The following is a 72089-nucleotide window of genomic DNA, read 5'->3' on the forward strand; positions in this document are numbered from 1 at the left end:
AGACAACTAACCAACATCATATTGGAGAGGAGAACCTAATCCATCTTGTCCCGAGGATTGTTAGAAGAGACAGGTCTTTCAAGATTTGTGAAAGTTTTGGAGCCAGAAGATATTCTGGGAGAAAGCCCCTCCCCAGGAAGAGAGAGGTACTTAAGTATCCCATGGCTGTTGATGAGATTAGGACATCGGGGAAGAAAGCAGCAATAAACCACTTCGGTTTGATGGATAGCATCACCAGGAGTTGAAACAGAGTTGACAATAAAAAGAAGAGTCGTATTCAGTTGGCTAATAACTCCCTCACCCACCCACCCAGGTTTCCACCAAAGGTTTTTAAAATATACAAATTGAGTTTTGTATAAGGTAGCTTGGAATAATAAATGGATGAAGTGATTGTCCAGAGAGATTGAGAAGAAATCTATTAGAGAGCTGTTGTCAAAAAAGGGCAATATGATTTGAGACAGAAAGAGAGGTGAAAACTAATATGATTCCTAAATTTTCTTACTGATATTTAACAAAAGAATAAAAAATCCTGAATGTAGCTTGGCCCACTTTGTAATTCTCCCAGCTACTCGAATATTAAACACAATTCCTGAATAGCAAATGTGAGTTGCCTGAAGATATGGCTGGAGGATGTAATACTATTTGGGGAACAGACAGATAAGAATCCCAAAGGACCTTTTTCTAAAAGGCAACTGGACTTTCTCTGCAGTCATCTAAAAACTTCCCTTCCCCATCAGTCACTTAGGACAAAAGTAGCTTCCTGGATGAGAAGTGAAGCATTTTCAAAGGGAGGAAAAAAGCAAGGATGTCCAGTTGCCTTTTGGAAAAAGCAACTTTGGGACAACGATGACTGGATGACTGAGAATAACGTAAGTCAGAAAAGACACAATGGAGCCAGCAGCTGCATAGTTAATACAGGCTCACAAGGGACCCTCTCCAATTCTCTGGCTGTAAAGGTGATAGTGGGAGAATTGATTTATTTAAAAAAAAAAATATTGCCGCCTATTCTCACATAGCAACTCAAGGGGGCTTATAGGAATATAAAAACATCATATGTAAAAAATAAAACTAATAGAAGAAAATAATCAAATAACAAATTAATCTATCTATCTATCTATCTATCTATCTATCTATCTATCTATCTATCTATCTATCTAGCTATCTAGCTATCTAGCTATCTAGCTATCTAGCTATCTAGCTATCTAGCTATCTAGCTATCTAGCTATCTAGCTATCTATCATCTATCTATCTGCAGGGGGGTACCCGCAGACTTAAGGGGCCCCCAACCCCTCCCACACCAGCAAGCTGGAAACCCCCCCAAGAGAGTTCATGAGAACAATATCTATCTATCTATCTATCTATCTATCTATCTATCTATCTATCTATCTATCTATCTATCTATCATCTATCTATCTATAAATGGCTGTGTGTGTGTGTTATCTGTCTGTCTGTCTGTCTGTCTGTCTGTCTATCTATCTATCTATCTATCTATCTATCTATCTATCTATCTATCTATCTATCTATCTATAAATGGCTCTGTGTGTGTGTGTGTGTGTTGTGTGTTCCAGCATAACTCTGGAATGCCTTGAGAAATTTCAACCAAACTTGGTACACAGATGACTTACACTCTGGAAAAAAAACACTGTGAGGATAAGACACCCCTAACATCCCTCAGTGTTTGTGTGTGTGTGTGTGTGTGTGTGTGTGTGTGTTTGTTTGTTCTGTTAAGATACAGCCTCTTGTGCCTTAAAATGGCTTCTACTGTGTGCAGCACAGTGAAGTTGCCATGGTAATGGCTTCACAGTACTCTACAAGGGGGCTCCCACTGGTAAAAGGGAAAATCCAACATTAGAAATTACATTCGGTTTGGACATTTCCCTCCTATAAATAAATACCCAGGCAACATCGGGTTATCAACTACTAGAGTAATATAAAAGTCCTCCACCCTGGCAACAATACATCACACAAGCCATTTAATGGGCTCCATCTTGCTCTGGGTTCCATAGGCCCGCTGACAGAACCAGGTCTTCAGCGCCTTCCGGAAGGGAGTGCGGATCATTCTAATCTCTGTTCTGTTAATGTAGCTTTATAATAAAGTAGCATTAATTTATCTGGTCATGTTTTCTCTCTGGTCCACTTGGTCAGGTTGACAGGTAGAGTCAGTGCAGATGTTTCATGAAGGAAGACTCACTCCTCCCCAGCTATGCTGCATTTCTAAATGCTCTGTTTTAAGGTACACTTTTGTGTCATGATAGAAATCTGATGTCAACAAAATTTCAGACCCATAGAGTAGGATTTGTGGCTGGACAATAGAATTGCTTAATTCTCATCCTTTGGCCCAAGATGTTCAAGCATTCAGGCTTACTGCCAAGCTGAACAGCACAGCAGTTTCCTTTGACATTTTGTACATATAAATTATTCAGACAATTAGAACCTACACAGTCTGGGACAGCATGAAAAGCATCCCACTTCTGACAACCAATTACAATGAACCCCATACTTTACATTTTATTTGTGAAGGGCAATATGCTACATGGGGCCATCACCTCTTCTCTTGAGATCCTTGCAGCTATCTATGACGAAGAGGTACCGTTCCCTACCAATATTCATCGTTCTCTTCCCCACCATTCAGTCAGAACTGAAGAAGCTTCTTGGATGAGAGATGAGACATTTTCAAGGAAAGAACCAAGATAGTCCTGTTGCCTTTTGGGTAAAAAACATCTTTGGGACAACTATGGCCTGGATGATTGAGAATCTCCATCTGAGGAGGACCCGTCTGAGGGGAATGTAATTAAGAAAATATTAGACTGCACAGAAATGGATAGATTAACACTTGCTATTACGGATAAAGAAGAAACTGAATACTTTTTGATATGGGACATATTCTATCAATGGTTAGATAATAGAAGTTAGAAACAGGGGTGGATTCTTGTACCATAATTACCGGTTCGCTGCATGCATGCTTTATGCCTGCTCACCGCTTGTTGCTCGCACATGTGCAGTTGACTGTAAATTGTTCTGCGCATGTGCAGAAACATGCCAGCAACAGCAGAAGAGACCAGTGAACCAGTCCGGGTTTGTGGCCAGCCTGGGTTGCTGCTGGTTCTGTGACCCAGGCCAAATCACCACTACCGGTTCGGCCGAACCGGGCCGAACCGGGAGCAACCCACCTCTGATTAGAAAGGAGGAGATACAATTGGAGGAAATGGTAAAGAGGAGAGTTGTTAAAGAAGATGATGTCAAATGTTAATGTTATTATATTATTATATAATTAATATGATGGCGAGGAATTATAACAACAAAGATGTATAATATGATTATTTAAGCATAATTGTACCCAAAATACACACTGTTGGATGAAAATTGAATGTTACATAAATAAAACAAATAAAACATGGGGGGAAAAGATAGAATATCCATAGGCAGTTCTCTAACAAACTGAGATGGAAAGTTGATGAAAATGAATGTAAAGTTTTAGTGAAGTGAAAGGAACACATATAAGGTTCAAACATGAAAGAACAGATCAGTAAAATCCAAATCTCTTAACCTAGATAGGGGACAGAGAGTGCAAAACCTGAGAAACAGAAACATGGAGAAATTTGGAGCAGGAAGAGATAGTGAAGATCAGAGGTGCTGCTTATCAGTGGCAGCACCAATGCTTTCTAAATACAACTTCCTGGTAGAGATTTGGGAAGCTTTTATTTATTTGTCAAATGTGTTGGCCACCCATCTTACCACAGGAGGACTGTGAAGATGGAGTTGTTCCAGAAAACCTTTCCCTGGTTTTAGAAAATTTTCATAATTTTCCTGTCTTTATTGATTGTTTTCTAGATGGATAGTGGTGTTTTGGTATTTTTATAGTTGCTCCAGGGTGGCTCAGTGGCTAAAACGCTGAGCTTGTCGATCAGAAAGGTCGGCAGTTTGGCGGTTCGAATCCCTAGCACCGCGTAATGGGGTAAGCTCCCATTATTTGTCCCACCTTCTGCTTAGCTGTTCAGAAGCATGTAAAAATGCAAGTAGAAAAATAGGGACCACTTTGTTGGGAAGGTAACAGCGTTCCATGTCCCTTCAGTGTTTAGTCATTCCAGCCACATGACCATGAAGACATCTTTGAACAGCGCTGGCTCTAGCAATAGCAATAGCAGTTAGACTTATATACCGCTTCATAGGGCTTTCAGCCCTCTCTAAGCGGTTTACAGAATCAGCATATTGCCCCCAACAATCCGGGTCCTCATTTTACCCACCTCGGAAGGATGGAAGGCTGAGTCAACCTTGAGCTGGTGAGATTTGAACAGCCGAACTGCTGAACTGCAGTCAGCTGAAGTAGCCTTCAGTGCTGCACTCTAACCACTGTGCCACCTCGGCTCTTCGGCTTTGAAACAGAGATGAGCACACACACCCCTAGAGTCGGGAACGACTAGCACATATGTGCAAGGGGAACCTTTACCTTTTATAGTTGTTATACTGGGGATAACAATATATTTGTGTTTTATGCTTTGTGAAGCTGATGACAGTCTCTGATTTGCAGCAAAGCAGAAATGTGAAAAATAAATAAATAAACCCACACAGTCTGCCGAGTGGCTCTAAAACTTGGACCTGCAACAGGGTGACTATTGTCCAAGAAACAAAAAAGGCCATGCTTAAGGCTGCAGGACAAACTAATTTACTTATGCTGACTGTATTGTTTTCGGCAGAAAAGGCTGTTTGCTTACATTGTCATCTCTGATGCATCCTATCGTGGTCTCTTTAAACGGCCAGACATTCAAAATTCCAACTTTTCAGAAGTCCACTTAAACTATACCCAAAATTAATCCAGGATGCTTTGACCATTTTGAGGTCTGTCAGCTCATCGGGAAGCCTTCAGCCTATACATTGTTCCTATATTTGAGAATCTGGAACTTAGAGCCATGGTGGCGGAGTGGTTAGAGTGCAGGCTACTTCTGTTGACTGCCAGCCTCCTGAATTTGGCAGTTCGAATCTCACCAGGCTCAAGGTTGACTCAGCCTTCCATCCTTCCGAGGTGGGTAAAATGAGGACCCAGATTGTTGGGAGCAATAGGCTGACTCTGTAAACTGCTTAGAAAGGGCTGGAAAGCCCTGTGAAGTGGTATATAAGTCTAAGTGCTAGTGCTATTATCCAGAACCAATCACCTGTCCAATAGCAAGCACAGCACTGTCAACCCTCCTGACTCCACAGGGATGGAGTATCTTTGCATTTCTCATATCTGGGACTAAAGGCCCATCACCTCTCCTTCACAAAAGCACAACAGATTTCTAGCATTTTCCTGGCTTTCTCTGTGTTGTCCAAACACATAATGTTGGCGTGCTGTCAATTCTGTACTTGGCCTCTTTTAATTAATACTGCTTGGTATGCTCCTGGATGGGATCCCAGGAATGTAAGGTGGGGACAGCCAGTATCCCCCCCATCCCCCGGAAGATCAGAGACCATCTTCGTTGCTACTTCAGAAATGGCATTTCTAGCCTTAAACTGGCATGTTGTCATTGTCACAGGAATACATCAAGGTTACTCTCAGTTACAAATCCATGGTACAAACTTTAGATCAAAAGCAGACTCATCTCGCTCCAGTGCACCTAGAAATGAGACCACTGTGACTGCATATCTACTTCTTTTGTGTGGATTTCTTTTCCATTCATTTCTCTCATGATAGTGGCACAAAGGGTCCTCCCGAGATTGAGGAATGGTGGCTGAATGATAGCAATAGTAATAGCAATAGCACTTAGACTTATCATATACTGCTTCACAGTGCTTTACAGCCCTTTTTAAGAGGTTTACAGAGTCACCCTATTGCCCCCAAAAATCTGGGTCCTCATTTTACTCACCTCGGAAGGATGGAAGGATGGGTCAACCTTGAGCCTGGTGAGATTCAAACTGCCAAATTTCAGGCAGTTGGCAGTCAGCAGAGGTAGCCTGCAGTACTGCATTCTAACCACTGCGCCACCACATACATAACTGTGGTTACAAGTAGTCCTCATTCAGCACCATTTGCAGTTATGACAATGCTGAAAATCTAACTTTACAATTAATCATCATATTTACAACTTTCATAGGTCTGTAAAGCAAAGGATGCAGTGGCTCAGTGGCTAAGATATTGAGCTGGTCAATCAGAAAGGTCAGCAGTTCGGCAGTTTGAATCCCTAGCGCCCTGTAACAGAGTGAACTCCGGTTACTTGTCCCAGCTTCTGCCAACCTAGCAATTTGAAAGCATGTAAAAAATGCAAGTAGAAAAATAGGGGCCACCTTTGGTGGGAAGGTAACAGCGTTCCGTGTGCCTTCGGCATTTAGTCATGCCAGCCACATGACCACAGAGACATCTTCGGACAGCACTGGCTCTTTGGCTTTGAAACGGAGATGAACACTGCCCCCTAGAGTCGACAACGACTAGTGCATATGTGCGAGGGGAACCTTTACCTTTACCTAAAGCAAAGGAAAACTGAACTAAGCTCATACATCACAGTTTCATTTAGTGCCAACTTTGCTTAATGACCGAGTTGCCAGTCCCAATTTTGGTCACTAAACAAGAATTACTTCATATAACTAAAAGTCTATAGAGATTCTCAGTCATCCAGGTCATGGTTGTCCCAAAGGTGCTTTTTCAAGAGGCAACTGGATTTCCTTGTTTTTTCTTTTGAAGACGTTTCACTTTGAAGCTTCTTGGATGAGAAGCAAAACATCTTCTAAGAAAAAACAAGAAAGTCCAGTTGCCTCTTGAAAAAACATCTTTGGGACAAGAATGACTTAGAGTACAGACTGTTTGGATTATTCCTTTCCTTGCTTTCCCAGAACAAATAGAAATATGGAGCTGTTCTGGCCTAGGCTTCCCAAGAGCATGAAGCAAACCCCTTTTATTAATTTACTGTGAATTCTGCTCATTCACATCCAGCAAAGTCTTTCAAGGGAGGATTTACAGTCACAGACCTTATCTGGCTTGGAGAACTGCCAGGCCAATATCTGCAACGTGGCAAGGAGTCTCGTAGAGTCACAAAACCAATTAAGCGAACTAATTGTCTTCTGCAAACTCCACTCCCCTTTTGTTCCTCTTTTATTTCCTCTGGGAGGGGACATTCATTGTCCACCTGTGGCTTTACTCCCAAGTCGACCCCTGTTCTTTAGCTGTTCCCTTCATCTGGGAACTCTGCGCATGTGCTCACTGGGAACAGGCTCCAGCTGTTTGTCTGCCTCACTGATGTCTGACTCTGAAGGCAGCTAATAACTGGCATACGGCCCTGGCCCCCTCTCTGCCTCCGACACAGAGCCCTCATCAGAGCCTTCCCCAGACTCCAGGAGTGGCCCCTGTTCCATCCCAACGTACTCACTGTCCGAATCTGCTGTGGATGGCCCCTGGTGGGCCACGACAGGAGCAGGCCAAATAAGCAGTTGTAATGAGTAAAACGTGTGAGACAAACAAACACTTAAATGATGGTTAGCACTCCAACTATTCAAAGTGACATTTTCCTCCCCTGTTGAAAATAGTGCTTGAATCTGAAAGGCCTCAATTACAAGTACGAGAGAGGATAAACAGCTTATATAGGATGACCAGGAACAGGGTGGATAGTAGGTCTGCTGTTTTGCAAAACGGATGGTGAGATCATTCTTTGATTTTCCTCCCAAGGATTTCAGCACCATCAGAAGATATTTTACATAGCCCTTGCTGCTAACAATAAAAAAAACCCAGCATTGGCGAGATGAAGACCAGTTCAACATTCATGGCAAGATTCTGAGAAACTCCAGTTATTATTTTTTTTTAAAGAATTTCAACAACATTGGAAGATGTTTCATACCTTTTGCCAAAAACAATGGAACTTGGGTGCGTTGCCCTTGCTTGGGTATACAGCTGGAACTGGGCAGAATGTCCTCTCTTTTTTTAAAAAAAATGCTTGGATTATAGGTGCAAATGAGACTTTTTTGACATAAGTAACTGTAAACTCTGGCATGAGACTAGAAAAGGTGGCCAAAATTTTCAGGGTGTTTTCTTCCTTTGCTAGGGAACAAAACTGGCCACTGGGGTAGGATTACCAAGAGAAAAGCAATGTTAGGTCATGTAATTCCATAGTTTTCACATCCATGATCTCTGGATTTGGTTGACTAGAGCAGAGGTCTTCAAACTTGGCAAGTTTAAGACTTGCAGACTTCAACTCTTAGAATTCTGGAAGTTGAAGTCCACAAGTCTTAAAGTTGCCAAGTTTGGGAACCCCTGGACAGAGGTGGGTTCCTACCAGTTCGCACCTATTCGGTAGAACCAGTTCGTCAAATCTACCGAACCGGTTAGAAGAGGTTCCACCAGTGGACCCGGAAAGCAGGCCACACCTACAGAAGAGGTTCCAAAAATTTTTGAAACCCAGCATTGGTCCTTGGATATGATTATTCTACACTATCATGCTCATATTTATAAAACTCAGTGCCTCTTTGAAAGGTAAGGATGACTACTGCGTTTGTGGTGCATCAGAACATTCCGTGTGTTGAAGTTGTTTTAACGCAAACCAAAGATGCCTTTTAAAAAACAAGTTTGCATCATATTCTTATGCATGCCAGTGCTGTGTGTGAGGTAATTTAAGGTGGTTCTGACAAGTGTTGTCGGCATCTTCATATCCGGTAACATGGGCAGCAAGCCACTCCCATCCAGTCACATGGGTGTCAAGCCACTCCCACAAAGGAGGCCACACCCACAGAGTAGGTTCGAACAATTTTTGAAACCCACCACTGCCCCTGGACTAGAGCAAACTGAGCAGTTGGCCCTCAGCAAGCGTCATTTTGTTGACCAATTAAGTCATTCTGTTAATCAGGATTCCAGAATTTTTGTCATTTTTGGCCAATCCAGGGAGGACATTAAATAACCTACCAAAAAAGTGTAGGAAGTTAGCACCCACCCCTCTCCTAGAAGAATGAAATATTCTAGGAAATATTAAAAAGGAAGGTATAATAATATTTTTTAATTTTAAAAAAATAAAAATATTATTATACCTTCCTGGATGAGAAATGGAGAAACTTTTTTTTTAGGCAGGAACCAGACTCACTCTTAATAGCCCCCACCCTCTTCAATAGCCCAAGCAGATGTCAGCACAAGAGATAAAGAGATAGCTAGATCTATTCATAAGCAAATGCCCTCACCCAAGATCCAACAAAGGTAGGATTAGTCCTCTACCCATCTAACAACAGAACTCACCACACGGCATCTGGGGAGATTACATCACCCAGCAAGGCTCAACCAAGCTTGGGACTCAAGACACTACAAAATTATACCTGCATGGCCCCATGGTAGTCTGACAACCAATCAGAATACATTTCTTACACAGAAACAGGAAGCTCCAAGGCGGGGCCCAAAAAAGGATATAAATCTCTCTCTCTCTCTCTCTCCTCTCTCTCTCTCTCTCTCTCTCTCTCTCTCTCTCTCTCTCTCTCTCTCTCTCTCCCTCCCTCCCTCCCTCCCTCCCTCCCTCCCTCCCCCCCCCTCTCTCTCTCACCCATGTGTTTTTTCTTTGCCCAGAACCAAAACGCCCATGTGGCCTGTGCATCACTAAACCATCTTTCCAAACAGTCTCCATGTTTCCAGTGCCTAGTTTCTTCCCACTTGGAACTGAACCCAAATGGACATATCTTCCAACAAAAGGTTGACAGGATTCATTTGATTCTCAAACTCTGTTTTTGGCTTTGTTTTCAGGGATTTGAAAGAACATGATCAATCTTAGGGGCACCCAATAATGTGACATGTTTTCTAATTGTGCAACTTTACCATACTAGATCTGGTGATGTTTTGGGGTCCTTGGTGCTCTATGAGGTTGGTTGTTTTCTTGCAGACATTTCATTATCAAACTAGGAAACATCATCAGTGCTAGTAAGAGTGTAGGGTTTGCTATCATTTTATTTGATGAAATATCTGCAAGAAAACAACCAAGTTCAGCGAGTACCAATGACCCCACAGTTTAACCCTGAGCTTTACTATCTTTACTATCTATTGATTACTATCAACAGATAGTAATACCCTTTACTATCTGTTGATGATGCTTCCTTGCCAACTTGTCACTCCTAAGAGTACTTAGTTTGTACCTGGAGTACATCATTATTAAATTACTGCATTTATACCCTACAGTTCACCAGCTATGAATTTTTGGGGGCAATGTAGAAACATAAACAAAACATAAAATGCAACAGCAAAAGAATGCAAACTTAAACAAAACCTTTCAGAAAATAAAATAAAAATGGCTATTTTTGTAAAGTTGCAAAATGAGGAAGCACTGCTATAATTTATAGAGAAATGCAATGTATCATGACAATACTTACGGTAGCAGATTGTGATTGATGTCCTTGTTCGTATCTGGTGATTATAGGTGGAGATTTTATAAGCTGCCATTTCATTTAAAAATAATTATTTATTAATTTTTCACATTTATCTGACCGCCCACCTCACACGAAGTGACTCTGAGCTGGGTACAACAGTCAAATGAAACATCAAAAATATAAAAACAATCATCATAAAATATAAAACAATAATTAAAAATGAAAAGGTATGAGACATTCAATTAAGAGGGTGTGATATCCTTAAGCGGGATGCATCCTGGACAATCCTTCAAAAAGATAAGCTTTTCAAAAAGTGGGCTGTCTTTTATAAACCCACGGATCAAAACATTTAAAAGTATGTTGAGACTCTAGAAAGAGTGCAGAGAAGATCAACAAAGCTGATTAGAAAGATTGGAGGATAAAACTATAAGAACAGTTGCAGGGAATGTCTAGTTTAATGAAAAGAAGGACTGGTGGTAATAGCAGAGGTGGAATTCAGCAGGTTCTGACCAGTTCTGGAGAACCGGTAGCAGAAATTTTGAGTAGTTCAGAGAACCCGGTAAATACCATCTCTGACCGGTCTTGTCCCCATCTATTTTCTGTTTCCTGAGTCCCAGCTGATCGGGAGCAGGGATGGGTTCTGCCAGGCACTACTGCCGGTTTGCTGTTTTGCGCGCTGTGCGCCCTTATGCAGTGCAATTAAAGTTGTTCTGTGCATGCAGAACGGGAAAACAAGATGGCGGCGCCTAAGGCACCACCCGGAGAACCAGTTCGGGAGCGTGACAGGCCTGGGTCATTGCCGTTTCCAGCAAAACCACTATCAGTTCAGCCAAACTGGTCCAAACTGGTAGGAACCCACCACTGATCAGGAGGAAATGGAGATTTTGCAGTAACCATCCCCTGGAGTAGGGAGGGAATGGAGATTTTATACTATCCTTCCTCTGGATTACTGTAACACGCTCTACATGGGGCTGCCCTTGAAGAGTGTTCGAAGATTTCAGCTAGTCCAGAACGCAGCTGCGCGAGTGATCGTGGGTGCACCCAGGTACACCCACGTTACACCTATCCTCCGTGAGCTGCACTGGCTACCCATTAGTCTTCGGACTCGCTTCAAGGTGCTAGTCGTTACTTATAAAGCCCTACATGGCATCGGACCTGGGTACCTGAGAGACCGCCTCCTGCCAATTACCTCCCATAGACCGATCAGATCGCACAGACTAGGCCTCCTCCGGATCCCATCTGCCAGCCAATGTCGGCTGGCGACTCCCCGGGGGAGAGCCTTCTCTGTTGCAGCTCCAGCCCTCTGGAACGAGCTCCCCGTGGAGATCCGGACACTTACTACTCTCCCGGCCTTCCGCAAAGCCACGAAGATCTGGCTGTTCAGGCAGGCTGGGGGACTGTTGAAATAGCCAGCCCCACGGGAACTATGAATGTTGTGTATTTTAAATTGTTGTTTGTCTATTTGTCTATTTATCCCCTTCCTTTGTTTATTGTAAGCCGCCCGGAGTCCTTCGGGAGTGGGCAGCATACAAGACCAATAAAACTAAACTAAACTAAAGTAAACTGCCACGCCCACCAAGCCACACCCACCAAGCTATGCCACGCCCACAGAACCGATAGTAAAAAAAAATGAATCTCACCACTGGGTAATAGGATAACAGTGTTACAATATTTAAGTTGCCGTAAGGAAGAGGGAGTCAACCTATTCTCCAAAGTATCTGAAGGCAGAACAAGAAGCAATGAAATAGAAAATAATCAAGGAGAGAACCAATCTAGAACTAAAGAGAAATTTCCTGACAGTAAGAACAATTAATTGGTGAAATGACTGCCTTCAGAAATTGTGGATGCTCCAAAACTGGAGGTTTTTAAGAAAAGATTAGACAATCATTTGTCTGTAATGGTATCGAGTTTCCTGCTTGAGCAGGGGTTGGGCTAGATGATCTCCAAGGTCCTTAACCCAGCTCTGCTATTCTGTTATCCTGATCATGCTGAATTAGTTCTGCTCCAATGGTTAGCATCTTTATCGAGCTTCGTCTCTTTGGGAGAAAGCGTTAGAATCCATACTAGCAAAAGGACTTGTTTGAAACTCAAATTCAAATTAAGATATGAAGCATCAATAAAAACCACATAAAACCTCACAAGGTGTTTAAAAGGTAAAGGTTCCTCTCAGACATATGTGCTAGTCATTCCTGACTCTAGGGGGCAGTGCTCACCTCTGTTTCAAAGCTGTAGGGCCAGCACTGTCCGAAGACCTCTCCGTGGTCATGTGGCCAGCATGACTTGACACCGAAGGCACACTGAATGCTGTTACCTTCCCACTATTTTTCTACTTGCATTTCTTACACATCTTTCAAAATGCTAGGTTGGCAGAAGCTGGGACAAGTAAATGGGAACTTACTCCGTTACACAGCGGTAGGGATTCGAACCGCCGAACTGCCGACCTTTCTGATCGACAAGCACAGCATCTTAGCCACTGAGCCACTGCGCCCCTCACAAGGTGTTTAGGGAATGGAATTAACCATGACAAAGCCATTTCAATCTGGAAATCAGGAAGAACCCCCCCCCCCGCCGCAACACCCCCCCCCCCAGTTTCTCCTATGAGTATAGATCGGATGATCGGGACCTTTGTTATGCAAAAGAGATGTATTTTCCTGCTCCACTGATGTGGCTCTGTCTAAACCTTACAAATTACAAAGATCTTGATTGACATTGATGCGGGTTCCCCCGCCCCAAATAGGGGCAAACCAAGTGAGGCATCCTTGGTGGGCTTCTTCTTTGCAAATGCAGGAGTGTGGATGGCTCTCCTTGTTTATGGCATTCACGGGGGAAGTAAAAAGAACAAACATTGCTTTACTTGTCTTCCCAAGCGGAATTGCATTGAGTAGGTCTCAGTGTGACAAGTGAAGAAGATAAATCAGTCACAATATTTGGAAATAACAAGAAGGGACCTTTATAATATTGCATACAATGAACATTTCCCAGCCCGGGCCAACACACAGATGCACAATGGCCTATTTGTTATGTTTCTAAAATATGATTTGGAATCTCTGAATACATTACTTTCTGCTAGGCAATAAACAAAAAGAAAGAAGCACATGGAATTGATTATAGTCCTCCCCCTACAAAGCTTGCAGATTCTTGACTTGGTCGCTGCTTGGCAACTTCCGTAGCAACAGTGCCAGCGAGGACCCAGCTGGGCTGGCAAGAGCCACCATTTTAGGTTCGGAGTTGGCTGATGAATAACGGGCTCTCTTGCAGAATTTTCATGGGAGGGTTTCGGAGGACGGAGATGAGAAACAACAGCAAATCTTTTCCCCCCCCTTTTTCTGCTTTGCAAAAGACGGAGGAACACGTGCACGTCCAATACAAGAATCACAAAAGGGCTAAAACAATGTGAAGGGATTAAGGTTTTACCAGCAGAGAAAGTCAAGTGATGTATTGTTCGTAAGATGGAGGCTTAGCTATGGAAGCTTAGCCATGGATGCAGAGGACCTGTAACTGTGTCCCAACTACCACTTACAACCAGGGATGGGCTTCAAAAATTGCAGGAACGGGTTCGCTTCCCCATTGCTGGGTGGGTGTGGCTGTGGTGGGCATGGCCTAGTTGGCCTCTTGCACCACCGCGGGGGTGAGGGAGGGGTTTGCCCTCCCTAGGCTCTGGAGGTTTCTTTTGAGCCTCCGGGAGGGTGAAAACTGCTTACCATGGACTCCGGAGACTCTCCAGAGGCCAAAAACAGGCTTCTGGAATATCCGGTAGGCCTATTTACCCCCCCCCCCTTGCCAATCCTCCGTGTGGGCCCTGCACTTACCTGGCATGATGAATTGGCTGTGTGGAGAGTCCTGGGAGGAGAGGGGAGGGGTTGGAGGTCTGGGGCCAGCCAGGAGTGGGATTTGGGGGTTCGTCGAACTGTGAGAATCTTTGCTAGAGGATAGCCCGAATCCATGGAAACCCCCAGCAGCCCACCCCTGTTAGCAACATCCTTCACCCCTCTCTGAGTCTGCTAAAAGTTGTGGTTCAGTATGAACAGAAAAGCTACTTGTTGTATAACTCAAGCTTGGACATCTAGTCGCCTTATTATATCCCCTGATATTCGGCTTTCACTGCATATCCAAGTGGCAGCGTGTTATATGATGCCGGTGTGTTATGGTGTTTGTTTTACCTCTTTGGTCTTTAGCTGAATTCAGAGGGTTGGTTTGTTTGTTTATGTATTTATTTATTTATTTGCTGCCCATCTTGCCATTAAAGGACTTTAGCATATGGATTTAGGCCAACATTCAAGAGTTTTTGCCTGCTGCAAGGATCTCCAGGGGTTATTTCCAACCTTGGCAACTTTAAGACCTGTGGACTTCAACTCCCAGAATTCCCCAGCTACAGTTCTGGCAATTGAAATCCGCAAGTCTTACAGTTGCCAAGATTGGACACTAAATTTTTCCTCTGGTTAAGTCTCTTCTTCTGAGGAAGACAAAGTGAATCAGAGGCTTTTGTGCAGGGCATTGATACAACAGGGCTTTCCCCCAAGTAATAAGTGCATCAGTATGAGGCTTCTAAGCGTACAGCTGCAAAAATTGAGACTTCTGTCTCCTTCACTGGCTATAGTCAAAACTGCCAGTTTATTTCTTTTCAATGGCCTCTGCCCATGAGAATATGTGTGTATTTGTGGGTGTGTACTGCTTATGCATACATGCTTTCAGTTACCAGTCAAGCAGCTGGGGCATGTACAATAATTAGCAGTAGCTTGTAAGCTTCATACACCAAAGGCGTTTTATCAAGTAGCAACACTCTGCAAAGAAGTCGAAAGAGAAGTATTGTTTTCTTACTGGCCACAGGCATCTCCCAGAACAGTATTTATGATTAGGGCATGAGTGATTTTTAACAGGGAACTAAAATTGTGTTAGTCATTTGTATCTAAGAAGTTTAAAATAAAAGTCACAAATTCTCACTGGATCAGCGTCAGAATCTCATCAGTTTCTCAACATGCAAATCATCTGAAAAAATGCCATCTCTAAAATATTTGGTAAGTTCTGTAAAGCCAATGATCACATTGGCCAGTTTTCAAAGTTCTAGTGAACAACTGATTAGCATAATTGTTTATTTCTCCCTCCAGCTATTATCGGAACGCCAGTTCTGCAGAAGAATGAGGATTACTGAAGATATTGCAAAAATGGTTAACGTCAATGCTTTAAAATTAAAATTGGTAATTGTAAAAGGCTACTGTATAAAATTCAGATCAAGTAATCAAATTGTGATGTTGGAGAAGGCACTTCAGTGTCTCTTGGACTGCAAGGAGATCGAATCAGTCAATACTAAAGGGGACCAACTCTGATTGTTCTTCAGAAGGACATATGCTGGAGCTCAAAAACTTTGCCCATCAAAGGAGATGTATCTAATTCTCAGGAACCACAACACATGTTGCATACAATAATAAATTAATGTAGTGTATTCCACTAGTATTTAGAGTAGGGTCACTGATAGTTTATTGAATGATTGAGCTATATGACTGTAATTTATATTTCCTGCAGGGGAAAGAAAGGAGGGAGGGAGGGAGGAAGGGAGGAAGAAAAAGAAAGAAAGAAAGAAGGAAAGAAAGAAAGAACCATCCATTTATTTTTTAATCATGCCCAATACCTGTTACTACTAATAATATATTAAAAACAGGAAACTGTATTGGAAAAGGGCATCCTTATTTGTAACTATTCCTAGGGACATTCAGGGAGATGGAAGTTCCTTTGGTCAACTGGCCTGCTGTCAGATCTGATCCAAACCAGAACTCAAGCCCAGTGCTGTGAATTCTACATGGAAGCCAAGAAAATGTCTTCCCTCATGAATGGCAGGTGACTTAAGGCTCCATTGACCTAACTCCTTAACTGACCCCACTGCTTGGCCTGCCTCTTGGACCTGGATGTCCACCTGTGCCAACTTTCACTCTTCTAAGCTTTCCAAAATGGGTGGTTACCCCAGCAAATGAAATAAAATCATCTCTCCAGAGGAACAGTCAGTATAATCCGTCGAGTCCCCACCCTGTTAAATGTGAAGGCTTATAACGATAAAATGAAATTGGCTGTCTTTCCCGAAAGAGCATTTAAGGGCTGGATTAGAGGCTTCATTTTATTCTTGAGCAACATTTTACTCAATAAGTGTAAACATCTTGTTGGCTAATTAATGGGACCAGATGTTTTTGCAGTTCAAGGGAATCCATTGTCTGTCTGACTCTCGTTCACTGGGAGTTGGGTTGATAACTCCCATTTTGGCCATAGAAAAAGCGGAAGTGATCCTTCAATCTAACACCTCCAAAGAGATTTGTGTCCCAAATAGTTAAAATTGTCTCGAAAGCAAAAAGAAAGAAACAATATGCCCACAAGTCAGTCATGCTCCAATAAATTCAGAATCCTTGCGGGAAATGCAAGTTTAATTGCATCCGTTTTTTATAATGAACAATTCATTTTTGTATCTATTGCTGCCCCCCCCCCCTTATGTGCATCCTATTTCCTAATTGGAACATATCTTTGAATTAGAATGTTTTCAGGATTAGTACATTTTAGTGCTATGCAGAAGTCTGCAAAACAGGTTAGATTTAGATGACTGAAATTCTTGATAAGAATCAAGGATATATTAATAGCAATAGCACTTCAACTTCTATATCGCTTTACAGTGCTTTACAGCCCTCTCTAAGCAGTTTACAGAGTCAGCATATTGTCCCCAGCAATCTGGGTCCTCATTTTACCCACCTCGGAAGGATGGAAGGCTGAGTCAACCTTCAGCCTTGGTGGGATTTGAACTGCCAAATTGCAGGCAGCCAGCAGGCAGCAGAAGTAGCCTGCAGTACCTCACTCTAACCACTGTGCCACCAAGGATTAAATGTCCCTGATCCAGCCTGGTATCTCACAAATGTAATTTTTTTTTAAAAATCCACTAGGTTAGATTAGGGCAGAATAACAACATTTTTCTTGAGGGGTGTTTGGGGGTGGAGGGAAATTTACATCCTATGTCCATGTATCTAATACTGGCTTCTCATGATTTGTTGTAGTCATTCAGAAGTGTTTTCTAAACGTTGAATTGTAGGTCCAGATCCTTCTCTAAAATAAAAAGAGTGTGCTTGTGCAATTTAATTAGAAGATGCAGTTAGGAACAGTGTGAATGGTGATCTCAAGAACTATCTATTCCAGAAATTGTCATGCATGAATCAAAGAGAGGAACAACGTGTTTACATTAATATGGTAATGGTGCATTTGGATGAGTTTCAGGCACTGTCAGGGTTTCCTTTAGTAAAGTACTTTAGACACAGTTGTTCATCTGTATCTTTACATCTGGCAGAGAAGGCAGGTGTGGGTGCCATCAGCTAGGAGTCTACACTTTGTGGGTCCCACAAAATGTGCCTTCTCTGACATGGCACCCAACTTATGGAACATTCCATCTCCCAAAATTAAATTAGTTCCATCCCTTTTGACAATCCAGAAGATTCTCAAGACCTGGTTATATTATCAGGCCTAGGGTTCCCCAAAAACCAGATTTTTACTTAGAGGACTCCATTCTTGAGGTGGCCATATTTATCTTCTTTTTGCCTATGGGTTTATACACCATGTTCCCCCCAAAATAAGACAGGGTCTTAGTTATTTTGACCCCCGAAATAAGCATTTGGCCTTATTTTCAGGGAGGTCTTATTAATTTTGAGGTATAGGAGGAGGCAAGCGTAGTCACCTCATGGCTGCTGCTGTGTTGCAATATTTCCAGAGAGGGCTTATTTTTGAGGGAGGGCTTATTTCAGTGCATGCGCTGAAAAGCCCAATTGGGCTTATTATTCAGGGAGGTCTTATTTTCGCAAAAACAGGGTATTTAGGTTTTTGGTTTTTTTTACAATTTATTACTTCATGCAGAGGTCTATATTTTTTATATATGCTGTTTTTATATAAAGATATTTTTATCCAATGCTAGTACAGCACTAAGAGTCACTTTGGGTCAGACGGGTGGATACACACGTTTGATAAATAAATAAATTAAAATTAAATTGAATTCTCTCTGAAATGTTTTTCCCCTGACAGCTTGAATATAAGTGAGCAGGTATCCAATTCTCACATGATGCTTTTTCTTTCAACAGTGAACAGAATTCAGGTAAATGTAAACAAAAGTAGATTAATCTATATATATATGGAATATAGCCGTGATATCAGAGATGGTATTCAGCAGGTTCTGACCAGTTTTGGAGAGCCGGTAGTGGAAATTTTGAGTAGTTTGGAGAACCGGTAAATACCTCCTCTGACTGGCCCTGCCCCCATCTATTATCTGCCTCCTGATTCCCAGCTGATCGGGAGGGAATGGAGATTTTACAGTATTCTTCCCCTGCCACACCCACCAAGGCACGCCCACAGAACCAGTAGTAAAAAAAAAAATGAATCTCACCACTGCATGATATGTTGTAACTTGGCTAGTATTACATGTCTCTATAGGGTTCCAAATAATTCTTAGACCCTGTTCTCTGATCTTTAATATGGATTACACATTCATATATATAAAGATGGGGATCTTACCATCTATAGCAGGAGTATCAAAATCAATTTAATTGAGGGCCATATCAGGGTTGTGTTTGACCTGGGGGGGGGCTAGGGTGGATGTGGCTGGGGTGAGCTTGGCCAGATGCATATCACTCCTGTCAAGGGTGCCTGTGGCGGCGAAAACAGGCTCCTGAGCTTCATTTTCGGTTGCCACGGCCTCCTGCAACCCTCTGCCAGTGAAAATGGAGCTCAAAAGCCTTAGCTGTTTCCAGGGTGGCGCCACCAGCCAGATTTAAGTACCCAGCAAGCCAAATCTTGACACCCCCGATCTAAAGAAATCCAAAGTTACAACTTTTCCAAATTCATTGTTCTAAATTAGATCAAACCAGTTGATTCAAGGGAAGGAGTAGAAAAATAAGGTTAGGTTTCTTACCACTTCCATTTCAGTAGGAAATTAACCCTCTTTATAATCATTTGCAACTTCTGCAATTTTCTGGGAAAGTGACACTTGACCAAACCACGTAAGACAAGAAAGATGGTCCCTTTAATACTTCTGCCTACCCAGCCCAGCTATAGCACGATGGGGCTCTCAGGGGTTTTGATTGATTGATTGATTACATTTATATGCCGCCCTTTTCCCCGAAGGGGACTCAGGGCGGCTCACAATTCAATCAGGGAAGGAGGTACAGACAGGGGGATAAAAAAGACGAGACATAACAATACAAAATTTAAAAACACACAACAACCATACCATTCGAGAAGGGGGGCAAAAACTCTTTAGCCCCAGGCCTGTCGGAAGAGCCAGGTTTTAAGGGCTTTGCGGAAGGCCTGGAGGGTGGTGAGGGTTCGAATCTCCACGGGGAGCTCGTTCCAGAGGGTCGGAGCAGCCACAGAGAAGGCTCTCCTCCAGGTAGTCGCCAGTCGGCATTGGCCGGCGGATGGAATTCGGAGGAGGCCTAATCTGTGGGATCTAATCGGTCTATTGGAGGTAATTGGCAGCAGGCGGTCTCTCAAGTACCCAGGTCCAATACCATGAAGGGCTTTATAAGTGACGACTAGCACCTTGAAGCGTATCCGAAGACCAATAGGCAGCCAGTGCAGCTCGCGGAGGATAGGTGTTACGTGGGTGAACCGAGGTGCATCCACAATTGCTCGTGCAATTTTTGGAGCCCACCTACTCGGATAGAGATAAAGAATTAATGAGAATTACCTTGAATTATTTAGAAAGTAATAAAGGCGAGATAAAAATCAAATAAGTAAATAAACCATCTTATTGTTGATTGAACTACAGCTTGAATGATGCTTTCCCTCTGGCTGAGGCAATTACATCTAGAGAGAAGCAGAAGGGCCATGAAAGAAAAGGTAGCTGGGTGGGATGGACAGACTTTAAGGGAGCTTGGGGGAAGAAGTATTGCTATTCAGATATCCATTGCTGGAAGCAAACATTGCTATTCAGGATAGAAAAGTCGAGCCAGGCAGGAATCGAACCTGCAATCTTCTGATCCGTAGTCAGATGCGTTATCCATTGCGCCACTGGCCCGGCGATAACTTCTCCATTGATGCATCATTCACCTTTGCCAAAGCAGCTAAGTGATAGAGGAGAAAAGAGACAACTATATTGTTCAAAGCACAAGGCTTTTGGATACCTGCCATTTGAGAAGACCATTGAAATTTGTGTGTGTGTGTGTGTGTGTGTGTGTGTGTGTGTGTGTGTGTGTGTGTGAATCCTCTGGGAAATTTAGCTTTGCTGAGGATAAACGTTTGCCTCGAGTCTGCTAAGCATCTCTAAAGTGGCTCAGTTGCAATGGGAACAGAACAGAAATGGGTTGCTGCCGGTTTGGCCCGGTTCAGCCGACCCAGTAGTGGAATTCAGGCCTGGGTCACAGAACCGGCAGCAGCCCAGGCCTGCTACACCCCCGAACTGGTTCCCTAGCCACATTTTGTGGTTTTTTTTAGTGACTGCATGTGCACAATTCACTGTAAATTGTTCTACGCATGCACAAAGAACAATTTACACTGAACAGCGTGCACTTTGCTCGCGGGTTGCAAACCAATAGTAAGACCAGCAACAATCCACCCCTGGATAAAGATGACTGTGATGGTAGACCCAGAGCCCTTGAACATTTTTAGATGATGAAAGGATGAGTGACTTGTATGATGCCAAATTCACTCAGTAGTATTTCAGAATTTCACTTCTTGTTGCTGAAGAAAATACAGATGTCGTGAAAGATAGACGAGGTTAAAGAAGAGGCTGGCTGAGGATCAGTGGTGGGATCCAAATAATTTAACAACCGGTTCTCTGCCCTAATGACCAGCTAGATAGTCAGGGCTCAGTGGTCATGCGACTAGGTGGATGTGGGTATGGCCAACTCAATGTCACTCACATCAATGGGCGCTTTGCCTTAGTTGTTCCAATGTAATAAGGGTTAACTGGAGGGGCAGTTTCTGTAAGCAGGACAATAAATATTAGGCTAGAAACAACACTAGAATGTTTCCTTCCTGCCTTCCTTACAGGATTAGTCCTGTAAAGTGGAAAAAAAACAAAAGGAGATTTCTTCCAACAACCGGTTCTCCGAATTGCTTAGAGAGTTAACAAATGGTTCTCCCGAATACGTGCGAACTGGCTGAATCCCACCACTGCTGAGGATGCATCCCAACAAGAGACTCGGGGATTAAAAAGAGGATTCCTGTTGGCTCCTATCTTTGTGAGAGATCAATCAATCCATCAGAGTAGAGCTGAAAGGGACCTTGGAGGTCTTCTAGTCCAACCTCCTGCTCAAACAAGAGACCCTATTTCAGACAAGTCTCTTTTTAAAAACCTCCAGTAATGAAGCACCCACAACGTCTGAAGGCATGTTCCAGTGGGTAATTGTTCTCACTGTTAGGAAGTTTCTCCTCAATTCCAGGTTGTTTCCCTCCTTCATTAGTTTCCATCCATTTTTTTCTTGTCTTGCCTTCTGGAAAATAAGTTGAATAAGCCCATCAAATACCGGAATACTGTTATGTCAGTACTTCTTTTCCCTAGACTAGCCGTACCTAATTCCTGAAACCATTGCTGATGTTTTAGCCTCCAGGCCTTTAATCATCCTAGTTGTTCTTCTCTGAAACTTTTCCCAAAGTCTACTTTTTCGTAATGTGGTGACCAAAACTGGACGCAGTATTCCAGTTGTGGTCTTACTAACGATTTATAAAGTGGTACTTACACTTCACATGATTTTGACTTTGATCAGCCCTGCAGGCAAACTGGAAGGCACCATTCCCGAATCTCCGAGTTTTCTGTAAGTCCATTTTTTTGCTCTCCAGAGGCTTCAGGGAAGCTCCTGAGGCCTCCAGAATCCGGGGGCGGGGGGGGGGGGGGGCGGAAGGCTGTTTTATCTCTTCCCGGGCTCATAGAAAGCCTCTGGAGCCTGGGGAAGGCGAAAAAACCATGGCAAAAGCAGGGGGTGCTGATCATGCGCATGTGCGTGTGCTGGGGGCACGTACGCATAGCATTATGGGTATGGCACACCGGCGCATGACCAAAAAAGGTTTGCCATCACTGCCATATCTAGTTTGCAAAAAAAAAAAAAGGAAAATAGCCATTAGATGGCAGCAAAAAACTCTCTACTGCCATCTAAAGGTGGCCTGAATTTTTGCAGTGCTGATAGTTCTAATTCACAATATGTTGCTTAATATTAACGTTGGTTTTCTTGGCTATGGTTTACTTAAGGATGTTTTTTGTTCACCTACCCAAGTAGTCTTGAAAAATAGGAAATGGTGATCATGTGAGCCTGACATGCAAGTATCGTAAGTATATGCTGCCTGTTAAACCCCAGAATTTTGATGATATGACCGTGGGGATGCTGCAATAGTTATGTGTGAGGACCAGTTATAAATCACATTTTTCAGAAACTTTAAAAACGTGTTATGGTTTCTAATGAATGGTTGTAAGCAAAGGAATACTTGTAACCTGCTATGTAAATCTCTGTAAAGAATAATAGAACTATTATTCTTGGAATATGGAAGGAACTTCGGAAGTCTTGTAGTCCAGCCCCCTACTCAAGCAGGAGACCCTATACTAGTGATGGCTAACCTTTTTCCCAGTGTGTGCATGTGCAGAGTTGCCAGACAAAGGGAACAGCTAAGGAACAAGGGTCGACTTGGGAGTAAGGCCACAAGTGGACGGTGAATGGCCCCTCCCAGAGGAAATAAAAGAGGAGCGACAGGGGAGTGAAGTTTGCAGGAGACAATTAGTTCATTCCTGCATTCTTGCCAAGTATTGCGGCGTCTGAAAGACACCGGCCTGACCATTCTCCAAGCCTGATAAATAGCAATAGCAATAGCAATAGCAATAGCAGTTAGACTTATATACCACTTCATAGGGCTTTCAGCCCTCTCTAAGCGGTTGACAGAGTCAGCATATTGCCCCCACAGTCTGGGTCCTCATTTCACCCACTTCGGAAGGATGGAAGGCTGAGTCAACCTTGAGCCGGTGAGATTTGAACCACTGAAATGCAGATAGCAGTCAGCTGAAGTGGCCTGCAGTATTGCACCCTAACCACTGCACCATCTCGTCAGTAATTGAAAGACTTTGGGACAGGAAAGACTTTGCTGGAGAGGAATTCACTGTAAATTAAATAAAGGAGGTTTATTGGGATGAGGACTCGGCTTTGTGATGTTGGGGAAGCCTAGGTCAGAACAGAAACCTGATCAACACTTGCAATCATAAAGAAGGATATTAGATAAATGAGGCCAGATTGTGGTGATTGGGTGGGATTCAGATGGCATATTAAGGATATTAAAGATTTTTAGAGAAACAAAACTGAAGGCAACCTTTTCTTTCCTTCCAGGTTCAAGTCCAGAGATCAAAAAACAAATATATGCATGAATGAAAACCTGGAATAAATATCGGTGATTGAGAAAAAGGAGAATCCATAATGAATGGACAATAGAACAGATCCTGCTTTAAAAATGAGGGGGGGGGGATTTAACTTTGGATTATCCCAAAGTTAAAAGAATAGAGCAGCTGCAAGACCACAGTCAGAGAACTGGCAAAATACAAAACCACGAACAGTAGGAGTTTCAAAAGAGAATTTTGTCCCGGCAGCCCTTTTTGTTTGTAGGTCATAATATAATCAATGGGCAAAACTAAACATTCTGTTAACCTTCATGCATCTCCCTGTTTTTACAAACCATATGGCTCAACATGGTTTCTCCCAATGCCTTTGCCTTCTCGCACGTTCAAAATTGAGATTCAGCAGCTCCTATAGGAAGAGTTGGCTCAGGGACACGGTGGCTCAGTGGCTAAGACACTGAGCTTGTCGATCAGAAAGGTCCTCAGTTCGGCGGTTCGAATCCCTAGCACCACATAACAGAGTGAGCTCCCGTTACTTTATATACTTAAATATACTTAAGATATACTTAACTAAGGAGCAACTTAGAACTTAGGAGAACGATAGGAGTTGTGAATGCTCCAATAATGGAAGTTTTTAAGAAGAGATTGGACAACTATTTGTCTGAAATGGTATACTATAGGGTTTCCTGCCTGAGCAGGGCGTTGGACTAGAACAGTGGTCTCCAACCTTGGTAACTTTAAGACCTGTGGACTTCAACTTCCAGAGTTCCTCAGCCAGCAAAGCTGGCTGAGGAACTCTGGGAGTTGAAGTCCACAAGTCTTAAAGTTGCCAAGGTTGGAGACCACTGGACTAGAAGACCTCCAGGGTCCCTTCCAACTCTTGTTTTCTGTTGTTCTTCTCTACGTGTACTCATTCTGAATGGTTTACATTGCTACTCCCCTTGCATCTGATGGTTCTTTATTCTGAAAGTGTACAGACTGTTCTCTGTCAAGCATACCCTGACAGCCCAAGACCTCTTGATTCCCTGGCCAGCTTTTCCCTGCTCTGCAATTTGACTGTCTGACTTAACTTCACGCATCAGCCAAAAATGCAAGTGTCAGCATAAAACCTGCAAGTTCTCCAAAACATGGTACAGTCTAAATCTTGCTTAATTAGAGGCTTGCTTCTTAACTGCCATTCTTAACGGATGCTTAACCACCCTCTATTTTCTGATTACTTCTTATAGGGCTGTCCAGGAGTGGGCTCTGGCTTCTGTTACTGCCGGTTCACTCAGGGATGTACTTCCTGCACGCTTGTTGTGTGCTATGCGTGCATGCACAGTAGTAAACAAATTGCTTCTGCGCATGCACAGAAGCAAAAAAACAAGATGGTGGCACCTATGGTGCCGCTAATAGAACTGGTTCAGGGGCATGGCCGGCCGAGTTATTACTTACTCAGCCGAACTGGCCCGAATCAGTAGGAACACACCTCTGGGACTGTCTCCTTCTCAATAGCAATAGCAGTTAGACTTATATACCGCTTCATAGGGCTTTCAGCCCTCTCTAAGCGGTTTACAGAGTCAGCATATCGCCCCCACAGTCTGGGTCCTCATTTCACCCACCTCGGAAGGATGGAAGGCTGAGTCAACCTTGAGCCGGTGAGATTAGAACCGTTGAACTGCAGATAACAGTCAGCTGAAGTGGCCTGCAGTACTGCACCCTAACCACTGCGCCACCTCGGCTCTTAGGTTTTAAGAGCTCAAATGTTTTAACCTGCACAGATTGCTAATTCTAGATTAACTCTAGAATTTAATGGGATTATAAAGGCAATTAATGGTGGTTTTGTGTTGCTGTTCTACTTTATTTATTAAAAATTTAAAGAAACAGAATAAATAGCTACATTAAAAAGAAGACAGAGGTCAGGTACAATGGGAGAATAGAATGGAATGGAGTGGAGTGGAACCGAATGGAACTGAATGGAATGGAACAGAACCAAATGGAACAGAACAGAAAAAAATAGAACAGAATAGAATATACTTCTTTATTGTTCAAGTGTGACTGGACACAAAGGAATTTGTCTCCTGGGCATAAGCTCTCAGTGTACATAGAAGCAACAAGTGATAAATCATAATCATAGTCATCATAAAAATATATTCACCATAAATCATAAGATACAACACTTAGTGATAGTCATAGGATACTAAATAAGCAATCAACAGAAATCACACTAGGATACTAAATAAAACAATATAAGATACAAGTAGCAAGGTTATAGTCCTAAGAAGATAAGATTCCAGTTTACAATGATCATAACATTTAAAATATATTATTCCAACAATTAATTAAATCTCTGGACTGTGATGTTGAAGAAGACTCTTGAGAATCCCTAGGACTGCAAGCAGATCAAAGCAGTCAATCATAAAGGACATCAAGCATGACTGTTTTTTTGGAAAGACAGATACTGAAGCTGAAGCTCAAATACTTTGGCCACTACATAAGAAGAGGAGACTCCTTGGAGAAGACCCTGATTGTTGTAAAAGATGGAAGTCAAAAGGAGAAGGGGATGGCAGAGGATGAGATGGCTAGATAGTGTCATCTACAAAATGAACATGAATGTGGGAAAACTCTAAGAGACAGTGGAGGACACAGGGGCCTGGCATACTATGGCCTACAGCAGGGCTGTCAAACTCATTGTCAGCGTTCCAAATATCATGCAGAATTAAATCAGAGTCCAAGGCTGAGCTATCCTTAAAGTTCCAATTTAATAAGACAGATATGTTGGCATCATGCTATGGAATCCTAATACTGGAAATGACATCACAATTCCACCCAGTTAAAAGTTCATGATCTTGTCCCCACACCCACAATCCATCACATGGTCCAATCTTCTTCTTCCACGCTGGCATCCACACCCAACTGCTTCCAGTCAGGTGTCAAAGTACGGAGATAAAGGATGACCTTGGCTTCTAGTAAAGAATGAAAATAATACATTCCACAATCCTACTCCTTCTATTCCCCCCTCCCATCGACTATACTAATGAAACAGCATAATGAAATAAGAGAAAGTGTGGCAGGCCAAAATTCTAAAAGGAATATAATTGCAGGCCTGACACCCATGGCCCATGGCCCAGATGTGTCACATGCTGGCCACGCCCATGCCCAGTTTAGTGAAGGGTGGGGGATTCATGATACATCACATGACGATGCTGTGAAGATGCGGGTTTGACACCCCTGGTCTACAGGGTCATGAAGAATGAGACCAGAGGTGGGTTCCTACCAGTTTGGACCAGTTTGGCTGAACCGGTAGTGGTTTGCTGACTTGGGTCGCCAGAACTGGCAGTGACCCAGGCCTGCCATGCTCCCAAACCAGTTTTCTGTTTGGCGCGGCATGGTTTTTTTCATTTATTAAAGTTCTGCACATGCACAGACCTATTTTTGGGCAACTGCGCACAAGCGTGGAGCATGCACCGAACCAGAAGTAATGCCGGCAGCAACTCACCCCTGAATCAGACATATCTTAGTGGCTGAACAACAGCATAGAACTAAAATCATTGAAAAATAGCTAGAAATCTATACAAAATTCTAAACATGGTATCAATGCCCATATCGCCACTATTTGTCATTGTTCCAGAGTTTGATTGATTAATTATCTGTCATCAAGTTGTTGTTGACTAATAGCAACCAGAGAGATAGATTTTCTCCATGATGATCGGTCCCAAACCTGGTTCTACAGCTCTTCCAATAGCACTCCCAATGTGACTGCGTCCATCCATCTTGTAATTGGTCATCCTCTTCTTCATTTTCCTCCCATCTGTCCCCACACTGGAGCCTTTTCTAGAGAGGTAAGTCTTCAAACAATGTGCCTGAAATAGAATAATTTGAGCTTGGTCTTTTATGTCCTAAGTGAGAACTCTTGGTTGATATGTTTGATGATCCATTTGCTTCTTCTCTTGATCTTTCACAAGGTTTTCACCTTTCCCAATTTTTCAGAAGTCTTCTCCAACACCAAACTCCCCAAAGCATCAGTGCTCTTCCTATCTTGCTTCTTCAAGGTCCACTTCCAGAGAGGTGCAACTGATTGGTGGACAAAGGACAATGGGAGGGGCAAAGGGGGAAAGGGAGGAATTTATCTTATGCTTTTCATGCAAAATGTTAGAACTGGCTTTTCCACTTCTGTATCTACATGACTTTTCAGTAAAGTACTCTCTTGAAGAAAAAAATGTCTCAGGAGTTTCTTTGGCTGGCTAGCATATTGGGACGGTTGAAACTTCCATTATACCTTGGTGATATTTGCATCAATATAATAAACATTGAAATTTTAATTACTATCTTTAGGTCAATTATTTATCTCTCTTTTTAAGTCATTTTTTTTAAAATTTATATATAAGTATTTTGAATACATTGTATTGCCTGGGCATTTCATTTTACAGCAGAAGAAAACAGATGTACTGTAGTAATAATAATACATGTAATATTTATAACCATATTTATAATTATATTAGCTTATTTATGATTATATTAATTCTATTAGCATACAGTTATAAAGTAACATTCATATTTTACTTACACATAGCAATGCTCTTTCTTCATCTAATTTCTACCTCTTATCTATAACCATTGATAAAACATATTCCACATTAAATAATACTTGGTAAATCCTTTATGTTTTAGTTTCAATATCAATCTATTCTGTTTCCCAAAAATAAGACCTCCCTGGATAATAAGCCCAATTGGGCTTTTGAGCGCATGCTCTAAAATAAGCCCTCTCCCAAAAATAAGCCCTCCCTGAAAATATTGCAACACATCAGCAGCCACGAAGTAACCCCGCTCACTGCCTCCAGCACCTCAGAAATGATAAGACCTCCCTGAAAATAAGGTCAATTGCTTATTTTGGGGTCAAAAGAAAATAAGACCCTGCCTTATTTTTGGGGAAACATGGTATCAATCTCTGCACAATCCATTATTTTCCCAATTATATTTTCATCTGGTAGGGTGTTCTCATTTTTCCAATATTGTGCAAATACAATTCTTGCTGCTGTCAATTCATGTAGCATTAAATATATAGTCCCTTTATCATAATCTTCTGGTATTATAACAAAAATATTTCTGACTTTAAGTCTACATGTTGCTTAGTAATTATTATTTGTCTCTTGAAACCCCACTCCTGAATCGGAATTGGATTATAAAGACACCGCCTCTTCAAACACGAAGTTGTTTGAAGAGGTGTTGTTGTTTGAACATCATTGAGGAAAACACTGATACTGCATTGATTTGGTGTGATGTTTGAAGTTCTGGTTCATTTAGGGACATCTTGGTAGGAACAAGTCTATAAATAGTACAGTGTTCAATACAGGCTACAGTGCCTTAATCCAGTCAGCTCACACTTGGTTGAGTCTAGAATGAACTAAGTTGACGAGCTGTTCTAAAGAATTTAAAAGCTGTGCTTTTTCACAGTCGGTGGCACAACTCTCTCCATGCCACACACTTGTATGTAGAAAACTGCTGTGAAATGAAAGAGCTGTGTCTTTATGAAATCATAGAATCGATCCTGCATTTATTTGCCTTTCTAGTAAGATTTCCTCCTGTCTTCCTATACCTCAAGCAGGCAAACACTGACGTTGTTTTCAAATAGCTGTTTCTAAAGTACTAAACAGACTGTTGCTGGAAAAAAGAGCCATCTTTTCCCCCCCAAGTCGATGAAAGAAAACACTAGGATATACAAGGGCTTAATTGTTTGGATGGTTCAGTCTGTAATGTTGTCTGGGTTTTCCCATTGGTCTCCCACAGGTATGTTTTAAGAAAACTAATTTTGTGGCCTTGGGTTCAATTTAAGACTGCTTTAAAAGTGGAAGAGTGTTAAAATTCACAGGGAGAGGAGAGGGACACACACACAAACATATTATTCCTCTACTTTCTCTGTGAATTTCAAAACTCTTCCACTTTTAAAGCAACCTGTATTCTTCTGATTTTATCTGGACAGCTGTAGAACACATCACATTTTCTAGCATAGTTGCAAATGGAGGATTTATATATGTTTGTGTGTATTCATTCATTCATTCACAGGGAGTGGAGAGGGACACACACATATGTGTACATACATTCATACATACATACAGTATATATAATATCCCTATATCCCTCTCCCTGTGAATGAACACACACACACACACATACACACACACACATCTACACACATACAAATCCTACATTTGCAACTATGCTAGAAAATGTGATGTGCTCTATAGCTGTCCAGATAAAATCAGAAGAACACAGGTAGTCCTTGGCTTACAACTGTTACAACAGACCGTGTAAAGTTACAACGGCACTGAAAAAAGTGACCTGTGACCATTTTTCACAGTTGCGACCATTGTAGCATTCCCACAGTCATGTGATCAAAATTCAGAAGCTTGGCAACTGACTCCTATTTATGATGGTTGCAGTGTCTCTGGCAAGCAAAGCCAATGGTGAAGCTTGTCAACTTAACAACTGCAGTGTTAACATCAACAACGGAACAACTCCATTGCTTCGTTTAACAAAACTGTGGCAAGAAAACTTGTGCAAGGGGGAAAAGTCATTTAACAAGGATCTTGCATGTTTGTAAATTTTGGGGTCAACAGTGGTTGTAAGTCAAGGACTACCTATAATATACCATTGCAAAAATTGAGAACTATGCTTCATCCTCATGGCAATGTCTTTGATGGCTACCAATGACAGACTTTTCCCTGTGAGACTTGGACTGTAAGGGGATCAAAGCGGTCAGTCCTAGAGGAGATCAACCCTGACTGCTCTTTAGAAGGATATCAGATCCTGAAGATGAAACTCAAGTACTTTGGCCACCTAATGAGAAGGAAGGACTCCCTGGAGAAGTGCCTAATGGTGGGAAAGATTGAGGACAAAAGAAGAAGGGGATGACAGAGAAGGAGATGGCTGGATGGAGTCACTGAAGTATTAGATGTGAGCTTAAATGCACTCCAGAATATGGTAGAGGACAGGAAGGCCTGGAGGAACATTGTGCATGGGATCGCGATGAGTCGGACATGACTTTGCAACTAAAAACAACAACCACAGACCAGGACATCCGAAGGAGCCATTGTGCTAAAATGATGCAGTCAGATGGCTGGCTCATATCTCAAAGGTAATGCAAAGGTGTTCCACCATTCCTGGTTCTCTCACTGCTAAACTCCCAAGGGCAACCATCCCCTCTTCTTACCAAAGACACCCATCTATCTCCATCTGCAATACAGTCCTTTCAACATTCTCAAGAAGTCTCTACACCCATTTGCACGACTCAAGTGCCCCTGACAAATTTTGATCACACAATCATCGGCATGCTGCGATGGTCGTAATTGTGAAAAAATGGTTCAGAAGTCACTTTTTTCACTGCCGTTGCAATTTTGAATGGTCACTAAATGAACTGTTGTAAGTCGAGGGGTACCTGGGACTTTGGAAAACTACCCGTTTGGCAAAGCACATTGCCAAATGTGCTATATCCCAAAGGTGCTTTTTCAAGAGGCAACTGGACTTTCTGATTTTTCTTTGAAGATGTTTTGCTTCTCATCTAAGAAGCTTCTTCAGCTCTGACCACCATTCTTCAGAGCTGAGGAAGCTCTTTGGATGAGAAGTGAAACATCTTCAAAGAAAAAACCAGAAAGTCCAGATGCCTCTTGAAAAAGCAGCTTTGGGACAACCATGAGCTGGATGACTGAGAATCTCCATAGACACATTGTCTAATTAGAGATGGTGATGCCCACAGAGTTGGTTGAAAGAATCTCACCAAGCCTTTTGGTAGAACATAGCAAAGGCAGCTTCTGAAATATGAAATGGCCATCACATTAATTACAAGTGTGTCCTTCTGGCTCTCTCTCTCCCCCTTGAAGTCCTTATCTTCTGCTCTTCTTCCTGCTGGAGGGTAGGTCAGGGAGTTTGTAAGGAGCCTATTGTCAAACTAATTGATTGCCCCTGGGGAAACTTGAGTTCAGAAGCGGAGGCCCCTGCTGGGTCAACAGAGGTCAGGCACATCAAAGAGGAAATAGATGTGTTCCATCAGGGATGGGAATGACAGAAGTCATTGACACTTGGAGTTGCCAGGGCTCTCTTCCACTGTACGACAAGAAGCAACAGGAATCTGCTAAAAGAAAAGCTCAGCAAAAGATAAAGATATATAGAGTATGTCAAAAATGTGAGTACAATCCCTCACATTTTGTAAATATTTCTATCTTTTCATGTGACAACACTGAAGAAATGACATTCAGCTACAATGTAAAGTAGTGGCTATACAGCTTGTATAACAGTGCAAATGTGCTGTCCCCTCAAAATAGTGCAACACTCAGCCATTAATATCTAAACTGCTGGCAACAAAAGTGAGTACACCCCTAAGTGATCGTGTCCAAATGGAGTCCAAAGTGTCCATATTTTGAGTGGCCACCATTATTTTCCAGCACTGCCTTAACACAGCCTTGATCGATTCACTGTATCCTGTGAATTGGGGAAGAAAACACCATTTGGTCCTCTGCCTCACGCACCAAATGTCTTTCCTCCTGGTCGACCCCTGCACCCTCCCGCAGGCTCTTTGTGATGCAGCTCAAGAGATGCTCCCAGTTGGAACAAGCAGAGTATATCTCCCATGCTTGGTAAATAAAGGTTAGGCTCAAAAAATAAACACCTCCTTTTGAAATACATGCATTGACATGTTTTATTCTAGATGTTTCAGAGGCATCCAGAAAAAGATGGATTGGACTTCTTGTTTTCCAGAAGCAAACTCCCATCAAGTTGTCTGAAATAGTCTGAAATATTTTAAACAGTCCTTAAAGAAGAGAGATTTTGTAAACCATTGATTTCCTTCTTATTATATGATGAATTATTATAATTAATCTCATTACTAGAACTGGAATTGGAAAACTTGTAAATAAACAAATGCTTTAGCTATGTATGCTTTCTTGTTTATTTGAAAAGGAGATTTTTTAAACTTACAATAAAACTATGTTTGATGAATGTTTGCAGAGCAAATATTTATTTCAGTACAGTAGCCTATGTATTTTGTAAAGGGGTAAAGATCTCTCTCTCTCTCTTTCTCCCTCCCTCCCTCTCCCTCCCTCCCTTTTAAAATACATAGGCTACTGTACTGAAATAAATATTTGCTCTGAAAGCACTCAACAAAGATAGTTTTATTGTAAGTAAAAAGAAACCCCTCCTTTAAAAATAACAAAAGGAACAGATGGAAAATATTTTATTAATACAATTTTGCTTAGAAAAGTTTCCAATCCAGAATTTGAAATTCCGGCAGTGGAATTCGTAGCTACATGTAAATTTCCTTCAAAGACTAGTTTTCAAGAAGAATTTTGGAAATTAGTTGCACTGTAGAAGAATGTTGGCTAAGTGTGTTCCTCTCCCCACATTTCAAAGTCTTTGTCTAATAACATAGGAAATGTATTTGTTTGTTTTACCTAAGTTTCCTTGTAACATCCATATACAGAGGCTTACAAGTTATTGTATCCTGGATGAGTTTGGGCAACTAATAATTGCTGGGATGGGATATTTTTTCCTTATCCTATATTCTTTTTCTCCGGATCTCTTTTGTATTCAAGAATGCAAACTGAATCTGAAAAACCTTTCCAACCATCAATTACATATTTTGACTTCTCAAGCTACAAAATTGGGGCTGCATTACACATTGGTTGTTTCTGATATGTCAAATTGACTTACAAAACCGATCATTTAGGCTGGTCATTTCTTGTCCATTTCTAAATTATACAAACCTAAAATCTCCAAGTTTAATTCAAATTTAGATGATTATTTAGCAACAACGCAGAAGCATTTGACACTGATTTCCTTTAAATTTGGGGGGGGGAGGCAGAACTTTCCATTTTGATCTACTGCCCTGGTGCTTCCTGGTGGTGCCCCTCCAAGTACTAACCATGTCAAACCCTGCTTAGCATTTTGAGATGAGCCAAAGGGCTTTCATCAGAGATATGTTTTCTGAGTTAAAGCCTTCCCTAAAGCAAAATTGATGTTAAACAATGGGTGTCTATATGTCAGGGTTAGTTAATTAATATTACACTTTTGAAAGAATATCCACCCAAAAGCATCACATGCAGGGATGAAATGTTCTAAAGTCTGCTACCAGTTTGCTTTGCCCTCATGTGCACCAAACGCGTGCTACCACGCAGTGCTGAAAAAGGAAGATTACGGTAAGTAGACCAGCGAGAGGGGGGAACAGCTGTGCCATGTGATTTAGATTCGCTAGGAAGTAGGATTTCCTGCTTTCTAGCAAATATAAATCGTGCAGCACAGCTGATTGTGGCATAGCTGATCATTGAAACGTTAAAAAATGCTACCGGTTCGCCCAAACCGGTAGCATTTTTTTTTTACTACCGGTTCAGGCGAACTGGTAGCATTTTTTACTCCCAGTTTGGGCGAACCAGTCCAATCCAGTATCATTTCACTCCTGATCACATGTACAGTACGTAGAGGGATTACGTATATAAGAAGCCAAGATCTCAAATCTGTGCTCTCCATACACAAATCTTGGATATGACCCCCTTGGATATAACCTTAAGCAGTTGTTACCAAAAGGAATTATAAATATTAAAGACAGTCTAGGGATTGTTCTGAATCCATTCCTGGCTACTTTCTAGCTGTTTGGGAAATATTTGAAAATGTGAGCAGTGTGGGTAAGCGTAAACCCCAGTGTGATTTAGAAATCTTCACTGTTAAACCAGTGTGAAAGATGGGGAACCTATATCACATACACAGGTAGTTCTTGACTTACAACTGTCAGTTTAGTGACCATTGAAAGTTACAATGGGACTGAAAAAAGTGACTTATGACTGTTTTTCAGTTATGACTTTTGCAGCATCCCCATGGTCACCTGATCAAAATTTGGACACTTGGCAACTGGCCTGTATTTATGATCGTCGTAATGTCCTGGGGTCATGTGATCTCCTTTTGCGACCTTCTGACAAGCAAAGCAATGGGAAAACCAGATTTGCTTACAAACATGTTTACTAACTTAACAACTGCAGGAATTCACTTAACAAATGTGGCAGGAAAAGTCATAAAATGGGGCAAAACTCACTTAATCACTGGCTCGTTTAGCAACAGAAATTTTGGGGTCAATTTTAGGCGAGCGTATCTATAGCAAGTTTAACTTACTACGAATTTAAACAAATTTTGCTTCCCCATAAAGGTGTCTGACTGGTAGGCTAAAAAAAAAAGCCAAGATGGTAGCCACAACAGTATGATTGAACCTCAGCTTTTATATGCATTGTAACCTATATAAAAACAACCAGGCAGAGCTTTGATTCTACTATTGCATCCGCCATCTTGCATTTTTTTGACCATATCTCGTTTCCCCAACAACAAATGGAAGGGTTGCAGTGGTGGGATTCAGCCAGCCCGCATCTATTTGGGAGAACTGGTTGTGAACTTTCTAAGCAGTTCAGAGAACCGGTTGTTGGAAGAAATCTCCATTTGTCCCCCCCCCCCCACTTTATAGGGCTAATCCTGTAAGGAAGGCAGGAAAGAAACATTCTGGCGTTGTTTCTAGCTTAATCTTTATTGCCCTGCTTACAGAAACTGCCTCTCTGGTTAACCCTTATTACACTGTAACAGCTAAGGTGAAGCGCCCATCGACCTGAGTGACGTTGAGTTGGCCACACCCACATGTTCACATGACCATCGAGCCATGCCTACTCAGCTGGTCATTAGGGCAGAGAACCAGTTGTTAAATTATTTGAATCCCACCACTGAAGGGTTGGGAAGATTGGGTAGCTTGTTCCCCAAGGAATTCACCACTTGTATTCGCATAAGGCTTGGACAGTTTAGGAAATCCAGAGATTCCTTGGTAACTTATTCCTCAGCAAGGTCATATCGGAATGAGGCCAAATATGTTTTATTTTGTCAGAAACTAGCCATAGAATTTTCCTGACTCCTACTGCACTGTATAAAAATTGAGAAAACAATTTAAAAAATGACAGTCACGAACGTTATGTGTTTGAATGAATGTTTGAGGAATCTTCCATTTTTTAGCTTCAGATGTTTGAGGTATGATAAGAATACAGCTCCCTCCTCTCTCACACACACACTGCATTATACTTAGAAAAGGAGAAGATGGACCAGGTATGCACACAGCTAAATGGAAACATGGGCCCACATAAACATTTACACTATTGATCACCCAAACCAAGATTGCCTTTTGATGCTGACTTCCATGATTAAATTAAGATTCTATTAAATTAAGACACTCTTGTAGAAAAAAAATGTAATACACTCGCAGTTGTACAAAAATATTTTATTTATTAAAGTAACAATTGTACTAAACAACCTATATTTGAAATGCATTGAATTATTGCTAGAATAAATACAGGCAATAAATTCAATATTTTTTTAATAAAATGAAAAGAATTATTCGACACTCAAACGTTATTTCCCCAAAGCTTTAACTTATACAATATAAATAGTTAAAAGGCAAAGTCAAGTTTCTTTCCTCCCCCCACTTGTGTTGTTTATTTGTATTGTTTTATTTTTAAACAATTTTTTTAATACTGATCCATTCGGTGGCTAAAAAGGGTGTTCCCTGTGCCCAGCTGAAGCGTATATCAAAAACACATTTGCAAGCAAGCATCCTTGTCTCCATATCACAGACAAATAAAAAGGAAGTCTGTTACACATCATTTTATGATATAAAAAGAAGCATTTTAATAAAAGCTGGTCAAAGAGGTGTCTGAAATCAGATGAATGTATTTTCCACAATCCAGTCAAGAAACTAGATTTGCAAACCAGTGTGGTGCTGAAAATATTTCAGTAATTATCCTTTGAAAATTAATATTGTATGATTTTGCCCAACCCATAGGCATTAGGCCCCAATTTTTTTCTTTTTCTAAACTAGAAACATACTTATAGGCATAAGTAAAACAAACTTTGTTTACAAACGTGAAGATCAGCATTTCTCAATGTTGACCATTTTAAGATGTATATCTTAAGTCTAAGTTGAAGTCTACACATTTTAAAATGCTCAATGTTGAGAAAATGCTGGTATAAATGAAATTGGAATAGATGGTATCACAACAGCCCATGTCCATGTTTATTCATTTCACAGAGTTGCATCTAGTATGCTCATGTTACCTTGGAGTAAATCACATTCAGCCCTGTGGGTTTTATAGTAAACTTATGAGATTATATTTGTAATCACATCTCTGTCTATGGAAATCAATGGGGCATTAGACTTATTTAAGTCATCTTCCATAAGCCAGCATTCTTCTGATTGTCAAGATTGCAGTTTCCCTTCAAATCAATTGCCATGCTGACTGAGAATCTTGGATGGGAAATTTTTGAGATGAGATATTGGGTTAATATGTGACTAACCTAGCTTTAGATCCAGCTAACGTGTTTAAAAACTTGGGAAGTAAGGAATTATGTTAAGACCCCTTTTCAGTTTCCAAACTGGGGTCATTTGAATTGAAAAATGATATTCAAATTTCTTTTAGTTGCACTTCCTCTGTGTGCATTTTTATTTTTTAAAATCATTTTCACTAACATTGATTTAAAGTTGCTGTGGTTTGTGAATCTTTTGGTTTTAATGGCATTTCTGTACCTTTTAAACATTTCTGGGTAACACAGAAGCAGGAATACTGGACCATGGCTACCAACTGCTACATGATTGAGTACCTTAATTAGTATCTTTGATTATGTCGTGTGTTCACAGATTGTAAATTACCTTCCTCCAAGATAGCAAAAGCAATAGCATTTAGACTTACGTACCGCTTCACAGTGCTTTACAGCCCTCTCTAAGCGGTTTACAGAGTCAGCATATTGCCCTCAACAATTTGGGTCCTCATATTACCCACCTCAGAAGAATGGAAGGCAGAATCAACCTTGAGACAATGTAGATCGAACTCCAGGCTGTGGGCAGAGTTAGTCTGCAATACTGCACTCTAGCCACTGTACCACTGCCGCTCTCAAAGATCCTCACAGATCTTTGGTTGAAACAGAGGTTATGGGATTGATTCATCTGTTAGGAAATAGATTCTGTTTTGCAATATCCAAAGCACCTGAAGGCAGGACAAGAAGCAATGGGTGGAAACTGATAAAGGAGAGAAGCATCCTAGAACTAAGGAGAAATTTCTTGACAGTGAGAGCAATTAATCAGTGGAATGATTTGCCTCCCGAAGTTGTGAGTGCTCCAACATTTGAAGTTTTTAAGAAGAGATTTGTACAACCATTTGTCTGAAATGGTATAGAGTTCCCTGTTTGAATAGGGGGCTGAACTAGAAAATCTCCCTCCCAACTCTGTTATTCTGGGAGGGGAAAACAATTGCACATATCTATCCCTTTGGCCTTAATGGGGCAGAATGTCCTTCAGTACAATCCACACTGAACACACAGAGTTGTGCATAATCACTCAGAATTCCCAGGAGAATGTAGGGCGAGCACTCTGCAACAGAGGTGGCATTCTGCTGGTTCTAACCGGTTTGTCCGAACCAGCAGTAGAAATTGTGGATGGCCTCGCCCACCTGCCCCAGCTCTACGGCATCACATTTAGGCCATTTTTTTAAGGCAAAGCATATGTGTGGCAGGCGGAGTGCATGCACGGACATGGTGGAGCGCATGTGCTCACATTTGGAAACCTGTAAGGAAGGTAAGTGAATATCCCCCCCTGCTCTGCAGGTGCAACAAATAATAGAATTATCGGTAGGAAACTGGGACAATAGGTGTGGAGAGCTACAGTTCTAGCTGTTTTTACCAAAATGGAAGAACTGTTGTAATAGGAGCCCTGCCCTTTTTGACATCACACAAGTGATGTCATGATGCCCCAACAGAAGTGGTGGGGCTTGCTTCACTATGATGCGCTCTCACTGGATGGATTGGTTTGACCGATGCTCAAGGAACAGAGAGCAAGGGATGAGACTCACATGAAAAACCACACTTGGTGGGCTGACGTACAAGACCTTTTTAGAAGTTTCCCTCACCGTTTTTCTGTCCCCATCAACTGACAATCAGGTTGCTTTTTCCAAATAAAATTAAAGCAAGTCGCACAGGTTTTTATATACTGTAATAGAAATAGTCATTCATCCATTGAAAAATACAGAAATTAAGTTTTAATTCTTAAAACAAAAACACAGAGCATCCATTTTCACATTGTGGGCAAGGGTGTTCTCGTTTTTAAACCTTTTATTTGAAAGTAACAATTTTTAACACCAATTTAGAAAAGTAGGCTGTTAAGTAGGATGGGAAGAAAAGATTTTTGGCAGTAATATAAAATACGAGCTTTGTTTTTTTAAAAAAAATGGTGTAAAAGGTAAACAAAGACAAATTATTACAATGATATAAAAATACAACTGGATCATCCACTCTTATAAAAATTGACTTTGGAATTGCATTTGGCAGTTTCACGTTTACACACATACACACGCACACACATACAAACACACAAAAGCACACACGTGCCACATCATTCTTTTTAAAAAAAATCACAGAACAATGCAAAGAAATTTATAAATTATGGTCGCAAGGGGTTATCAAATCCTTTGCCTGTGTCTCCAAAACTCCCTTTCTTCTGTGTCTGTCCATATCAGAGTGAGTAATGAGGTATATAGGACATTAACACTTTCGGACATACGTGTGATAGAAGAAAGTGCATTTTCAGAGACATCCCCCCCTTTGCAGGAATGGGTTGAATCCATGATTTTTTATCCTCCCCCTACCAAAAAAAGGCACAATCACATTTTTATTTTATGTTTTTTTCCCTTTTGTTTTGTTTTTCTCTTTTGCTTTGGCATTAATGTTCAAATCCAAGCAGCAGTAATCCTTTTCCCTTAGCGATGTCAAAATTCAGTGCTACCAACTCTGAAAAGGTTTATTTCCATGTCCCTTGAAGAAGAAGAAGAAACTTTGCTAAGGGCAGCAAAGATGAAACAACAACAACAAGAAAATGTCCATGCTGGTGAAATCACACATCAAGCACCATGTCGTATTGTTGTTCCTTCTTCCGCCGGCCACATTTAGTGATAAGAGCTAAATATAAAGTCAAAAGCATCACCCAGTAGCAGGCGTAAAGTATTGTGCCAATGATCAGCACTGTCTGTTTTGATTCGGAAAATGGCTTCCTAGATTCCTTGTATATGGTGAAAATAACCCCGCCTAGAAGGATTGTAAACCAAACAGACACGGGGATGAGTCCTATGAAATTGACCACGATAGTTTTTCGGCCAGATGTGCCCCATCCTGCCTTGTTTATGGTGGCGATTGCAAACATCTTGGCGGGAAGTAAACTTGACATGTACAACACTGAGTAAAGGGACATAAACACCATGACAATGTTCCCTCTAAGGCAGCTCGCAAAGGAAGACTTGATGAGGCCAACAAGTTGGACAGTCAACAAGAAGAGAAGGATGTTCCACAGTTTCCCCCGGTAGAAAAGTTGTATGACAGTGGCAATGAGAAAAAAGGGAAAGAACCCTGTGATGACCGCCTCGTAGGTCATCCACAAGTGATGCTTGTGGAACCACATGGCGTTGTATAACCACTCACGGAAATAGGACTTACTCCAACGGGTCTGCTGGTTCAACCATCTGAGATATTCGATGGGCGTTTCCGTAAGGCACTTGGATCGAGCGGTGTACTTCGTTGCATAGCCCAGGCTTAGGACCCTGTTGGTGAGATGCCGATCGTCTCCGAAGCTACACTGAGAGCCCATGAATTCCTGGTTGTACCAATCTTCCACAAATTCGTGGAGTAAGGAGTTCCTGTACATCCCTAAGGGTCCACTGATACACTGCACGCAGCCAAAGTAGGACTGGCACGCTCGTTCAATATTAAAGGCCATCCAGTACCTGACACTGCTGAGAAAGGAGATCCATGAATCGTACTTGTTCAAAATCTGCAAGAGAAGGTTAAACGTTAGTTCCTGAGAGAAAGGCAACAAAGTTATCCTTGAGGCAACACTGTCTGTTATTTTTTAATATTGTAATATGGAAGGTTTCCCATTTATTGTTTTCATTAACCAGCTCTTAAATGCATAAGAGTAACAACACATCATTCCTATCACCCATCTTCTCTCACCTATGATTGCAGGACTGTTAATTTTGTGGCTTGTATCCTTAAGATTTATATTGATATTGATTGTTTCCTGATTGCTTACTTGTACCCTATGACTATCATTAAGTGCTGTACCTTATGATTCTTGATGAATGTATCTTATCTTTTTATGTATACTGAGAGCATATGCACCAAAGACAAATTCCTTGTGTGTCCAATCTGTTCTATTCTATTCTATTAACTGTATAATAAAATTTCTCAAGACCTTAGGATGTTTCAAAAGTTGTTATTGCTTTTGCTACCATACTAGACAGCCCTAGTTGAAAATTAAACCAAGAGTTCCAAAGACCCAGTATTTTGGATGGATAGATTGCTTCACTTTTTGTCATTATTCTGATTAAGGGAGTTCAAATCCAATCTTCTGTAGCTCATCAGACCAATAGCAATAGCAATAGCACTTAAACTTATATACTACTTTACAGTGCTTTACAGCCCTCTCTAAGCGGTTTACAGAGTCAACATAATTGCCCCCAACAATCTGAGTCCTCATTTTACCGACCGCAGAAGAATGGAAGGCTGAGTCAACCTTGAGCCTGGTGAGATTCGATCTGCCAAACTGCTGGCAGCCGGTGATCAGCAGAAGTAGCCTTCAGTACTATCCACTGTGCCATCACGGCTCTTGTTAGTATTTAACATTTATTCAACAAATTTATATGTCGCCTTTTTCCATTGTAGTCCTTGATTTATGACCATAAAGGAGCCTGCCCATTTGTTATAATCCCACTTTAGGCACAAAAGCAGTTGGGGGACATTGGGCCAGTGACATAAGAAGGAGACCAGGACAAACTAGTTCTGAAATCTTTCCAAGTAAATGGCAGAGATTTGTTCAAGCAGTTACAAAGAAAGCACCAAAAAAACAAAAATGCCATACTAAAATCAGAAAGATGACAATATTCACCTGTACGTCTCCTCCAACACCACCAACCATCGGATCTTCTTCTAAAACCTTTACCATTTCCACCGAAGATGCTGGATCGAGCATCGTGTCTGAATCACATACCTGTCCATAAAAAACAAAGCACATACAAAATTAAGAGATCAGGGGCAAGGCTATTGAAAGAACGAACTACAAGCAATTACATAGTTCAGGGGTCAGCAAACTGCGGCTCTGGAGCCGCATGTGGCTCTTTCATCCCTCTGCTGCAGCTGTCGCTGGTCGGCGCCACAATTGATAGGGCTTTCCGTTAGGACAGGTAGAGGAAAAAGGATGCTGCTCTAGGAGGAGACTATGATGGGGGAACTAGGCTTCCGGTTGGCTCCAGAATTAAATGGGGGCCTTCCGTTTAGGTCCTTTGTGGCTCTTTTGAGTGTTTAAGGTTGCTGACCCCTGACATAATTGAATAATAATGCTTGCCTATTGATGATATTTTCTCACTGGATTTCCCGAGAAATCCCATAATTATTACATCCAATACTTGGAATTCTTTAGCGATGAGTTGGAAATGCAGAACAAGTGTACCACAGTGTAAAATGTACCACCGTGCCTTTAGAATATGGGCCAAAGAATCTTGTGAAATTGATTATAAATTCGGAGAAACAAATTTCTGCAGGGCGCTTGCTTTGTATGCAGAATATAGTCGGCTATCCCATCCCACTGAGAGTTCAGTTGGTTTTTCTGAATCTCTAACATCTGGATCTCTAAAAACCCAACCAATGGAATTTATATTGTTTATTCTTTGCAAGCAGTGTTAAACTCAAAGGAGTGGAGTTATATCACTGCAATGATTCATTACAGGTAGTCCTTCACTTATGACCACAATTGAGCCCAAAATTTCTTGAGATGTATGTATGTGAGTGTGTGTGAGTGTGCATGCACGCAAGCACATATATGGGTCGTCATCATCATCATCATCATCATCATCATCATCAATCCATTGTAGGATGAAGACTCTTCCATATATTTCCAAACAATGTTGAATTGAATTGAATTGAATTGAATTTATTGCACTTATATGCCGCCCTATTCCCGGAGGGACTCAGGGCGGCTCACAATCCAAAGGTAGGGAATACAGACAAGGGAAAAACAATGACAAACAACTACAGAAAGAATTTAAAAAAACAATCAACAGCCACACCATTCGAGCGGGGGCGGGAACTCGTTAGCCCCAGGCCTGTCGGAAAAGCCAGGTTTTAAGGGCTTTGCAGAAGGCCTGGAGGGTGGTGAGGGTCCAAATCTCCATGGGGAGCTCGTTCCAGAGGGCCGGAGCAGCCACAGAGAAGGCCCTCCTCCGGGTAGTAGACAGTCGGCATTGGCCGGTAGATGGAATCCGGAGGCCTAGTCTGTGGGATCTAATAGGTCTATTGGAGGTAATTGTCTCTCAAGTACCCAGGTCCAATACCATGAAGGGCTTTATAAATGACAACTAGCACCTTGAAGCGTATCCAGAGACCAATAGGCAGCCAGTGCAGCTCGCGGAGGATAGGTGTAACATGGGTGAACCGGGGTGCACCCACAATCGCTCGCGCGGCTGCATTCTGGACAAGCTGAAGTCTCCGAATGCTATTCAGGGGCTGCCCCATGTAGAGCGCATTGCAGTAGTATGGTCCTGAATTAGCACTAGAGCTCTCTCCCTCTCCCTCTCCCTCCCTCTCCATACACACAGACATACAGACACAGATAGTCCTGGACTTACAACCATAATTGAGCCCAACATTTCTGTGGCCAAGTGAGACATTTGTCAAGTGAGTTTTGCCCCATTTTGCAACCTTCGTTGCCACAGTTGTTAAGTGAATCCCTGCAGTTGTTAAATTAGTAATGCAGTTGCTAAGTGAATCTGGATTCCCCATTGACTTTGCTTGTCAGAAGGTTGCAAAAGATGAATGTGTGATCCCTGGACATTGCAATTGTCATAAGTATGAGTCACTTGCCAAGCATCTGGATTTGGATCATATGACCATGGGGATGCTTCAATGGTTGTAACTGTGAAAAATGGTCCTGTCAGTGTTGTTGTAACTTTGAAGAGTCCCTAAGTGAATAGCTGTCAATTGACAGCTGTATATATTCCTGTATGTATTCTTTGGAGAGCGGGCATCAGAATTTCATTTTTTAATATGTGCCAGTGTGTTCACAGAAAAAAGTGACAGTAAAGGTGATCTTGTCTTACTATCTTATCTCATCTTATGTCACCACCTTATATCTTCTATTATATTTTATACAGAACAGGTCCAATACCATGAAGGGCTTTCTAAGTGACGACTAGCACCTTGAAGTGTATCCGGAGACCAATAGGCAGCCAGTGCAGCTCGTGGAGGATAGGTGTAACGTGGGTGAACCGGGGTGCACCCACAATCGCTCGCGCGGCTGCATTCTGGACAAGCTGAAGTCTCCGAATGCTCTTCAGGGGCTGCCCCATGTAGAGCGCATTGCAGTAGTATGGTCCTGAATTAGCGCTAGAGCTCTCTCCCTCTCCCTCTCTGTATATATTCCTGTATATATTCTTTGGAGAGCGGGCATCAGAATTTCATTTTTTAATATGTGCCAGTGTGTTCACAGAAAAAAGTGACAGTAAAGGTGATCTTATTTTATTGTCTTATCTCATCTTATGTCACCACCTTATATCTTCTATTATATTTTATACAGAACAGGGGTAAAGAAACACTACTTGGTGGGTGCTTTGCACTTTTCCTGATCTGCACTTCCCCTCGAGAGGGGGGGAAAAAGATTGCATTTGGTGCCCCAGTTCAAATGTTTCCCACTGTCCTAAGGGGGAATGAATGATGAGTGAACTTACAGATGCTTCAAAAAAAAATTGGCAGAGGATCTGGGAAGAAACATGATAGCCCTTTTCGCTCACAGAAGGTTTAGCTATTCATGTGAAATATATACCTTGGATCCCACCATCCAGCTCTCTTTGAACTCTCAATTCATGGGGCTCCACACTTCTAAACATTAATAAAAGTCTGTTTCACTCTTACGTTTAGAGCGCATGTTATTTTATTTCCTGATTGTATATGCTCACGTTTCCAATGGACTGGGAAGGGTTTATATTTTTAGCCTCCTTAAAATGTGAAATAGACACCTCTTTTGAGCATGGTTGTTGTGAATACAACTAGTATTCGTGTTGTATATACAGCACACTTTGCATCGCTTGGTTTAAAAAAAGATTTCGTGGCTATGTGAAATTTGGTTTATTTTTAATCTCACTGGAGGTATGTGTGTGTTAAAGTGCTACGTAAACCCAACTTCTCCGGCTGGTTTATGGTTTACAGTACTGTGTAAACTGAGAGAATGGGTTAATTCAGTAAGCAAGCAGATTTGTGAACACATTCTTTGAACTGTTGCAACTCTGACTTTAATCCATAGTTTTCTGGAGGATCTATCCTCATGTCAGTAAAGTGTAAACGGGATTATTCTCATCCCTTCTATGTCCAGTCTTAGAAATACACAAAACACTTTTGAACTTAAAGTTTCGAGTTTAAATTCTGAGCTTAAAACCAAAACAGTTGGTTCAGATTCAAGAAGGGTTATCTTGAGCATTTGGGTTGAATATCAGAAGGCTTGTTTCAAGCTCAAGGATTGTTTGCACACCTTAACAATACCTTATCTCTTCTATAGAGTTGAGGCCAGTGGTGAAATTCATTTTTTTTAAACTATCGGTTCTGTGGGCATGGCTTGGTGGGCGTAGCAGGGGAAGGATACTGCAAAATCTCCATTCTCTCCCCACTCATGGGGAAAGGATACTGCAAAATCCCCATTCCCTCCCCATTCCAGGGGAGGGATACTGCAAAATCTCCATTCCCTCCCCACTCCTGGGGGAAGGATACTGCAAAATCTCCATTTCCTCCCCACTCCTGGGGGAAGGATACTACAAAATACCCATTCCCACTCCGCTCCAGGGGAAGGATACTGCAAAATACCCATTCTCACCCTACTCCAGGGGAAGGATACTGCAAAATATCCATTCCCACCCCGTTCTAGGGGGAAGGATATTGCAAAATCTCCAATCCCACCCCATTCTGAGGCCAGCCAGAGGTGATATTTGCCGGTTCTCTGAACTACTCAAAATTTTCACTACTGGCTCTCCAGAACCTGCTGAATTTCACCTATGGTTGAAGCATCCCTGCCAATCATCAAGTTCATATACTGCCTGTAGCACATTCAACAAATTCCATTGGAGGTCAAAATTATAAGGGAGGAATTTCATACAAAAAAGGGACATTTCAAAGATTAAGGTAAAATAAAGAAAAGGGAGAAAATGGTTCTTATTTTCAGAGCAAGCCGGACCTCCAATATTTTGAGAGTCCATTCAGGAACAGAATGGCAACTTAAGACAACTTAAGATAATTGAAAGAGTATGTACAATATTGGACATGCTAATCAAATCAGCATGATTAAACTCAAAATTAAAATCAGCCTTGTTAAAACCAGCCTTCCTCCTTCGGAAAAAGATTAGATAATACACAAGTGAAGGTGCCCAAAAATTTCAAATGTTTTTTTAAAAAGAGAGAGAATATAATGTTTTCAAGTCAAGCAAACATTATACTCTAGTTATTCACACTGCATCTCCTTTCCCAACAGGGCCTCAATGCCTGTGATTCATCATGATCAAATCATTAAAGTTAGATGAAACCTAATGACTCATGGAGAGAAAACATCACATGTGTAAAAAAAATAGAAATTATTTCTTAATTCTAAATTGGGGAGTTATTGCCAAATTTCAAGTTTGTGTGGCCTAATAGTAAAAGGTAAAGGTAAAGGTTCCCCTTGTACATATGTGCTAGTCGTTTCCGGCTCTAGGGAGCGGTGCTCATCTCCGTTTCAAAGCCGAAGAACCAACACTGTCTGAAGACGTCTCCATGGTCATGTGGTCAGCATGACTAAATGCCGAAGGTGCACGGAACACTGTTAACTTTCCACAAATGGTGGTCCCTGTTTTTTCTACTTGCATTTTTTACATGCTTTCAAACTTTTAGGTTGGCAGAAACTGGGAAATGTAATGAGCGCTCACTCCATTATGCTGCACTAGGGATTTGAACTGCTGACCTTTCTGATCGACAAGCTCAGCGTCTTAGCCACTGAGCCACTGGCTCAGCAGTTTAAAATTGGAGGTAATGTTGGAGGTCCATCCTCCTCCTGGATGTTCAGCTACCATCTCTTTGGGATGCTTTAATTTGGATTTATGCATTACGAAGGGGCTTGAATGACTTCTAGAATTCTGCCGCTTCATTTCTGTATCTATTAATGGCCCGATGTGGCCTTAACTCAACTTTATGCAATGTTTTACTTTAATCCACCTTTTTCTGGATTTCTAATATCTGTCCTCCATGGCTAACCCAATACTCTTGCTTCCCATGGTCAGGGTGTTGGATGTGACCAGCTGAAAACCCTACTCATGTTGCTGCTCTCCTCCCCATCCATTGCAGAAGAGTCATCTAGATGAGCAACTGTGTTTTTCTTGGATATTAACAATGGCTCTGTGACCTTCACTTTGGGAAGTACAAATGGTGACTGCCCTTTTCTCTCTCTTTTGCTGGTGCATAGCACATGCTGCTGGCAGTAACGATCTCATTTTGCCCAGCAATTGGACCAGCTTGCCAGGGAATTGAGCAACCAGTGTCCAAATGGAGTCAGAGATGCTGACACGGGACTTGTTGTTTTATATAAATAAATATATTTTATAACTATATACACAGCAAACTAGAAAGTCAGACAAACAGGAGCATCATTAGGTAAATCAACACAGTGGGAACATCATGAGGTAAATCACAGAAAGGACACACAGCACATAGAGGAAAAAGGCGGGAAACAAGGAAACTCCCCCTCTACACTCCTAGTAACAAATCTCAGAGTAGATTGCCTCATGCAATGGCCAGTTCTTTTCAAACAATTAGCTGTGTGTTCTTGGTCATTATCCAATCCTTTGCTCCTCCAGCTATTAAATATCTTAACATGGCTTTTGTGGGTCACCCAAAAAAGAAAAAAAGAAAAGGTAATACAGAGAACCTGTCCACATCTCTGTATCTTCTAGATAGAAGGTACAGAGAAAAGATAGATAAATAGATAGATAGAAAGATATAAAGATAGATAGATGATAGCTAGATAGATGATAGCTAGATAGCTAGATAGCTAGATAGCTAGATAGCTAGATAGCTAGATAGATAGATAGATAGATAGATAGATAGATAGATAGATAGATAGATAGATAGATAGATAGACAGACAGATATAGATAGATGTAGGTAGGTAGGTAGGTGATAGATAGGTAGATAGATAGATAGATAGATAGATAGATAGATAGATAGATAGATATATAGATAGATGATAGATAGATAGATAGATAGATAGATAGATAGATAGATAGATAGATAGATAGATAGATAGATGTATCAGGAAGATAGACATGATATCAAGAAGATAGATAGATAGATAGATAGATAGATAGATAGATAGATAGATAGATAGATAGATAGATAGATAGATAGATAGATAGATAGATAGATAGATAGATAGATATAGATGTAGGTAGGTAGGTAGGTAGGTAGGTAGGTGATAGATAGGTAGGTAGATAGATAGATAGATAGATAGATAGATAGATAGATAGATATAGATATAGAGATAGAGATAGAGATAGAGATAGAGATAGAGATAGAGATAGAGATAGAGATAGAGATAGAGATAGAGATAGAGATAGAGATATAGATATAGATATAGATATAGATATAGATATAGATATAGATATAGATAGATGTAGGTAGGTAGGTAGGTAGGTAGGTAGGTAGGTAGGTAGGTAGGTAGGTAGGTAGATAGATAGATAGATAGATAGATAGATAGATAGATAGATAGATAGATAGATAGATAGATAGATAGATAGATAGATGATAGATAGATAGATGATAGACAGACAGACAGATAGATGATAGATAGATAGATAGATAGATAGATAGATGATAGATAGATAGATAGATAGATAGATAGATAGATAGATAGATAGATAGATAGATAGATAGATAGATGTATCAGGAAGATAGACATGATATCAAGAAGATAGATAGATAGACAGACAGACAGACAGACAGATAGATAGATAGATAGATAGAATGTATCAGGAAGATAGACATGATATCAAGAAGATAGATAGATAGATGATAGATAGATAGATAGATAGATAGATAGATAGACAGACAGACAGACAGACAGACAGACAGACAGCAGACAGACAGACAGACAGACAGACAGACAGACGAGGGTATCAAGGATACAAATACACTGATGATTAATAAAAGTAGCTTGCATTAATAAAATATAGTTCGGGGGATAAGCTGTCCCGTCTACACCACCCACTTCATTTTTAGGGGGTTATGCATGGGTGGAGATACTGTATATACTAGATATAGCTTAGCTGACAGATAATCCCCGCCTGAAGCTTGTACTTTAGAATTGGGGAGTTGGCCTGGCCTAATTCATGTTTAAGCGAACAGTATCACCAAGGCTTTAAATACAAAGCTTTTGCCTTGAGTGAGGTAATGCAGCTGTGGAGGCTGAAGCCAAAGAACTTGGCTGAAGGACTTGTCTTGTTTGTATTTCTAGGCTCCCACCCCTCCATCTTCCTACTGACCCAACCCACTTTCCCTCCCTGCTTCTTAACAAGTTTTTATAGGACTACAAACTTTCCATTTTCACGGACGCTGCCAAACCTTTGAGTTTCTCTTTTGAGACGTAAGACCATATGTTCACATAAGAGAGCCTCTGAGATGTTCCCAGAGTGAACTAAGCCTTCAGCTTCTAGCTGGGGTAGTTGTTGTCTTTTTCTTTTAAGTGTTTGATGATTTTTTTTCTTGAAAAAAAAGATTATAGGAAAAAAAAACTTTTAAAGATAGATGGAGAGAGAAATGCATTGTTAATATTAGATAACAGTGGCCTGGAATTCATCCCAAATTGAATCATTAAAAGTCTCTAGAGATTCTCAGTCATCCAGGTCATGGTTGTCCTAAAAATGCTTTTTCAGGAGGCAACTGGACTTTCTTGGTTTTTTTCCCTGAAGACATTTGCTTGGCGGTCAGTTATGGGCCGACGGCTGAGGGTCACTCCAATTTCAAAGGGGGAGGCGTCACAGGTGATCCGAACCGGCAAAGCATAGTTGAACTGGATGAGCACGCTGTTGGAGGATAGGAGCTCTTTTACCGCTGCAAAGGCCCAGTCTTCCTTCTGTCCCCAGGTCCACGGCGCTGTCTTTCCCAGGAGATTGTGCAGCGGCTCAGCAACGGTGGCCTTCTATTGTAAAAAAATACTATAAAAGTTCAATAGTCCTAAGAAGGCTTGGAGCTCTGTCTTGTTCCTTAGGGTGGGGGCATTTCTAACAGCCTTTACTTTGCTGTCGGTGGGGTGGATGCCAGACCCGTCTATGAGGTATCCCAGGAACTCTATCTGCCTCACGCTGATTTTACATTTCTTTGGGTTCACTTTAAGTCACTTCTCCTTGAACCTCTCCAAAGTCTCGCACACATGTTCCATCAGCTGCTCTATGGAGTCCCCTGAGATGAATACATCATCAAAGTATGGCACTACCCCTGGAATTCCATGCAGTAGCCGCTCCATTAAACACTGAAACAGTCCTGGGGCTACACTGACTCCAAACTGCAGTCTGGTGCATTTGAAAGCCCCCTGTGGGTCACAATCGTCTGTGCTTCTGTGGTGGCTTTGTCCACAATTTGCAATTGTTGGTATGCCTGGGCCAGGTCCCATTTGGCGAATATTTTCCCGCTTCCTAGGGAATGCAACAGATGTTGCAGAACTGGCACCAGGTATGCGCTTTGCTGAAAGGCCTTATTCAGCGTACACTTGTAATCTGTGCAGAGGCAGACAGAACCATCTGGCTTCATGGGGGTGACTATTGGGGTTTCCCATACCGCGAGGTCGGTTGGCATGAGGATTCCTTGGGCAATTAGTCTGTCCAATTGCTCATCCACCTTGGGCTGTAGAGCAAAGGGAACCCTTTGGGGTTTGAATCTGATGGGGGCTACATGAGGGTCTAGGTTAAATGAAATGGGTTTCTCCGTATATTTACCTAGGCCCCCATTGAAGATGTCCATGAACTCTGCCAGTAGCCAATCCAGGTCATGGGTTGAGATTCGATGCAGGCCAGTGATGTCTATCCCCAGGGTCTTGAACCATTCCACTACCAGTAGGGACGGTTGTTGGCGACAACGGTGAGGGGTAGATGGCCCTGGAATTCATGGAACACCACCTTGACCTCCATTCTTCCTAGGACTTGGATCTGGTTCCCCTGGTAGTCGTTGAGCTGGACGTTGGGTGATTTGAGGAGCTTCTTGTTGGCTGTCGGGTTCAATTTCTTAATGGTTTGCCAGGACACGATCGTAAAGTATGATCCTGTGTCCAGCTCCATCTTGCATGGTCCCACTTCAATGGTCACCATGGCATAGAACTTTTCCCCTTCATAGATGCCTGAGTGGCCCACAGGGATGTGATGGATCTCCCTCTGGACTTGGTACTGTTCCTCTCTCTGCCTATTCTGCTGTTGGCTGGGTCATGGGTTGTTTTGTCTCCACTGCGGAGCCGTGGGTCTTGGATGGGATGGGGTGGGCTGGGATGCTCTGCATGCCTTGGCAATGTGGCCTTTCCGCTGGCATCTGCGGCAGATGAATTCCTGGAAATGGAACGTTGCTCTTGAATGGAATCCCATGCAGCCTGGGCAACATGGCTGCTTGCCATCTATGTCCCATGCGCTTTGTCTCCTCTCTGGGTACACACAGTGGATGGCATCAGCATCGTCCCTTTCATCATCATACTCCAGAATTTCAGATGCCCAGTTGGGTTCCCTGAACGTTTGGTGTACCCCACTGGTTTTCCTTACGTGCACTTCTGAGTTATCAGATGACTCAGCTGCCCGAGCTTCCTCGATCACATCCTTGAATGAGATTCCCCTTCTGATTAGCAGTTTCTTTTGCAAGGAGAGGTCTCTCATTCCTAGGATGATCCAGTCCTTCATCATTTCTTCTGGGTTGATGAAGTCACACCAGGTCGCGATTTCTCAGAAGCTGGCCATGAAATCATTCACTGTCTCGCCTTCCCGTTGGCGCCGATGGTAAAACACATTCCGGCTCACCATGGGGGCGGCAGATGGCGCATAGTGGTCTTCCAGGGTGCATTGTAGGGTTGTCCATGTGACGGTCTGCTGGGGCAATCAATGTCTGTGCCATCTTATAGATTTTCGTTCCACAGTAAGTTAGGAATAATGCCCTCTTCCTATTGTCCGGCTGGTAGTCATTGGCTTCCAGGAACATCCATGTATGTGTGCCAATCCTCTATCTGTAGGTCGAAGATTACTGGTGCAGGGGATGCTTGTGATGCCATCTCGTGCTGTGGTGCAGGGTCTTGGTCCTTGTGCGAAATGGCTGCTTGTCCAACGAGGGTTCTTGGGTCCCTTTGTCCTTTGTCGCCAGTGTTAGATCGGCAAGAAGCAGCAGGCGAGAGGCGTGAGTGAGTTTCAGCACTTTTTATTGCAAGAGTAAGTGACTACGCTCTGCCAGATGGGCTGCTGGAGTTCGCCTTTTAAGGAGCTCCAGCAGACCAGCCGGCCAATGACAGTTGTTTAAACTTCCCGCAGTTTGGGCAACCAATCCCCGGTGAGCATGTGAAAACATGTAAATTTAACAATGTACGTCGGTACGTAACACTGCCTTAATCATGAGAGCCAACTGGATGACTTGGACCAATTACTCTCTCAGCCCAACAAACCTTACAGGGTTGCTGTTGTGGGGAAAATAAAGGGAAGTAATATTGGATACCTTTGCCACCTTCAGTTACTTTTCAAAATAATAAAGGTGGAGTATAAATAAATACAAATAAACAAATAAAATATATAAACTAACCCCTGTGGCTCTGTGGAGCATCTGAACTTCCACTTGTGATAGCAGACCGAAGGCACATGTGGTAAGCTGCCGGTTTGCATCGGTTCGAGTGAACCGGTAGTGGCAGCAGCGTGAGGCTCCGCCCACCCTCCGAGACATCATCAAGGTACGTTTGCGCATGCGCAGAAAGTTCTGCACATGCCCAGACATGCTGCAGGCAAATGAAGCGATTGTGCAGGCAGCGCACTCCCGCTATCGAACTGCTAGTGAAGAAAATAGAATACCATTACTGACCGAAGATATGAGGGAAATCAAATATCAGGAAAAAATAAATAAAAACCTTTGCTGGCTCAGCCTAAAGTTCTACCCATTTCCACAGTAGCCAATCAGATGTTTTCTGAGAAGCAAAAAGTGAGAAATGAGCATAATGCCTTCCTCTTCCTTGTGTTCCAAGCAGTAAATATTGAGAAGTAAACTTCTATTCAAAGAGAAGAAATGGTAATTCTAAACAAAGTAGTAACTGCAAAAGCAAACTGCAATCTTGACATATTAAGATTCTAGCTGTAGGTTCTTATTTCCCATATTGGGGGTATTTTTCTTAAAAAGCAACTCCTAGTATTACATATAATGTCTAATGATGGCAATTTCATTCTAAAAAAAATCAGGATCCAAATTTATAAATGTCATTAGGGGTGTTTTGCAGGTAGTCCTCAACTTACAACCATAATGGAATCTGGCCATCATGATTGCAAAAATGGGTCAGTCATGTGACTTTTTTTGCAGCAGTTATTTGGATCAGCATGTTCACTAAGAGGGTTCCACCACAAAACTGCACTCGACTAAACTGCGTCTGACTAAACCGCGTCGCTGACGTCATCAACAGGGCGACAACAGCGCGGAGACAGAAGCACGCTGTAAACTCTAAACCTAAAATTAACACCTAAACCTAAACCTAACCCCCCTAAACCTAATCCTAAACCTAACCCTAACCCTTAACCTAACTCTAAACCTAATCCTAACCCTTAACCTAACCCTAAACCTAACCCTTAACCTAACCCTAAACATAACCCTAACCCTTAACCTAACCCTAAAGCTAACCCTTAACCTAACCCTAAACCTAACCCTTACCTTAAGTTGAATTGGCTTGCTTTCAAAGCGCTATTTAAAGCGCCCTTCTTTCTCCGCGCTAGCTGTTGTCGCCCTGTTGATGATGTCAGCGACGCGGTTTAATCGGGCGCAGTTTAGTCGAGCACGGTTTTGACAGGTCACACACTAAGAGAACTGATGGTTTGCTATGGGCGTGGTTTTACCAAAAAGTGGAAATAAGTGCTGGGTTTTGCCAAAACTGTCATAAAATGCAGTCACATTTCCATAGGACTCTGCAAACAACCATGAATGTAGCCATGTTACCAAGCGCCCAAAGTTTGCTCATGTGACTGTGGGAAGGACTAACTGTTGAAACTTTAAATCCAGGTCACAATTAGCCCCAAGATAATAAATCAAGTCACTATTGTAAGTCAAAGATTACCGTAGACAGATTGTTTGATAGGCACAATTTTCACTATGTTGACTATATACTACCTATAGCTGGGCATGGTTTCACTATGTTAACTGCATACTACCTAGAGTAAAATCCTGTTCATTCTTCTTACAGTTTTCCATCTTTAAACTGACTAGCCAGTAGAAGGCAGCCTCAAACCGAATGTCAGCCCTCGGGCTGCCATTCAGGGGGGAGCCCGTCCATCGCCATGCCCGCTCGGCCATGTTTACAGGCCACCAACACTGCCACGTTGATGTTGACTCTCTGATGTTGGCGGAGCCTGTAGCTGCATGTGGCTCTGTAAGGCTTCTTTCACCACTCTGCAGAGTAACTCTTCTACTTGGGTGCAACTGCCTACTATGATGTAACTCTTCTGCTTGGATGCGGCTAACCAGGAAGGAGGCTGTGATGACACTGAGTGGGGGTGTGGCTGAGGGTGTGGATATATATGAGTGATGGTGTTAACTTGGTTAGAACTGACTTGGATTTGCTTACCTTGGTATCATTGTCATTTAGTGCTGGCTTATCACGTAGTATTAGATAGAGATAAAGTTTTTCACCAAACGAACTGACTCTCTGTTTGCATTCAACGTCAACGCCGGAACGTGATCCCGAATACTGCAGCTGTACAGCAGCTCAAAGACCACAGTTTTTGTGAAGTATTTAATTTGAGACCTCAGGGCCACATTAGGGCCCCCATAAGTGCGCAGTCCTCAAAAATTCTCAAACAACAAATTTACATAGTTAGTGTGAAGAGGAAACTTATTAAACCCACAGCTAAAAAGATAATCATATTCTCTCTGATGAGTTGTAATTCGGTGCCACTGCATTGCAACTGAAATGAAATCAAATTTGGTTTTGCTCTGGCTACCTCCGTTGCATGCCCCTGCTACGCCAAATGATACTTATGTACCAATGGCAATGTTTAATGCAGAAAAATACCTGCACACCTGGTTTAGTAAGTAACCATATTGACCATAGGAATCCTTGCAAATCATTGCTGACTGTAGGGGGTGGTGCTCATCTCTGTTTCAAGGTCATTAATTTATGCTGCCATGAGGCCAGCATGAGCACAGTTGCCTTCCCACCAAAGTGGTACCTATTTATCTATTTTCATTTTCATGCTTTCACACTGCTAGGTTGGCAGGAGCTGGGCGAGGATGGGAGCTCACCCTGTCATGTGGCACTCAAACCTGAGTTGCTGGCTTTCCATCCAACAAGCCATAGCGTCTTAACCACAGAGCCCCTAAACAATAACGCATCGTTTATAAACTTAACCACAGAGCCCCTAAGCAATAAAGCATTGTTTATAAACTGCTCTGACTTTGCACAGCATGTTAACCCCCATATTATAGCAACCCATATGATAGCTTAGCTGAGTTGTGTGAACTCAACCGATAAGGCCCATGGAAAAGAGGAGAGTACTCCTTGCTTTTTTCTGCTGACAGAATACTTAGCTACTGAAGAATAGAGGTTTGCACCATATGCAGCCATATTTGCTAATATTTAAGCTTTAAGGGCAACCAAAGAATCATCTTTGCCATATGGCTATCAACACAAACAGAGCGTTAGAGTAGAAGTTCTTTAGATGAAAAAGGAAAGAGCCGAGGTGGCGTAGTGGTTAGGGTGCAGTACTGCAGGCCACTTCAGCTGACTGTTATCTGCAGTTCAGCGGTTGTAATCTCACCGGCTCAAGGTTGACTCAGCCTTCCATCCTTCCGAGGTGGGTGAAATGAGGACCCAGACTGTGGGGGCGATATGCTGACTCTGTAAACCGCTTAGAGAGGGCTGAAAGCCCTATGAAGCGGTATATAAGTCTAACTGCTATTGCTATTGCTAAGAACCCAGTCAAACAAACCAGAGTTGGTTGGTTCACAGTGCCACAGACTCTGTCGAGGCCTGTGCCAACTTAGCAATGGAAGGCAATCAAATTCAGGCAACTACAGGTGGAAACACTTCCCTGACCACTGTCTGGAACAGAGAATAATGCAGCTTGTGAGGCAACTGGTAGAGTTGTGTGTCACCTTCTACTACCCTGAAAAAGTCCTTCAGGGAAGCTACTGGGGCAACGTGGAACCAAATGCCCCAGAGTCTCTCTCTCTCTCTCTCTCTCTCTAGATTAATTATTAAGTAATTATCATCACTAAACTTGATGGCGAGCTTTCACCCTCCCTGTCTGAGCTCTCCTCCCTGTCCTTATGTACCATCTGATCATCTTAACTATTTCAAGAAGTCCAGCTTTTTCAACGGCTCTGCTGTTTTTCCAATGGAGAGAGAAAGAGGCAGACTGTTTGCATAAGGGACAGGATGGGTTGGGCTGCAAGCAGCTCAAAATATACAAGACCGGCTTTCTTGGGACGTGTGTTTTATTTGGCAACGAGGGAGGACGTTTTAGACCTACCTGCACATAATCCACGCTTCTCCCCAGTGCTTTGAAGGCTGTGTACATGACTTCCCTTTTTCCACCCCATTTTTGCATGATGCAGACACTCTTGTTGGACAGGACCAGCTGAGTGACATGTTGCATGCTTTCTCTATGGGACTCTTCCGTCTCGTTGGGGCCTCTCTGATGAAAGTTATTCCTCCAGATGTAAGTCGCAGATTTATCCCTGCCCATGATTTCACTAAAGATGTCCATCATGTAAACATCATCTTCAGAATTCCCATCGATTACCATAATCAACTTAATTCCAGGGTAGGTGAGCCTCTTCACGGAAAGTAAACATTTCTTTAAGTAGTCTGGGTCTTCTTGGTAGGCAGCAATGCAAAGGGCAACAGTTTTATTCAGCTTGATTGGCGTCTCGAGGGATCGGCGCATTTTACGGTGCTCCAGAAAGGCAAATAAGCTTTGGATGATAAGGTGGGATGCCAGAATAGCACCATAGAGCCCAAAGGAGAAATAATAGTTGTCTGTTTGGATAAACTGGTAGCCCACGATATAAGCAGCTGAAATTCCCAGCAGAAGAGATACTCCGAATAGGGTCGTTCCAAGAATTCTCAGGATGCATATAAACCTCTCACAATGCATCTGTAAAAACCAAAAAAAGAGAATTGTAAATACTGCTCTGTGGCTTAATAGAAGCACAAAGTGGGTTACTTAGTAAAACAACTGAGGGATCGGCTTCCCGCTTTGCAGTCTAGGATGGAAATAGTTGACCTAAAGACCAAGAATCTGAGATGCTCGTTAGAGTATTAATTAAAAGGAGGCTTAAGGTTATAAAACAAGTATTCCAATGAGGAACACACACACACACACACACACACACACACACACACACACACAATTTAGAGCAGGGATCACCAACCTTTCGGACTTCAGGGCCACTAAATTCATAATTTTAAATCCCACGGACCACTGCTATGAATGTTTTCAAAAGATAAATAGTATTTAGTGCAATATAAAAAATACAAATAATTTTTCTGCAGACCACCAACATTTTCTCATTGACCATCAGTGGTCCATGGACCACTGATTTAGAGTGTTAAAGCTATTTCACACTTCTTCCCACTTTTTAGTTACAAATAATTGGAAATTTGCCTTTTTTAGGAGACATCCCTCATTTTGTCCCAAAGGTGCTTTTTGAAGAGATAACTGAATTTTCTTTGTTTTTTTCCTGAAGATTTTTCACTTCTCATCCAAGAAGCTTCTTCAGTTCTTCTTCAGAACTGAAGATGTTTCTTGGATGAGAAGTTTCTTGGATGATAACCACCACTCCTATCAATGTGAGAAGTTTCTCTCAGAAGAAATTAAAAAAGTAACCAATTATGGAGCACATTTCTTTTGGGTCGCCAAAGGCTATGGGCATTTATCATAAAGTATCTCGCCACTCCATTATGAGAAAGACCCTTTAGAAGGTTGTGGAAAGCAGTCTGTACAGAGTCTGGGATAAAATGGATGGAGAGACCAGTGACCAGAAATTCAAAGTAGTGTTGTGGCCCGCCAACAGCCACCGGAGCTGGCAGCAGATTCGGACAGTAAGGAGGTTAGGGAGGAACATGGGCCAATCCTGGAATCTGGGGAAGGCTCTGAGGAAGGCTCTGTGTCAGAGAGGGGGCAAGAGCCGTATGCCAGTTATCAGCTGCCTTCATAATCAGACATCAGTGAGGCAAACGAACAGCTGGAGCCTGTTCCCAGTGTGCCAATGTGCAGAGTTGCCAGACGAAGGGAACAGATAAAGAACAGGGGTCGACTTGGGAGTAAGGCCACAGGTGGACGATGAAAGGCCCCTCCCAGAGGAAATAAAAGAGGAGCGAAATGGGAGTGGAATTTGCAGGAGACAATTAGTTCACTTAATTGGTTCGTGACTCTCCAAGACTCCTTGTCAAGTTTTGAAGATATTTGCCTGGCAGCTCTCCAAGCCAGATAAGGTCTGTGACTGTAAATTAAATAAGGGGTTTATTGGGCTGAGTTTGTGCTGCTGGGAAGCTTAGGTCAGAACAGGTAAGTAGAAAATATAACTTTGCTATGAAACAAGAAGAGAGAGGTGTAGGTGGCTATCAAAACAGAGATGTGTACTGAGAATGCGGCTATGATTCCTGTCCTTAGTGGGCTTATTTTGTGCTAGGATAGGCAGGACATATAGATGAATCTCAGTTCATGTGAGGTGCAGTTTGTTGGACAATTGAAACCATTGGCCATACTCAATAAAACCAACACACTGGCTCTACTCTCCTTATTTTCTTGTGGGAAAATAATTAACGTTGCAAAATGGGAGATCCAAAATAACAGTAATGAAAGACTTTAAAAATCCCATTTCATCAAGTATTACTTTATTTGATTTATACGAATTCCTGCTTCTATGAACTATTCCGCATCCTTGGTTAGTTTCCCACAGTGGTGACCTCTAAGTTAGGACAATGTGATGCCTTCCAGATGGTTTCGGGCCATCACTCTTAGCCTCTCATTAGCCAATAATCAGGGATGGTGGGAATTTTGACTGAAATACCTGGAAGGACTGGGTGGGGGGTTCATAGAATTCCTTTTGGTGCCAAAGGGAAAACATCTCCATAACATTTTCTACCAATTCGCTTTCAATTCAGGGAAAGAGAGCTTGTTGCTTTGAAGTTGCTTTCAAAGATGGAGAATTTAAAAAAAAATCCTCATGGGTACAATTTGGCATTCATGAACTTATTCATCAATGGGGTGGCCTGAAATTTTGTTCAGTCATCCTTCTAATGGTCTGAAGGCTCCTTGGCTTTTGATGCTTCAGTTAAATCTTAAGGGAAAGCAACGTACGGGAAATTCTTCCATTCAGCTTTTTCAGATCAGAAAATGAGGACAACAAGGGAAATTTGAAAGCACTGGAACATCTTAAAACAGAAAACTGTTTTAAGTACCGTCTTCTGCCATATTCCACAATAAAGTATGTTTGAAAACACTACTGGGAAGTTGAAAAGAAAAATATATATATACCAAAGAATCATGAAAATAATAAAAAGGAAATCTCTGCAAAGAAAAGTCATTTCAGAAATTGAACACAACAGTAATCGCTTTGTCAGAGTAAACTGATTGTTGGCAATGCAACCATTTTGATGAGGAATTTAGCCTGATTAAAAATATAAAGTTAGTTATTAGCACAGTACTATACAAGAAGTAAGGGATGCGGTGGCTCAGTGGCTAAGACGCTGAGCTTGTCGTTCAGGAAGGTCAGCAATTCGGCAGTACGAATCCCTAGTGCAATCCCTAGTGTTTGCAAGCCAAACCTTGTGGCTTAGTGGTTAACACAACTGCTTAATATGTAATACAGCACAGGTTCAAATCCCAGTAAGGGTATGGCTAGCTGATGAGAGCTAAATAGCTTGAAATAGATCTATACTAGTCTCCCTTTATTTATTTATCAGCACAAATGCAACACAAATGTAACAAAGGCAACAGTAAAAATAATGGCTTTCTGTCGTGATAGTCTCTTGTGATGAGCCGATAGACAAAGAAAGGAAGCAGTTTGCTTCCTCCCACATTTGGGCATACCAGGGGTTGTAACACTAAATACACACACACACACACACACACACACACACACACACAAACACACACACACACACACACACCAGATGATTCAGTATTTCTCAAATACAGAAGTCCTAAAGGGGGGATGGAAAGGTATTTCTAAACGTTTAGGTACTTCAGTACATCTGGAAAAGCAAGCTTATCACCAGTCTACAACTCTTTAAAGCACCCATATCTTCTCTAGAAACCTTATAATGACCCTCTGTAGCGGCCACATGGATCCTGGGAAAACACTGAGTAATTTTAAAGAGTTGCAAACAGCTTGATTGCATGCCATCAGGTTGGTGTTAGCTTCTAATAATACACCTATACATAGATTATCTCCAGGAACTGGGTCCCCAAGCTGGTCTTCAGATCTTGCACCAGGGATCCCATCACTGCTATAACTATCTCCATCCACTGGCAGCTGAATTATCTCTTTCCTTCCCCAAAATTATAGACTGCTCCAGAAGGCTACATTTCTTTTGCATAATGTGTTCAGAATATCATAATTTGAGCATGGTCCTTTGTGCCCTGAATGAGAACTTTGGATTTGATCCACGACGTTTTTTTGGGAATAGAATCCAAAACATTGTACTCATTCCTTGGCTATATAAAACTTGGTATACAAAGCAACTTTATGTTACTCCGTGCTGCTTGTACTATTATTAGAATGGTGTTAAAACAGCAACAACAAAAAAAGAAACACGATAGGGCCATCTATATATAGCGTGAATCTTTACAACACTTGACACGGAATCCGGCAGGCTCCAAAATCTGTCATAGTAAACTCTACGTGACACATGACCTAACCCAAATGCAAGACCCAACAAGCAGTGAGATGCCAAGAGACCCTTGCAATGAGTAATATAATGAATGAAACAAGACCTGGTAGCTGAATCTGATGCAGAGTTACTCTAAAATAAGCTCCCTTACTCAGTTGGCAGTGTACATACTGATAAGTAAGATTAATTTAACTCTAACTTTATAGCTTTATTGTCATGTTGAATGTAGACTCGTCGGCAGGGGTGGGTTCCTGCCAGTTCTAACCTCTTCTATAGAAGAGGTTCTACAAATCTACCGTGCCGTTTAGAACCAGGTTTTTTTCTAAAGGGTTAGGGATGCAAGGATCTTGTAACTTGACAGCTTTAAGACTTGTACACTTCAATGCCAGCGTTCCTGAGCCAAAATGACTGGAGGAGGAATTCTGGGAGTTGAAGTCCACAGGTCTTAAAGCTGTCAAGTTTGAACACCCCTGGGTTTTTTTTTTCTAAAGGGTTAGGGGTGCAAGGGTCTTGTAAATTGACAGCTTTAAGACTTGCGTGCTTTAAATATCAGAGTTTCTGAGTCAACATTTTGGTTGCTAAGCAAGAGGGTTGTTAAGTGAATTTCACCACATTTTACAAATTGGCCACGCCCACCCAGTCACATGGCTGGCAAGCCACTCCCACCCGGTCACATGGCCGGCAAGCCACTCTCACGAAGCAGGCCACATCTACAGAAGAGGTCCTAAAAACTTTTGAAACCCACCACTGCTCGTCGGCATACATTAAAGTGAAATTTCATTGCATACAGCTCTCAAAGGGTCACCACCTCCAATATTCACTACAAAATATAAATAAATAAATAAATAAATAAATAAATAAATAAATAAATAAATAAATAAATAAGTAAGTAAGTAAGTAAGTAAATACATACATACATACATACATACATACATACATACATACATACAGATAAATACAGTGTCTAGTTCAGATTTATACCTCAACATGGTAAGAAAAATGAATCTTGTGAGTTTACCGCACGGATGGCATAGGGAACAAAGCTGTTACAGAATCTGGTAATCCTGCTAGAAATACTTAGAAACCTCCCAAAGGTGAGCAACAAAAACAGGCTTTGAAGTGGGTGTATGGGGTCTCTAACAATGCCTTGAACTCTAAGCACATTGAGCTTATAAACAGTATCCTGAATAACGGGAAGCGAGCTTCTTATGATCTTCTCAGCTGTCCTTACCACTCTCTGTATGGACTTTCTATCTGAGGCACTGCTGCCACCAAGCCAGACAGTGATGCAGTTTGTTAAGACGCTCTCAATTGTGCCTCTGTAAAAAAAATGGCCAGGATAGAAAGATTGCATAAATCTGAACATAAATGCAGTGATCCTCACTTCTGAATTAATGTGCAGATGTTTGCATGACTCCTTGAACAAATATTTCAAAGTTCAACTTGAAATCACACTGCTGCTTCAGTGATGAGCAACAAGAATCAGAACTATCCTTCATGTCTTAGACATAGTTTAACTTCTTTAATAAATTGGGATTAACAATCCCTGCTGGATTAACTGCAAGGTATTTTTTTATCATCATTCCTTTTTTTCCCTTTTAATACTTCTCTTATCTCCTCTGAACACTAAAATGTAAAGATGGGATCTTGTAATGATTTATCCGTAGAATTTGAGTTGATTTATCCCTAGAGCCATCCAGACTCTATTGAGGAAAAGTCCTTAGTAATGTTTATTTATTCATTTATTTAGTGTGTCACTCATGTACAAGATAACAGGTATAAGTATAAACATAAATATGAACACAATAAATGGGTATGTATAAAGACAGTAGGACAGGGACGATAGGCACGCTGGTGCACTTATTTACGCCCCCTACAGACCTCTTAGGATGAGATGAGATCAACAGTAGGCAGTCTAAGGTTAAAGTTCTGGGGGTTTGGGGAAGAAACCACAGTATCAGGTAGTGCATTTCAGGCATTGACCACTCTGTTGCTGAAGTCATATTTTCTGCAATTGAGTTTGGTGCGGTTTACCTTGAGTTTGTATCTATTGTGTACCCGTGTATTATTGAGGTTGAAGCTGATGTAGTTTGCCCTAGATTGAGTTAAAGATAACTTAGAACACCTTCTATGTTTACATATAAGAGTCATCCTATGTTTAAACATTAGTTTTAAAGTCCCAGCCTTGTTTTCATGGAGCTATAAATCTCTTGCAGATCAATTGCTGCCTGCATCACAATGAAAGCTGCCTGCAACAGAACATAATAGTTTTAAAGTACTTCATTCCTGCTGGTTCCCTCCCCCACCCCCAAATGACTAGGGACAACATGTAGCAAACCACCAAGAATCCATTCATCTTGAACATTAAGAAAGCCCAATGCAATCTGCTGATGAAGTTCCCCCAACCGGCTTGAGTCACTGGTTTGACAAATCAGGATGAAAGTCAAAATGCATTATATGGCTTCAAAAGGAAAGCCTCTTTTATTTGTAATGTTTACTTTATGTTAGGAAACATGCATCTCTGCTAGCAATTATTTAAGAAGCGTTTCAATATGGGTGCTTATGTAAGCATTAGGATTGGATTCAGATTAGCGTGGCGTTACATTGCTATTGAGTTTTCTGCCAAAGCTTTTTCCAGGCCAAAGGAAATTGTGTGATGGGAATGGCTTAAGAGGAAGCTGAAAGTATATTTCTTTATGGCGTCTTTGGTCCAAAAACTATTTTCCACAAGATGAGAAAACGATAGGGACATGTGCATTCAAAATGTTTGATCATTCACTAATAATATTTCTAAATCCAGGAGGCAAACACTATTGCTGCATTCCCCCTGACCCCAATTATTTGCCTGGGATATTTTTTCATTCAGAATCTGTGGAGCAGAGGTGGGTTCCTACCAGTTCGCACCTATTCGGTAGAACCGGTTCGTCAAATCTACTGAACCAGTTAGAAGAGGTTCCACCAGTGGACCCGGAAAGCAGGCCACATCTACAGAAGAGGTTCCAAAAAATTTTGAAACCCATCACTGCTACACACACACACAGAGAGAGAGAGAGAGAGAGAGAGGGAGAGGGAGAGGGAGAGAGAGGGACTGACACAGAGAGAGAAAGAGAAAGAAAGGAAGAAATAAGTAAATAAAAAATAAAAAAATAAAAAAGAAAGAAAAAGAGTGAGAGAGAGATGAAAAAAAGAAAAGGGGACAGAGAGACAAAAGGAAGGAGAGAGAGAGAGAGAGAGAGAGAGAACACACATGGCCGGCAAGCCACTCCCACCAGGTCACATGGTCAGCAAGCCACTCCCACAAAGGAGGCCACACCCACAGAGTAGGTCCCAAAAAAATTTGAAACCCACCATTGCTGTGGAGGAAATACCTGGAGCAGTATTGCGTAGATTGGTCTAAAGATAATTTCAATTGTGAGGTCCTTGGTGCTCTCTGAGCAGGATGGTTTCCTGCAGACATTTCATTACCAAACTAGGAAATATCATCAGTGCTAGCAGGAAAACCTCCCAGCTCAGAGAGCACCAAGGACCCCACAGTTTAACCCTGAGCTACAAGTATTCCCTTCTATTGGTAACTTAAATTGCCTTTTAGGTTATTAAGAAAGGTTGGTCATTATTTTCACTTTGTTTACCAAAGTACCTTTCTAAAATAAAACTCCTTACAGTTATTCCTTGATTTAGGACCACAATTGAGCCCATTTCTGTTGCTAAGCGAGACAGTGGTTAAAGTGAGTTTTGCCCCATTTTTCCAATCTTTCTTGCCACGGTTGTTAAGTGAATAACTGCAGTTGTCAATTTAGTAACTTGGTTGTTAAGTGAATCTGGCTTCCCCATTGACTTTGCTTCCACCAGTTCATCTCAACTGCTCTGGAGAAATAATGAATCAACAGGAGAAAGTGAAAATCAAGGGGGATTCCTCACTCCCACTCTGATATATGAATTTCAAACATTAAGAGGGATTGCAACCAGGGGTGGGCTGCGAGGGGTTCGCAGGGGTTTGGCAGAACCCCTAGCTAAGATTATGTGCAGTTTGGAGAACCCCCAAATACCACTCCTGGCTGGCCCCGCCCCTCCTGCCCCTCCCAGGAGTTCCCATGTGGCCTATTTTGAATGCAGGTAAGTGCAGGGTGTGCGTGGAGGCTCGGGGAAGGAGAAAAATGCACCTACTAGAAGTTCAGGAAGTTCCAGAGGGCCTTTGGAGCCTGGGGAGGCCATTTTCACCCTCCCGGAGGCTCGAGAAAACCCTCCAGAGCCCGGGAATGGCAAAAACACACACCCCACCACCGTGATGCAGGAGGATGACTAGGCCACGCCCACCATGGCCATGCCACCCAGCAACCGGGTAGAGAACCCCTTGCTAAAATTTTTGAAGCCCACCCCTGATTGCAACATGTCTTTCTTTAGTTCTTACACATATCAGCTAAGAAAACCAACCAATTCATATTTTATATGAAGCAGGCTTCATTCACTACCCAAGGGGACCGTGTTCGTTAATTTCCTCGGCATTCTCAGCTTTAAATACCAAAATAATTAATCTTTCAGCCAGATCACACTCAAAACTTTTTTCTTCCATTCCCCCCCCCCCCCAATTTTTCCAATTGAACAATTCTTAAACTTTAAATTTGAATTGATGCTCTTGAAGTGACAATAAGGGAAGTGTTCCAATGCGACAGCTTGGAATTGCAAGATTGATGGGTGTTCCAAGTAAATGGGAGAACAAGTGTTTAAAAGGATACTGGAGCCCAGCTGTCTTTGCCTGTATGTGATCATATATAATCCTTACATCACAAATAGTTCTAAAATGCATCTGTTGCACTGCATGCCGGAGACACTTAAGTTTGGATGATACATTTTGCCTCTGCCTCCCAGAGGGACTTACTTCTGAAGTTTTCCCGACTTTGAAAGGCTATTTGATACAAGTCCAGTTTAAAGATAAAGAAACTTAAGCTAACTTTAAGCATACTGAGTAGGTCAGTTTTCCGCACTCTGGTAATATATACTTTGATGCTAGTTTCGTTTTATTAGGTTAGGAATATTTCTTTCTAATTATTTTTAACATTTCTGTGCTACAAACCGCCCCCCGTTGCTTCGAAACGAGACGGATGGCAAATAAATTTCGTGACCCGACAAAAGGGCGAACGACAAAACCGTGGAGACTAAACCGCGTCACTAAAACCGCGATGTCATCAGCGCGCCGACAACAGCGCGCCAACAGAAGCGCGATTTAAGTTAAGGTAAGGGTTAGGGTTAGGGTTAGGGTTAGGCTTACAGCGCGCTTCTGTCGGCGCGCTGTTGTTGGCGCGCTTCAACGCTCATTCGTCGGCACGCTTTAGACCTCGCAGTTTTGTCACCGCGGTTTAGTCAGGCGCGCTTTTGTCGTTCGCGCTTTTGTGGGTGAACCAATAAATTTAATAATGAATAAATAAATATACTGAATTTTTGTAATTCATTGAATCTGGAATTATTGCAGCCATGGGTATTAATCAGGTCAAACCAAGGGTGCTCCATCTATTGTCCTCTTTTGCACACTTTGTGCACACGCAGTGTGTTTGAAAACAGCTCAAAAACTTACTTTCTACTACAGCTCCAGTGAGTAAAACAGCTGAGGCATGGCAATCCTCTCTGCCGCGCCTATCAGCTGGGTTTCAAACAAAGGAAATATAGGTCAGTTTAGCACAGGGGTGGAGCAGTCTGAACCGGCTGAATCCCATCCCTTGGTGAGATCCATGACCTCTTTAACACTATGCAATTCTTGTGATATTCTAGGATCTTATCTAGATATTAGATTAGTACAGTCCTCAACCTACGACCCCAATGGAACCTAAAATTTCTGTCGCAAAGTGAGAGAGTTGTTAAATGAATTTTGTCCCATTTTACAACGTTCCTTCCACAGTTGTTAAATGAATCACTGCTTTTGTTAAGTTAGCAACACAGTGGGTAAGCGACTCTGGTTTCCCCATTGACTTTGCTTGTCAGGAGTTCGCGAAAGGGGATCACATGGACACTGCAATCACCATAAATATGAGCCAATGGCCAAGCATCCAAATTTTGATCATGTGACTGTGAAGATACTCCAACTATCCTAAATATGAAAAACAGTATAATTCATTTTTTCCACTGCCACTGCAACTTTGAACAGTCGCTACATGAACTGTCGTAAGTCAAGGATTATCTGCAGTGGTGGGTTTCAAAAATTGTTTGAACCTACTCCGTGGGTGTGGCCTCCCTTGTGGGAGTGGCTTGCCGCCCATGTGACCGGATGGGAGTGGCTTGCCACCCATGTGACCGGATATGAAGATGCCGATGACACTTGTCAGAACCACCTTAAATTACCTCACACACAGCACTGGCATGCATAAGAATAGGATGTAAACTTGTTTTTTAAAAGGCATCTTTGGTTTGTGTTAAAACAACTTCAACACACGCAATGTTCTGATTGCACCACAAACGCAGTAGTCATCCTTACCTTTCACAGAGGCACTGAGTTTTATAAATATGAGCATGATAGTGTAGAATAATCCTATCCAAGGACCAGTGGTGGGTTTCAAAAATTTTTGGAACCTCTTCTGTAGGTGGGGCCTGCTTTCCGGGTCCACTGGTGTAACCTCTTCTAACCGGTTCAGTAGATTTGACGAACCGGTTCTACCGAATAGGTGCAAACTGGTAGGAACCCACCTGTGATTATCTGCAACTCCAATCCAATTTCTGCAGACCAGAGGTGGGTTGCTACCAATTCACACCGGTTCAGACCAACCAGCAGTGAATTTTGTGACTGGGTTGCCGAACCAGTAGGGATGAATGGCTGGCCACGCCCCCCAAACTGGTTTCCCGCTTGTCCATGCGGTTGCAGGCATGTTCTTACTCCTTTTTAATCTTCTGCGCATGTGCAGAGCAATTTTTCGGCAACTGCATACACACATTTAAGCGGACCGGCACTAACACTAGCAGCAACCCGCCCTTGGTGCAGACATCGTAAAAAACAAAACTCATTCAATTCAATGAAACTTATTTCTCCAATCTCACAGTTAGAAATTGTAACCTTAATAAAAATAATATACTCATGCACCTAAGATAAAGATGGAACTTTTTTACATGAGAAACAACCCAGAATATTACTTTAAAAAACTATAGAGACACTGATCACGGTCTTCTTTTTTTCTGCCCTGTTACATTATTCATATTTTCCTTGCATTTATCAGTGTCTATATATATGCTGATAATATTCACCGCACCATCTGCTGGCCACATCTGATTTCAGAGTTACGCCCTCTGACTTCATATAAACCAAAGGATCATCTCTTTGAAAAGCTTGGGAAAGAAAGCTGCTACTTAATTACAGCCATGCAATGTTCAACATCAGCTGTTCACAATCCATGTGAACCTGGCAGCCAGAAGGGAGAAAATGCTCTCTCTTTTTTTAATTCAAAGATCCGTTTGCAAGGGAAAAAGATCGCCTTGCGGATTGCAGACTTGGGAATTATAAAGGGAAAGAAGAAGAGCTTAAGAGTAGAGTTTAGAACAGGGGTGTCAAACTCGATTTCATTAAGGGCCACATCAGTGTTATGTCTGACCTCGGGAAGGGGAAGAGCCTGGGGGGGCGTGGCCAGCTCAACATCACACAGGTCAGGGAGCAAGTAGTGGTCTGAGTGCTCTGCCTGCGAAAACGGGCTCCCGAGCTCTGTTTTCAGATGCAACGGCCTCCTGCAAACCTCTGCTAATGAAAACGGAGCTCGGGAGTGCCACTTGAGACCCTCCCGAGCTCCGATTTCACTGGCAGTGGCACTGCAGGCCAGTCCTTCACTCTTTCCAGGGCGGCCTCATGCACCAGATCTAAGGATCCTGCAGGCTGAATCCAGTCCCCAGCTCTTGAATTTAACACCCCCGGTTTAGAAAGAGGTACAAGATTTTATAAGCTCCATACGATAGAGCTAGTTTTGTATAGTGGTTACAGCGCTGGATTGGAACTCGTGACTAGAGATCATGAGTTCTAGTCCTCCCTTAGGCAGCTGGGTGGCTTTAAATTGATCATTCTTGCTCAGCCAAAATCCACTTCATAAGGTTGTTTTAAATGGGGAAAATAAGAGGAAGAAGCATTAGGTACGCTGCCTTGAATGATTCAAAATGAAGGTAGAATATCCATCTGTGGGATTCTTGGCAATCAAAGAATCTCTAAAATCACCCCCACCAACACTGACAGGGCAATACTGATGGAATATAAACTGAGAGCAAACTCCACTCTCAACTAGCACTGATGATGTTACCTAGTTTGGGTAATGAAATGGCTGCAATTTTAATACATAACACTACACATACTCACTGCAGCTAGGATTGTTTTTGCACAAAACTGGAAACAAATCAATACACCTGCAGACGAAACAATAATTACAAAAGTACTTGAAAATGAAGAGATGGACAAAATGACCATGGAATTAAAAGAAAGAGAAGAATCAGACTTCTATAAAATATGGAATAGAATTTATAACTGGCTAGAAAACAGAAGCCAAAACAGGAAATAGAGAATGTAAATATAATGGAGATATGAACAATTAATATTACTACAAGTGTCAGTACTACTGTTATTATATTATTAGACAATGTTAAAATCAATAGGAAGGCAATGCAGAATGGAGAACTACAAAGGCTAAACATGAATGCCGGTGCAGAAGGCTGTATAATTACTTTACATTGTTATGTATGTTTTGTTTTTTTTGTCTTTTCTTGTTGTATTTTTCTTTCTGTTTTTAAAGATTAAAATATTTAATAAAAATTATTTTTTTTTAAAAAAAGTAATGCCTGCAAGAAAACAACCAAGCTCAGAGAGCACCAAGGACCTCTCGTCTTTAGTGATAAGATGCCAATTGACTGGTTATCCTCAGGCTTGAAGTAAAGGTCTAAACATGGGAAAATCTTTGGCTTACCTAACAAATTTCTACATTCAGATGATGTAACATCTGGTAATGAAACATCTATAGGAAAATAGCCTAGCTCAGAGAACACCAGGGACCCAACAGTTCAACCCTGAGCTGCATAGACCAATAACGTTTTGTTTTCATATCTGGAAGCTAGACAGTTTCAAAACACCACTTGCTTGACTTAAAGAAAACTCATAATGACTGCATTTTGAAACCAGTCCAAACAGTAAGTCCAGTGAAATGACATGTGACAAAAAAAGTAGCAGGTTCAAATCTAGTTCCCCTCAATTTAGTATAAATTAGCCTTATCCACTTTACAGTCTATAAAACAAAAACAGAAGCAATATAGTCTGGAGGTGTCTGAAGAAGATTCTAAGGCTGGGAAAGGTGGAAGGGAGGAGGAGGAGGAGGAGGAGGAGGAGGAGGAGAACAAGAACAAGAACAAGAAGAACAAGAAGAAGAACAAGAAGAACAAGAACAAGAACTAGAACAAGAACAAGAAGTCTACTAGCACCAAGATGGAAGGACTTAGTTAAATTAGTCATGGACTAGGTTAGGAAGGGAGAAGGAGGAGGAGGAGAAGAAGTCTGGAGATCTCTGAAGAAGATTCTAAGGCTGAGAAAGGTGGAAGGGAGGAGGAAGAGGAGGAGGAGGAGGAGGAGGAGGAGGAGAAGGACAAGAACAATAAGAAGAAGAAGAACAAGAAGAACAAGAACAAGAACAAGAAGTCTACTAGCATCAAGATGGAAGGACTTAGTTAAATTAGTCATGGACTAGGTTAGGAAGGGAGAAGGAGGAGGAGAAGAAGAAGTCTGGAGATCTCTGAAGAAGATTCTAAGGCTGAGAAAGGTGGAAGGGAGGAGGAGAAGGAGAAGAACAAGAAGAAAAAGAACAAGAACAAGAAGTCTACTAGCATCAAAATGGAAGGACTTAGTTAAATTAGTCCTGGACTAGGTTAGGAACATATCTTCATGAAGAGAATCTATCTATGTGATTGCTAAGAGTCAACAATGACTTGATGGGGTACAATCAAACAATCAGTTAATCAAATCATTTGTAGTAATTTGAATCCAAATTACTTACATTGCATGTCTGAATATGACATCTAAAACACAATGCCACAGGTTTAATTTGAATGTCACCCAGGATGATGCAATACTTGGTCAGTGGAGTTTATTTGCACATTCTGGATGTCCATCAAGTACTGAGGAATCGAGCAAGGGGCTCCCATTTGTGAACCAATGTAAAGCAAGCATAGAAATGGATATGGGTTCTACATTTAAAAAAAAAATAACTTCTAGAATCCTGTCTGAATTTTTTTATTGCTGCCACCTTCTCCTTTACCCTTCATGTAGGAGGAAATGATTGCTCTTCAAGTATATTAAATCTCCCAGGAAATGTATCAGTTCAGAAGAGGAACATGATGGCAACTCAATGCCAGTATAACCCAGCTGCCCTTGCATACCCAGGCTGGTAGCCAAATGGAGTTGCACACTCATGTTAATATTAGAAACACATTGCACATTCACACTGATGGCATGAAAAGGCTACCAAGGGCCTCCACCAAGAGTACTAATGATGGTGGAGAAGGCAGCTATACAGGTAGTCCTTGATTTACAACCTGTCACTTAGCAACAGGCTCTCCACTTATGACTCTGTTTTGAAGTTATGATGTTGTTCCCCTATGGTCATGTGACTACATTTTGCCCTACAGTGACAGTCCCATAATTATGATTTATGATGGCCTTGCCAGAAACCTGCCATTTACTTCTGGTTTCAGGCAAAAACCAGCCCATTTGAAGAACAGGTTCGCTTAACGACAATGATGCTTGCTCGACGAGCACAGCACTGACTTAACAATCCCTGCAAAAAAAGGTTGCAAAAGCAGGTATGGTCAAGTGGTGATCCGTTTGATGACTATCACAATTGATGACTGCAATTGCCAGGTTCAATGACAGTCATAAGTTCAGAGTGGTGCGATGGCCTAGAGGTGGAGCTCTTAACTCACAATCAGGAGGCTGTGAGTTCGATCCTGGGTAGAGGCAGATATTTCTCTCTCTGGGCACACCGAGAATATATCTACTGAACAAAACTCCGCATTGGCAACAGGAAGGGCATCCGGCCATTAAAACACTCTGCTAGCTTCATTCAGTTGCCCAGACTCCACCCCATGGGGGGGATTATGGGGTTGTTAAAAGAAGAAGATGAACTACAGTCATAAGTTGAAGGCTATTTGTACTGCAGAGAATTCTCCTAGTATATGGTCAATGAGGCCCTTCCTTTAATAATTCACAGCCTAGGAATAGGGTTTACTTTGGACAATGAAAATCCATTTGGGATCCACCGAATCAAGCCCCTGCCTCCCATGTCTACAA

The 72089-nt window shown here is 41.8% G+C and overlaps 1 protein-coding gene and 1 non-coding gene across 2 annotated transcripts; both read right to left on the bottom strand.

The window, feature by feature from the left end:
* Positions 1-20247: 20247 nt before the first annotated feature.
* On the bottom strand, positions 20248-20320 carry TRNAR-ACG. Its single transcript has one exon. It is a non-coding gene; the product is annotated as a tRNA-Arg (tRNA).
* Positions 20321-39539: 19219 nt separating this feature from the next.
* On the bottom strand, positions 39540-57062 carry HAS2 (hyaluronan synthase 2). The gene is made up of 3 exons (XM_032223262.1): positions 56436-57062; positions 41586-41687; positions 39540-40469 (listed from the first exon to the last, which is right to left on the bottom strand). The coding sequence occupies exons 1-3, from the start codon at positions 57060-57062 to the stop codon at positions 39540-39542; spliced, it is 1659 nt and encodes a 552-aa protein (XP_032079153.1).
* Between the last annotated feature and the right edge of the window lie 15027 nt (positions 57063-72089).

This window comes from Thamnophis elegans, chromosome 8 (assembly GCF_009769535.1).
Source record: "Thamnophis elegans isolate rThaEle1 chromosome 8, rThaEle1.pri, whole genome shotgun sequence".
Taxonomy (NCBI): Eukaryota; Metazoa; Chordata; class Lepidosauria; order Squamata; family Colubridae; genus Thamnophis; species Thamnophis elegans.

Coding starts and splice junctions, on each gene's coding strand:
- HAS2 (XM_032223262.1), bottom strand. CDS start 57,062: ATGCATTGTGAGAGGTTTATATGCATCCTGAGAATTCTTGGAACGACC. Junction 41,688..56,435: donor GAAGCGTGGATTATGTGCAG/GTAGGTCTAAAA, acceptor TTTTATGGACAG/GTATGTGATTCAGACACGAT. Junction 40,470..41,585: donor GTGTTGGAGGAGACGTACAG/GTGAATATTGTC, acceptor CTTCTCTTGCAG/ATTTTGAACAAGTACGATTC.